Below are 60,948 nucleotides of genomic sequence, written 5' to 3'. Positions count from 1 at the left end.
GCAGAGCTAAGTATAGTTTCCAGGTCTCTGCAGTGTGTTGCGCTATCCATTAGGCAATGGTGCCACTGCTCTCTAGAAGGGTGTTTGCTTCCATAGGAGAGGAGGGAGCCCTGGATGGAACTGGGTGCTCTATCAAACACAATAAACTGCTCTTCCAATTCTTAGTTACCCTCCTCCCCTCTCCCCCCCCAAAAAAGACTCTAACAAACACTGGATTCTGTCAAGACTGGGCTGCCCATGCAGTTGCTTCCAGCTTGGCTGTTTCATCTCGGGAAGCCGGTGAGAGTGTGCAGGTCTCCTGCAGCGAGTGGGTTGAGACGATCCAGGAGGTTTTTTGTTTAATGAATTTTTAATACACTAAAATGTAGCGTTGTTTGCAGATTAGGCACCGAGCAAGCTCAGAGAGTCTTTTCGGGAATCAAAGGTTCCCGCTGCATGGGGCCGTCTGCCACGTGCTCACTGAGCTGCTGTCTGTCGCTATTTCTGCTTTTGTTTAGTTATCTCCAAATGCAAGCAAGCAGCTTTTTTCATGTGGGGAAGGATTGATTATTCGTTGCTATAATTGTTCAAATGTCTTCAGCTTCTCTGATGTGCCAGAAGCATTGCCTCTGATTTCAGCAGCTTTGCCAGAGGCCTTGGCTGTTGACATGTATGGGGATTCTAGGACTCCAGATCAAATGTGTGTCCCCCTGCCTGGGCCCTTACCCTCAATGGGAGGATGCACAAGAACACAACCCGTGCCCTGATACCTTCACCCTTGCTCCCAGAGCCCTTTAAGCACTCCTGATCTGCTCAGGGGCATGCCTGGCAGCGTCATTGGCACCCAGGTGGATGAGCAGTGTGGGAGTAGCGATCAGAGGGACAGAGGAGCCTCGGCAACCTTTCTGTGATGTTTCAGATGCTGGTCCGGGCAGGCAGCACGCCACCCAGCACATCAGGCCAGGTCAGCTGGTGGATGTTTCCAAGTCTCTCCATCCCGCTCAGAAAGAAATCCCCAACCACTGGCACCCTGTGCTGCATCCTGCTGGGTGTGGTGCTTGCTTTCAGGGGGAAGGGCAAACACGACACACCCCTAGAATACTGTGGTTCTTCTGCTCTGGAGAGGACAGACAGAGGAAGTGGCTCATTGCGTCCTGCATTGATTTGTGCTTCGTCTGGTTCAGTGCTCGCTGCTTTCGCACTCGATACATAGGCTTAAAAAATGAAACTCTGCAGCCCTTCATAAGCTGTCCTTGACGGCTGCTTGGGGGGTGAAAGAAAAACCCTTTTCCATTTGCTGCCTACTCTGCCCTTTGACACTGCTAATGGAGTTGGGAGCTTTAATTGATTCTCCTCATTGGGCCAGGCACGGACGTTCTCATCTGCACAAGCATGGATAGTGCCCTCAGATCTGCTCCCACCGCTTCCCAGGCATTATTATTCTTAGCTGCAGCTACCAATGTCAAGGCAGTCTGTGTGCCGCTGAGCTCTGCACAAAGCAGTTTAGCTAGAGAAGTGCTAGAAATGGCTGGAGCTGGGAAAATGGGGAATGCAGCAGTGGGAAGTGGCATGGCAAAGACTTGTCAAGGCTGCCTTGCCCCCAGTCATATCCTATGCTAAACCCAGACACTGCTCTGCGCTGAGGTCCTAGGTGGTCCCTTTCGCTTGAGCCCTACCCCCTGTGGCCAGTAGATCACACACACAGGTGTATGTACACCTGTGCATGCTCGCGGGCAATAGCTGTGTGTGTTTGTAAGCTGCGAAAGGCTTTAGTCTTTCCTGGACAAAGGGAGGGGCCTTTGCTACTCATTCCTTCCATTTTCTGTTTGTCAGAACTCTCCCCAGAATGAACCTGTAGTTCAACCAGCGTACGAAGCATGTGCCCCTCCAGCCAGGATTGCTTGCAACCACTTTGCTGTACCATTACAATGATCAACTAGTTAACAGACTGTTTCTTAATCATGATTTCCCTCACTATTAAAACAAGAATTAAAATAAATGTGGGGGTTACTTTAAAAATCCCTCTTTATGCAGCAAGGAAAGAGTCCTGCCTGCATGGTGATGCTTTTCTTTGGGCTTTGTTCAGGACAGCAAAGGCTAATTCGATTTGGTATTTCCAGAACACTGAGCTGTTGCGTTTTCTGTATTACTGTCTCCAGGATACATTTTCCTGCAAGATGATCATTTCACATCACTGTTGACTTGTTTTTGGTGATTATAGATAAAATATCTATGCTAGGCACAAGCTGTATAGATTTGATTGCATGCATCTCCCTTCCTCCTTTGTATAATACCTGTCAGTTTAGATTGTGAACTATTCGGGGCAGTGACTGTCTGCTTGTGCAGCTCCTAGCACGGTGGGGCTCTGCTCCTGAATATGGCTTCCGGGTGCTACTCCAGTATAAGTTGAGCCCAACATGCACAATGATATGAAAACATTGTGTTGTCTACAGAATAGCCGCCCTTAATGCTTATTTTTCACTTACTGCAATCTGGTGTTTAGTAAAGAAATGGCCCCTTGGTGTCTCTGCTGAGTGCTGACCTTGCTGGGTCTCTAATCTGTACACCCATCAAGGTAATACATATAAATATAGAAAATCACTGATTCTTCTCTTGGAGTGTAACCGATTTCAAAGGAAACAGCGCCAATAGCTGCTTCTCTCTTACAAGTGGAACCCACCAGGGCTTCGTGCCCCCTCTCCTCTCCAGTCTTTTCAGTGTTTTCAGGAGGGACATATTAAAATCTCAGCTCTTTTCCTTTGGCAAAACGCAGAGAATAGATTTATTTTTAACAGCAAAATTAAATAGAAAGAGAAGAGAAGCGTGAATTCTGCACTGATCAGTGTCCAATTCTCTAACAGCAAGGAATTAGCCTGCATGTCCTGTGGGAACCAATCTTTTCCCTCTCTGATTCCTGTGCTTGACTCTGTGATTTTTCACCACTTCCTAGGAAACTTTTGACGCCATTCCTGGAAGGATTTTCCCCTTGAGTTCGGCATCATCCCATCCAATCTGTAATCGACTGCCAGCATACCCACTGCATTCTCCTATCAAAGCCAAGCGTGCCCCAATGCTGCAAGCATCACAGCTGATCTTGCAGGGAACAATCAGGTGATAACGTGTTAATATAAGAACTTCAGGGTGGCATCCAATTCAGCAAAGCCGCATACCGTGTCTGCCTCATCAGTCACCTTTATGGCTCATCTACTGAACAGACTTGCTGCAGAGCAGTGATGGTCCTGGCATGTTTCAAAGTGCACACAAGTCCAGTCCCCAGGTGGGCAGAATGCACTAGTAGGACGGAGGTTACCCCAGTGTCTGCCCAACATGTAGGGTGACCAGACAGAGAATGTGAAAAATCAGGACTGGAGGGTGGGGGGTAATAGGAGCCTATATAAGAAAAAGACCCAAAAATCGGAACTGTCCCTATAAAATCGGGACATCTGGTCACCCTACCAACATGTGTAGTTCGCTCCTTGGCCAAACTACTTCAGCAATAATAAAAATGTTTTTTTTCTCTTCCCCTTTCCTGTAAGCCACACAGAGAAGCCCATTCCCTAGGCTCTCCTGATGGGCAAAACTTCCCCTCTCACTGACGGTTACAGCAGCATTTTAAAGACTTGAGCTCACAGCCGCTAAGTTACAATGTGACCAAAGCACTGCTAAGCCTTGGTCTTAACACATTTGTGCATTAACTGATGTGGGAACTTGCACAGCCAAGATTTATGTGTCACTGGAGGAGCTTTTAGTCACAGGAAACTGTCACAGTTAAGGTACTTTCAATATCATCTTCTGGGGTGTTATAATTATACCCCATTCAATTAGCCCTTGGAAAAAACCTTTTGTGTTGAGGGTTATTAACGAATGAATTAAAAGACAAGGATTCCATTTGACTTCACGACAATACAGGCATAATGTACAAAATATCCAAAAATTACAAGCTGACTAAATTTAGAGCTCTGCTAGGAGGTGAAATGAAAGGTAACATGAAAACTCTTTGAGCAGACGCGACACCCAGAACAAGAGGGGTATTATCCAAGAAATAAGATGGAAACATAATTAACCATCCAGCATTATGCTGAAAGATGTAAAATTTGAAATGGGAGACAAAATTAGGTGAAATTGTTCAGCCGGCTTCAGTTTATTTCTGCTTTATAAATCACTGCTACCTGTCAGGAATAATAGAGAGCCCTTCCGAGACTGGGAGTGCACCTCGCGAGGCTGCTGCCACTGCCCATTCAGAGCAGACATGGGGAGACTGGTGCAAAATTCACCCTTTCTCCCGGGGATGATCTTAAAGTTGTTGTTCAAAGCCCCCAAATTGCTTTGCACTTGCCCATAACATGAACTGTGCATCCGAGTGAGGGCAAGCTTTGGGAAAGCAGCAGATGGTGAACGCACAGGGGTGAATCAGGGCTGGGCTTAGGGTTCGCCTCGTTCAGTGGAGCCAAGATCATGTTACACGAACTGTTTCCTGTGAGCCTTCCACCATCTTGGCTCTGAGCTGGACCCAGAGACAAGGACCCCAAGCTGCAGGGGCAGAATCCGATCCAAGGATTGGACAGTGACCCCAGTGGAATTCACACTCTGTTCTGGGCCCCTCAAGAGACTGGCTCCCCTACTGCTGTGCTGTTGTTGTGCTCCTCCTCCCGCTCTCCTTTCCATCCCATGAGGCCTCTAGTGTCCTCCCGCTCCACCACCTTCCATTAAGCCCGTTTGGTGACCTCAGCTCTTGTGAGGGAGCCTCTGACTGGCTCTTCCTGGCACTGGGGGCCAGCCCTGGATGGGTCCGTGTCTTCCAGATGCTTTTTCTGGGCATTGCACAGGCTACATCCCCGGAGGCGCAGACAATACGCATAGCTGCTGGCATTTAAGCTTCCTGTTTAAGACACAGGAGCTAGGACTCCTGGGTTCTATTCGTAGCTCGTCATTGACTGAGAAAAGCTGCTCCTGCCCTCCCCCCATGCCTCCATTCCCCTCTCTGACATGGAGACAGTCCTGGCTCCCCAAGGACAGGGGTCAATTCATTAGTTTGTGCAGTGTGCTTTGAGATCCTTGGGTGGAAGGTGCCGGGGAAGGATGAATAACGAGATCTGTATCTTCAGCACCGAGCGAGGCGGATGAAAATAACGTACGTGGTTTTGTGCTGGACGCGATCCATTAGGCCCCCCACAATTGCTGGCCTTTTTTTGGCGTTTGGTCTCATGTTCAGTGAAGGGTTCCAGTGGACAGTGCTCGTTAGGTTGTCAGTCAACGAAATCCAAATGGGTTCAGATGATTGCAGCACCCTGTGAAATACCCATATTGAAAACAGGGCACTGGGAGTATGGCTACTGGGCTGTGTGTAAAACGCTCCAACGTGGGGACACTAAGTAACCTCGGCTGCTAGGGAACGCTGACAATAGTTTGTATTACATATTGCCTTCCCTCCCCACTCCTCCCTCCATCTCCCTCAGGTGCTCCAGCACTTCCTGCATCCCTCCTGACAGCCGGGAGGAGAACATAAATGCGAAGCTGTCCCTGGCCATGCGGATCAATACCTAGCTAAGTGGTGCGAGAGGGCTCAGCGACAGAAGATTACTGCTGGCCCAGTGCCTTCTGCTGTGTTGCGCAGGCACCTAGGGGTGGGCAAGGACTGTGCAGCAGGTGCTGGCTGGCAGATTCAATTAGCTCGTTATGTCTATAAAGGAAACAAAATCAAAGAGAAACTAGACCAGCTCTTTGTTAAACATAATGGTTCACAGGGCGAGCTGAGGCGAGTAACCGCAAATGTACACGGCGTAGTGCAAAGGAAATTGTATTCTTCTTCTTTCCATTACAGTAGCACCTAACAACGATCAGGGCCCCGTTGTGTTAGGCACTATCCGTACACTTTGCAAGAGACAGCTCCTGCCCTGAGGACCTGACAGTCTACGGGGATAGGACAGACAAAGGGTGAGGGGGCAGCAGAGAAGTCACTCATCAGGTCCATGGCAGAGGCAGGAATAGAAGCCAGGTCCCCCGAGGCCCAGCTCAGCTCCCTGCAGGGGACTGGAACCATTTTTATAGTGGGGGTGCTGATGATGGAAACCATGTATTTGGGTTGCTATTACTATTTCAAGCACCCCTCGTTCCAGCACCATTGGTTCCCTGTGATCATGCTGCCTCTCCTAGCTGGAATGCTATTTGCTCAAGGACAATTTTATTTTTCTGAAAAGAACAGGAGTACTTGTGGCAGCTTAGAGACTAACAAATTTATTAGAGTATAAGCTTTCGTGGGTTACAACCCACTCCTGTTCTTTTTGAGGATACAGACTAACACGGCTGCTACTCTGAAACCTTTATTTTTCTGGTTAGTTTTTCTTTGTCTGGAAACCTCCCCTTTTCCTCCTCCCCCCAGTCCCCAGAAAATAGAATCCATCACCCAGAAAGCCACTCTGTTGCCTTGCCAGTGGGCTGGAGAAAGGAAATGGTTCCGTTCATTATCACATTGAAGATTGCAGTGCCACAGAAAAACGGGCTGAGTCCCAGGGAAGTGGCAGCATCTCCACGTCTCTCCCTCCAGGAATAGAGGCAATTCGGGGCACGGTGCTCCGTCCAGGAAAGTGAAATCAAGTGTGACCATGTGCAACAAGCTGCAGGTGCTGAAAGAGGCTGCAGGACGCCTCCTGATAGTTGGGCTCTGTCTACACGACGGAGCTATTAGTGACACGGCTGTGCCACTACAGCCATGCCGCTAAAAGCCGCTCAGTGTAGCCGCTGTTAAACTTCCACCTCCAACGAGCGGCGTTCCCGTTGTCGGCAGGGGAGTGCTCCTGCTGACAATGTCCTGGTCACACCAGTGCTTGTCGTCGACAAAACTTTTGTCTTTCTGGGGGGAGGGAGAGGGGTGTTTAACACCTCTGAACAACAAAAGTTTTGTCTTTCACTTGCCAGTGTAGACAAAGCCTCAGGCCTGGAAGACACCAAATTAATGCTTCACCAGCAGGGTGCAAACATTAGTTAATGGAGCCTCCCATCATCCCTGAGACTTAGGTACTGGGGCATAGGCGCCATGCTGATGTGTGTGCTCAGAAAAGTATATGATTAGTTGTACTACAGAAGTGCGTAGAGGTCAGGGTGCCATTGTGCAAGGCGCTGTTCAAACATGAGCCTGCAGCTCTGGAAGGAAGAGTGCTCTGCTCTCAGGCAGAATGGAGCTGTCCAGCCCAAGGATAATGCTTATCTGGGCAGGGGACAGAGCTGCCTTGGGGGCCAGTCCAATACTGTGGAATAAATGCCCTCAGGCTCTAAGGCCCATCCATCCCCAACCTCCCCACCTTCTACCCCAAGTGCTGGATGTGCGCCTCTGATAGCAGCCCAGAGCACCATCGACATAAAACAGAGGCTTTTTAAAAATCCCAAACAAATACTAGGCAGCACACACAATTCTCCCCGTGGGGAGAGGATGAGAGAAAATGAACCACGTGTAATACACCAGTCATGTCACTTAGTGCTCGACCGGAAGGCACTACAATACTGCGGTGTGGAAGGCGAGAGATGGCTTTGCATGGAACAGAAGTTTGTATTAACCCCCGTTTCCAGATAGAGACGCTAAGGCCCAGGGAGGTGAGAACAGCAATTTCCAAACTGGGAAAAGTGGGGCACCGAAATCTGTGTTTAGGGATGGAAAGAAACTTGCCCTCTTTTTCCAGCGCTCACAACTCCCTCTGAAGCCAGTGGGGATTTCAACTGCCTTTGTGTCTGAGTAACCAGATTCTGTACTTCTGCCTCTGAAGGCAGTGGCAACTGAGGGTGCCCAGCATCTCAGAAAAATCAAGCCAGTTTTATTCGTGCCCAAAGGTGGGTTTGGCTGCCTAACCAGTTACCCAAGTTTTAGCCTAAATGATTTGCCCATCGTCCCACAATAGTAGAAGTGGAATAGAGCTCCAGCGCTGTAATTCACTAGACCACACATCACGCCCAGAGCTGGGAATGGAGCCCAGGAGCTCTCACTCCCAACTCCTGCTCCAAACCGCTACACCCCACCCCCTGCCCAGATCTGGAACAGACCCTAGGAATATCCTCTCCCTCCCCCCGCCCCCCAGGCCTCTGCTCTAAAACTCAAAACTCATTAATTTTCTAGAAGGAATAGGGAAACTATTACATTAGTCTGCTATGGTTCATACATAGAACATCAGCCTATTTGCTCAGGGGCTTATATTGTTTATTTAGGTTTTCTTTTATTTCTCCCCTACATCTGGATGTATTTTCTCCCTACACCCACAAACTAAAATTCACGTCATTTTTCAAAAGGACTCTGAATCCTGTCATAGCCTTATGCCGCTGGGGACTAATATTTCTCTGTCAGCACTGAGCTGGCTATACAAACAGAATTGGCTTTATCAGCAGCCAGTCCCTGAATGTCAGCGGCACAGAGCCTTCTCAAACTCACTCATTGCAAGAGGTCTCGGAGAGCTTCCACCTCCATCACTCCCCAAAGTCAAAGAAAAATGGAAATGCCTTTTCCGAGGGGCTGCATGCGTCCATCTCTTGAAAGACAGATCCCAATTCGGAGGTGAACAAGGGCTCAGTCTCTCTTGTCATGGGCACTTCAGGCCAAAAGGGCCCCGCAAGTTAGGGAGGGGAGAATATTAAGTGTTTGGAACTGTGGTTTGGAATAGCAGCCACCATATGGTCTGAACCTTGGGAGTCTCGTGGCAAAAATGGAATGAGAGCAGGGTTTTCCCACTGGACCAGAAACTGGAAGTGCTATTGTAACACACTGGTAAAGCACATGTTGCAGACTCAGATGATGGCAATTTCACAAAGGGTTAACAGCCTACTACTGCTGCCAGCTAATGGAGTTACATTGTTAGCTGAAGTAGTAGCACTCTGTGTTATAGCTTGGAAGCTCTCAAATTTAACTCCTCGTGGGGTGGGGAGTGTTAAACCATAAGTACACTGAAATCCAGTCATTATTTCAGGAACTAAAATATGCCTTTGTTTCAGCTTGGCTGTAAGGATTGGTGAAGATTTAGGGCCCGGAACCTTCTTTCTCATACCTGCTTTAGCCAGCTCGTCTCCACCAGCCTTTGTTCTATAAGGGGTGCATCCCATCTACTTGCCAATGAAACGGTTTATTTCTGGCCCCTGTCCGTAGCTCCAGCCACAGAGCCCTCATCTCCCGCCACTTCCCTTCTTCACTGGGCTGTTTGCAGTTTTGGATTCCAATGCATTGGATTCTCAACGGGAGAGAAGGGCCCTTTTCTGGGCTAATTTCAGTGACTAAACACAACCGGGGAAGGCAGCACACCATTAGTTATGTTCTGGGCAGGTTCTATTTACTGATTGGATCAAGGATTAAAAATAGATTTTCATTTTTATAAAGTGATTTCTAACCTTGTTTTCCTGCCCAGAAAGCCTGCTTTGGATGGAGCTAGGAACGATGCCATTGGCTTGTGCAATGCAACAAGAGAAACTACAATTTAATTTGTACATTTCCCAGCGTGTTGTTAATCTCCTGACTTATTGTGGGCATTTGATTTCTGCAGCTTTACTTTGTAATAAGGGGATTAGCCAGAGCCATAGGTCTCTTGTCCGACTCTCATCTGCGGGGGATTACACCTACATTTTGTGGTTAATTAATGGGTCAGAGAGGTAAAAATGAAAATCTGAGTAGCACTGTGCCCCACGTCTGGGCAAATACACGTCTTTGAAGTCCGGGAATACTTGCTCATATGCCTGGTCAGCGAAATGCCTGTCTGAGCCCTTTAGCCTTCAGTTGGCTCAGGGCCCTTTGAATCACCAGAGGTCAAAGGCACAGGGACCATATAAGTATGTCTACACAGTGACTGGGGCTCATGCTAGCCTTCTAAAAACAGCTGTATCAGCAGGGCTGGGAATTGTGACGGGGCTGGAGTTTTTGCTCTGAACTCTAGGGAGGGGGCTGAGTTACAGAGCCTGAGTTCCAGCCCGAGCCACAACTTCCCAGCGCTGCCTAGGCTGAGAGGTTCAGTCCAAAACCACCGTGTAGACATACCCAGCAAAGCCGTTGTATCGGCGAGAGGTAGCCGGGCCAAGAGGAGTGGGCTTTGGCTTGCAATCGCCTAAACTGAATTTGACTCCTGCTAGGATAGCCCGTCTCGATGTGCGGGCCCAAACTTGTTGAAAGATGCTCTTGAAAATGAAATTGGAGCAGAGCAGGACGGGTGTCAGCTCGAAGGCCTGTGGGCCAGGTTCTGACCATTTACACCGATGTACAGCCAGGGTCACTCTGCAGACTTCGGTGGCATGACTCTGGGAGTAACACTAGTGGGACTGAGCCCAGAATCTGGTTCTCTTTTGGGCAGCCCTGACACTGTGGCACAATTTGCTCAGGAGAACAGAGCATGCCCTGCAGTCAGCAAAAGCAGCTCCTAGTGAAGTCAGTGGGAATCATAGAATATCAGAGTTGGAAGGGACCTCAGGAGGTCATCTAGTCCAACCCCCTGCGCAAAGCAGGACCAATCCTCAGACAGATTTTTACCCCAATTCCCTAAATGGCCCCCTCAAGGATTGAGCTCACACTGCTGGGTTTAGCAGACCAATGCTCAAACCACTGAGCTATCCCTACCTCCCCCCCAATAGTGCCTGCTGATGCCAACATTGAATTTGGGCCTGTGTTCAGTGGCTCCCCATAGAGCAGCCAGTGCCAAATGATATCCAGAGCAGGGAGGGCACCCTCTGCTACGCCACTCCTCATGCGGAGGGGGTCTCTATTGTCAATATGGACCCTAAGCTTGACTCTGCTGCTCATCCAGTCTGGGCTCTGCTGTCGCTCTGGGTAGCTCTCCCAGCCCATAGAGAGGCTTGTGCTCTCAGGCAGAAAGTGATTTTTTCCCATGTAATCCAGGTCAATGACAAAACTCCTGTTTCTCCTTCATTTCCCTTCCTCTCAGCAGCACGCTGGGAAGGCCTGGCTGGCAGTTTTGCTAACGGGTGCCCTCCGGGCAGTAGCCACTCAGTCATAATATCTCTTTGCCTAGGTGATTTCTCTCTCATCATCTTCCCCCAGGGGATAAAGAATAGCTCTGTCTGCCCTCCGTTCTCTTGCCCATGTATTGCGGCTGCTCTAGTGCAGGGGTTGGAGTTTTGCAGGAGGGGCAGGGCAGGGGAGGGAGGAGAACTAGCTACCAGTCACTTAGCTTCTCTGTGCCCCTGCTCCCTGCCTGCACAATGGGGCTGCTAGTGCTGCCCTGCCTGCCAGGGGTACGTGAGGATGAATACATTAATGCTGAGGGGGGCCAGAGACGGACCCAAGGGAGCACAGCACCACTAGCCTTCGAAAGGGACTGAGCAGGAGACATTGCTTTCTATCACCATGGAGCCAGGGGGCAGGTTAAGCTCTACAAAAGCTTTATAAATAGCTGAAAGCTGTTTAAAAGGAGGCAGCAAACTTTGGCTCCCTAATTACAACCTGTCTGGCTACCGCTCAGTTTTCTCCAAGAAACCAAGATCTGCTATTGACCGTCTTCCCATAAATATTGTTTTCCTTCCGTGCGCCTCATTTCCTTCGTCTGTCTAGCCGTGGTAATAAAGGGGCTGGAGCTATCAGGCTCTGGGGGCACCTGAGCAGCAATACCCCGCATGCTAACGGAAGTGGCTGCATTGTTTAAGCCCTGAAGTGGGGGCTTGGCACAGGTGGGTGAGTGCAGGCTCCGTGTGGAGAGTGTGTTGGCAGATACAATCTTCTCCTGGAAAACCCCAGTACCAATGGCTAGACTTGGATTGTTCACATCAATATAATATTATTAGGTTTGCCCTGCATATGAATGAAGTCAGATATCTTTATAAATGCCTGCTAACTGGAAACACAGACAAATTAGCACATGCTCCATTGCCTTTCAATACCGTCCTGCCTTCCTGTCTCAGCGGCCGCACCTGGGGAAAAGCTCATCCTCTCTAAGGCAGGCTGAGGTTTTAACCCTTCTTTGGTGGGACTAGGTTCTTCCTCTTCCCCCCCACCTTCATGTGTGCCCAGTGGGGTTAGAAGTAGGGGTGCTGCTGCACCCCCAGGCTTGAAATAGTAATAACAGACCCCAAATATCTGGTTTCCATCATCAGCATCCCCACCTTAAAAATGGTTCCAGCATCCCGGAGTGTGCATGGCCTGGAAATGTTCCGATGCTTCACTCCACACAGTACCCCAGACCTTATCCCCTCAGTGCCACCATGTCACTGCGCTGCTCTGTCCCTTCCAGGCCTCCCCATGGCAGAGCTGGTATCCCTGGGCTCTGCTCCCCTGACCAGTTCTCACAGTTCTAGGGGTAACTGCCCCCTTCGTGGCCCCCTCCCAGGTATTCCCTTAGGTCTGAAGCCTCCAGACAGCTTGGTACTCGGTGGGACCCAGGTTCCTCACTCTTCAGAGCAAAGTATTTAGGGCTCCAGGGCTCCCCTGGCAATTCACTATGCTAATCCCAGCAGGTCTGACTTTAGTTCAGCACCTGCAGTTCTGCTTTCTCCCAGGGCCAATGACAGAGTTAACCAGTGACCAGCCAACTTCACAAAGCATGGGACGTTTATTGAGGACAAAGCCACTGCAGAGAAAACAACAAACAATCTGCACACGTGCTCAGCTTATCAGGGGTCACTCATCATCTGCACAAGGGCTCCTGGGAGCTTGAGACACAAGTTTATCAGTTCTCTGTTCCAGAATGAGTCTCTCCTATGTCAGATCAGGCTGGCTCTTTTTATACCCTGGGGGTTTTTGTCTTCCAGGTCTCCTGAACCAGTTCATCCTAACCAATGCCTCCAACACCTTTGTTTCCTAGGGGATACATTTCTGGTACTTGTAGGTTACTGCTATGGCAATTTTTCATAATGGAGATATCCCATCTCTTAGAACTGGAAGGGACCTTGAAAGGTCATTGAGTCCAGCCCCCTGCCTTCACTAGCAGGACCAAGTACTGATTTTGCCCCAGATCCCTAAGTGGCCCCCTCAAGGATTGAACTCACAACCCTGGGTTTAGCAGGCCAATGCTCAAACCACTGAGCTATCCCTCCCCCATGTATGGTGACCCCTATGTGTCAGTCCAGCTGGCCGCCTACTGCCAAGGAATAGGGAGGAAGCAGGGTGGGTATGTTTCGAAAGCCTTTTACCTCTAGCACATCAGTGCAAATCCAGCCCAGTGTGGTAGTGACTAAGGCCTGGTCTACACTAGGCGTTTATGTCGAAGTTAGCGCCGTTAAATCGAATTAACCCTGCACCCGTCCACACTGCGATGCTATTTAGTTCGACATAGAGGTCTCTTTAATTCGACTTCTGTACTCCTCCCCGACGAGGGGAGTAGCGCTAAATTCGACATGGCCATGTCGAATTAGGCTAGGTGTGGATGGAAATCGACGCTAATAGCTCCGGGAGCTATCCCACAGTGCACCACTCTGTTGACGCTCTGGACAGCAGTGCGAGCTCGGATGCTCTGACCAGCCACACAGGAAAAGCCCCGGGAAAATTTGAATTTGAATTCCTTTTCCTGTCTGGCCAGTTTGAATCTCATTTCCTGTCTGGACATCGTGGCGAGCACAGCAGCACTGGCAACGATGCAGAGCTCTCCAGCAGTGATGGCCGTGCAGTCTGGGAATAGAAAGAGAGCCCCAGCATGGACTGATCGTGAAGTCTTGGATCTCATCGCTGTGTGGGGCGATGAGTCCGTGCTTTCCGAGCTGCGATCCAAAAGAAGGAATGCAAAGATCTACGAGAAGATCTCTAAAGACATGGCAGAGAGAGGATACAGCCGGGATGCAACGCAGTGCCGCGTGAAAATCAAGGAGCTGAGACAAGGCTACCAGAAGACCAAAGAGGCAAACGGACGCTCCGGATCCCATCCCCAGACATCCCGTTTCTACGAGGCACTGCATTCCATCCTCGGTGCTGCCGCCACCACTACCCCACCAGTGACCGTGGACTCTGAGGATGGGATACTGTCCACGGCCGGTTCCTCAGACATGTTAGGGGACGGGGAAGATGAGGAAGGAGATGAGGAGGGCGAGGCAGTTGGCAGATCTCACAACGCTGATTTCCCCGACAGCCAGGATCTCTTCATCACCCTTACAGAGATCCCCTACGAAGCGTCCCCAGCCATTACCCCGGACACAGAATCTGGTGAAGGATCAGCCAGTAAGTGTTGTAAACATCTAAACATTTATTTTTAACAAAACAGGAATATTAACAATTAAAATAATGGGTTGTTCATGATTAGTGTGCCCTAGGCGCTTAACGGTTTAGTAAGGGGCAGTGCAAGTTTTGAAAAGAAATCTAGCAATGTCCGGTTTTCAGTGATTGTCCTGCACAAGCCGCTCTACTGTGTATTCCCTGCTACTGCAGCTACAGTAAAATGCGGTCTATATGTGCGGGGATAGAGCAGTAATCCTCCTGGGACATCTCGATGAAGCTCTCCTGGAGGTAACTTGAAAGCCGTTGCATGAGGTTCTTGGGGAGAGCGGCCTTATTGGGTCCTCCGAAGTACGACACGTTGCCGCGCCACGAGATTATCAGGTACTCGGGGATCATTGCTCTGCACAGCAGGGCGGCATACGGCCCTGGTCTTTGGAGGCTTTCCCGGAGCATTCTCTCTTTGTCGCTCTCGGAGATCCTCATCAGGGTGATGTCGGCCATGGTGACCTGCTTTTAATTAGGTAGGGGAATGTTAGTGTTGGGACTGCTTTCCCGTTCCTTTACAGAACTGTCACCGCTGGTTTGCAGCCACGCGGTGGAGGCGGGAGAGGGGCAGCCGAAAGGGATCATTCCCGGGGACAGCCGCGAGGGGGTGGGACAGGGGCAGAGTTCCCGCTTGCCGGATTGCTGGCAGCAGGGACTGACATTGATTTAAATGTGAAATGAGGCCAGTGGTAATATAAAAGTTTTAAACTGCCACAAGTGTACGGCTTACCATGTCTGCCTGCAACAGAAATTCCGTTGTGCTGCCTCGCTTCTCAAATGTGCTGTTCAAGACCCCAGGCACAGAATGCGAAGGCCGAGAATTCGACCTTGTGCTGAGTGCGCATGTGAAAGGTGCTGTGCATGGTCTTGTTCACAGAGAAAGACTATGTTCTTTGTTCACAACTACATTTATCTTTCAGAGGAATTCACTCCCTTTTTCCCATTTCCACAGCCCCGTCTGCGACTGTCTCACAACCTAGCCTGGAATCACACTCCCAGAGGCTAGCGCGGATTAGGCGTAGGAAGAAGAGGACACGGGAGGACATGTTCTCTGAGCTTATGGCCTCTTCCCAAGCCCAGGCAGCACAGCAGACCCAGTGGCGGGAGAACTTGACCCAAATGCACCAAGCCAACATGGATCGGGAGGAGAGGTGGCGGCAGGAAGACCAGCTGGCGACTCAAACGCTGCTTGGACTACTGAGGGAGCAAACGGACACGCTCCGGCGCCTTGTGGATGTTCTGCAGGAACGGAGGCAGGAGGACAGAGCCCCGCTGCAGTCCATCTCTAACCGCCCTCCCCCGCCACCAAGTCCCATACCCACCTCACCCAAAGTGCAAAGAAGGAGAGGCGGCAGAGTCCCTGCTAACTCTCACTCCACCCCTGCAGAGAGCTCTAGTAGCAGAAGGCTCTCATTTCCCAAAATTTGAAAAGTTCTTTCCTTCCCGCCTGACACAAGCCCACGTCCAAGTTTCACCTCCCAATGCCATGTGTAGTTGATAATAAAAAATTCGTTTCTGTTAACTACTGTTTCAATCATGTTCTTTTGGAGGAGGAGGGGAAAGGGGGTTGGAAATTGGACAGGACAGTCTCCTTTGGCAGGGTACATAGTCGGGGGCAGGCACAGCAGCAGGGCACATACACAGTGCAGTGATGCAGTGACTAGTTGCCCCGGTTAGTCTGGGAGGTTGTTTTGATGTAATGTTGGGGGGGGTGGGTTGCTCTGTGACTTTGTGGCGGGGGAGGGCAGTTACAGATCTTAAGCGCCGGTCCTTAGACAGGATCACAGAGCCACACAGCATGGGATCTGTAACCGTCCTCCCCCTGCCACAAAGTCAAATAGACCTCCCATACACACAGTCCCGATCAGGAGGGGTGACAGGCTCCGTTGAAACAAGCATCCCACCGCAGCGGAGCCTGTCAATCCTTGAGTTTAGAAGCTGCATTCGCATCACAACACTAGACCCGCCCCGCACCACAGTCTGCGTCCCAGTTTTAAAAAATTCCCGCGAAAACAGTATTAAAGAAAACGGTGTGCTTTAACAAAGTAGAACTATTTTTATTTCGACACGTGTGTTGGAGGGGGGGTGAAGGGGGTATGTAACTGGATAGGATAGTCAACATTACCTGGGTAAAGAAACGGGGGCAGGTTTAGCTTCTCAGTACACAAACTATAAAATCACAGGTTACCCTGCTCACTCAGGAACTTTGCTTTCAAAGCCTCCCGGATGCACAGCGCTTCCCGCTGGTCTCTTCTAATCGCCCGGCTGTCTGGCTGTGAGTAATCACCAGCCAGGCTATTTTCCTCAACCTCCCACCCCGCCATAAAGGTCTCCCCCTTGCTCTCACAGAGATTGTGGAGCACACAGCAAGCTGCTATAACAATGGGGATATTGGTTTCGCTGAGATCACAGCGAGTCAGTAAGCTTCTCCATCTCCCCTTGAGACGGCCAAAAGCACACTCCACCACCATTCTGCACTTGCTCAGCCGGTAGTTGAAGAGTTCTTTTTCAGTGTCCAGGGCGCCAGTATAGGGCTTCATGAGCCAGGGCATTAGCGGGTAGGCTGGGTCCCCGAGGATGACTATAGGCATCTCCACATCCCCAACAGTTATTTTGTGGTCCGGGAAGTAAATACCTTGTTGCAGCCGTCTAAACAGACCAGAGTTCCTGAAAACACGAGCGTCATGAACCTTGCCCGGCCATCCCACGTAGATGTTGGTAAAACGTCCCCTGTGGTCCACCAGTGCTTGCAGCACCATGGAAAAGTATCCCTTTCGGTTAATGTACTGGGTGGCCTGGTGGTCCGGTGCCAGGATAGGGATGTGAGTTCCATCTATGGCCCCACCGCAGTTTGGGAATCCCATCGCTGCGAAGCCATCTATGATCGCCTCCACGTTTCCCAGGGTCACTACCTTTGGCAGCAGTACATCAACGATTGCCTTCGCTACTTGCATCACAACAACCCCCACGGTAGATTTGCCCACCCCAAACTGGTTCGCGACTGACTGGTAGCTGTCTGGCGTTGCAAGCTTCCACAGGGCTATGGCCACTCGCTTCTGTACACTCAGTGCAGCTCGCAACCGGGTGTCACTGCGCTTCAGGGCAGGGGACAGCAACTCACAAAGTTCCAGGAAAGTTCCCTTCCGCATGCGAAAGTTTCGCAGCCACTGGGATTCATCCCAGACCTGCAGCACTATGCGGTCCCACCACTCAGTGCTTGTCTCCCGTGCCCAGAATCGCCGTTCCACGGCATCAACATGACCCATTGCCACTGTGATGTCCTCGGCGCTGGGTCGCCTGCTTTCTGACAGGTCTGTGCTACTCTCAGACTTCAGGACATCACCGCGGTGCCGTAGCCTCCTTGCCTGACTTTTCTGCATCTGCCTCAGGGAAACCTTTATGATAAGCTGCGAGACGTTGAGAGCGGCCACAACTGCAGCGATGGTCGCAGCGGGCTCCATGCTCGGAGTACAGTGGCGTCCGCGCTGTCAATGACTGGAAAAGCGCGCGAACTGTTTTCCCGCCGGCGCTTTCAGGGAGGGAGGGCGGGAGTGATGGACGGATGACGACAGTTTCCCAAAAGCACCCTCGACTCATTTTGTTACCCAGAAGGCATTGCCGGCTACACCCAGAATTCCAATGGGCAGAGGGGACTGCGGGAACTGTGGGATAGCTGACCACAGTGCACCGCTTCGAATGTCGACGCTATCACCGTTAGTGTGGACGCACAAAGTCGAATTACTGTCCTTAGTGTGGACACACACGTTCGACTTTGCAATATCGATTACAAAAATTCGATGCAAGTAAAATCGAACTACTCTCGTAGTGTAGACAAGGCCTTAGGGGTCACCCTTTGAGGGCTCTTTAGTAGCATAGGAGAAATGAGCCTAGCAGCTCGCCACTCGCATTCCCAGCGGACAGGTATCCACCCTGCAGCATCACCACGCCCAGCGCAGGTTTGTCTGTGCTGGCCTGTTTGCTGGGAGCACCAAGGAATGACCAGGCCAGGGACTGCACTCCTTGAGCCCTCACCATCTGTGGAGCAAGGGGGAAGCAGATGCAAGGCGGGAGGACGCTTGCATGGCTTCTTTCTGTGTGTGCATGGCGGATTTCAGTCCCCCATGCTGCCACCTTTGCTCTGCTAATACAGTGAGGAGGTTTGTTCCTTCGGCTTCACCGAACCCCCAAAGCCGGGATGTGTTCAACCTGCCTCCTTGTCATCGCTCCTCTTTGACAAAGTGGCAGGGCCCCACTCTGCAGCAGGAGAAAAGGACAATACATGTGGCTGTATTAGTCACTGGAGACGGGAGTCATTCTCATTTATAAATAATTGCACAATAATCCCACTACAAGCTCCAGATGAAACTGCTGACAACTTTGTCTCCATGCTGATGAGGGGAGACATAAATAATAGCTCAAATTAGGAACACAGCTGGTAGGCAGCAAGGCATGTAGCAGTGCCAAGTGCTACACACACGCTATTTGGTTTAAGGTTTTTTCTTAAATATTTATTCTCAATTTGAGCAAACAAAATATCAGACTTTTAGAATTGAGCCCATTTTCACCTGCTTTCTCCTCTGACGTCTCTGCCCACTTTGCTAGGATCATCGCAATGCTTAAATTTGGATCCAGTCCATCCCTATTCTGCAATACATTAAATACATATTTAAGTCCCCATTCTCCCTCCCTACAAGGTCTGTCCACTTGATTCAGCTAGGGATGGGGGTGCATCTCCGAGCTTCTAGACTGGAGAGATTAAAGGGGATCCCGCATGGTCCAATCAAAACCAGACTAGACACAATATGGGACACGTGTTCTGGAGCAGTGGCTCTCAAAGCCATGGCCTGCAGAGCAAAACAGTGTGAACCAAGCAGTAGGTGCTGGCGAGGTGGCTCCATGAGACAGCCTCTCCGGCTGGAAAGGCTGGAGAACACCTTGGCCTGGGGCATTCAGGTGGGTCCCCAGGACTCCAGTGGCTGAAATCACAGATGAGATTTGGCTCTGCAGGTGATGGGGAGGATAGCACTCTCCCGTTACAAGGGCCAGGGCCCAGCCAGCCTCTCTCTGCACACCTCTGTATCCTTCGTTAAGGCAAGGAGACCTTGAAGCACTATGGGGAGGTGGATGGTAAAGTTTAGAAATACTGGGGTCTGGTGGGAAGAGTCTTCATGACAACACGGCCCAGTGGTGAGGGCTCTGCGCTGGAACTTAGGAAACTGGGTTTATACTACCAGCTCTGCCACTGACCTGCTGGAGAACCTTGGGAAAATCCTTTCACCTGATGCCCTTTCCACCTGGGTCTGTTTAAATTGTAAACTCTGAGGAGCAGGGTTTGTCTTCACTGTGTGTTCAAAGCCCAGCACAATGGGGCCACCAGATGCTGCTGTAATATAAATAACCACTTTGATATTCGAAAACCAGGGCAAAGGGAGGCCGGGGCAAAAGGCGACTAGCAGAAATAGAGACCCACGAAAGCCAAAGCTTTGGGAAACCCACAGGAACAGCTGGCTGTAAAACAGAGCATAGGACTGTGCCAAGCCATCAGGGCAGCCCTTAAAGATCAAACCACTGCCACTCTCAGAACCGCCCTAAGGACACTGGGGCAATGGGGGGCAGAGCACAGCATTGAATTGGCCCCACTGTGGTCAAGCTGAGCACGTTAAATTAATTTTTTTTTTAAATTAATGGAGATATGCCATCTCCTAGAACTGGAAGGGACCTTGAAAGGTCATTGAGTCCAGCCCCCTGCCTTCACTAGCAGTACCAAGTACTGATTTTTCCCCAGATCCCTAAATGGCCCCCTCAAGGATTGAACTCACAACCCTGGGTTTAGCAGGCCAATGCTCAAACCACTGAGGTATCCCTGGGGTCTGAGATCAGAATGCTGCATTTCCCCAAGGACCACAGTGCAGCAGTTCCCAGCTCAGGCGTTAACGAGGACGTAGGTCACCGATTACAGGGGGAACACGGAATCCTCCACTCACGACTTGGCAGGTGAGTAGAGAGGAAATAATTGAAGTTTTCAGATTTACTTATTTGTTCAATAGCTTGTGCTGGGACCAATCCTCCATCTCCCCGAAGAATGGCAACACTTCCAGAGCCTTTAATAGGACTAAGATTTGAGTCTTAATCTGGGATTTTAAACAGGGGGAAAGTTTTAGCTCATTTGTTTGTTTAAATACTTTTCGGTCCACCTGCAAAGTAGCTCTAGCTTCCAGGGCACTGAGGCTGAAACCCAGCTTGGCTTGTGCTTCACGTAGAGCAGGGCTGATCTCGGGGGAAAGGGGAACATGATTTAGCAGTGAAAGAGCCAGTTTTGGTCATCTCTGTCTTCCTGCTGAGCCGCTAGGATAGATACTTCACTGCAAAGAGAGAGAAAGATGTAAACTTGATTTACAGGTAACATGAGACATTGCATGGTGCTGGGATCCAGTAGCAATCCAATTAAATTCTTGTTGATGCATTTGTATTAGTGTGTAAACTCTAAGCCAATCAATTATTTAAATGCACTGGGAATCATGTCCTCTCGTTATTAAAGGGGCTGAACTCATGTTGCATTAATAACAATAATAAATATTGTGGATGCTCAATTCTAAAAATGATTCCAGGAGTTCTGAAGTCTTAGCAGGAGTTGGGAGTCTGAGAAGTTGACGATGGCTCAGTAGGACTATTCCATCACAGTGGGACAAAATCCAAGTGTTTAAAAATCTCTGCAAAGACCGAAGGTAGAATATGGAGGTTTTGGCAATCCATTTATAATAATGAATCTCCATTATGGAGCTATGGCATATCTGGATCATGCATAAATAATTGCACAGATCTTCAGGGCCAAGTAACAAGCTGGAATAAGTGGGAGCAGTGGAATTGCATTGGCTAAATTCAGCAGGGACAAATGCAGGTGCATAAAAGCTGGTTGTGAAGTGGAAGGAAGCGGCAGAGCGGAGTGATCGCACCTGTTCTGGTATTCGGTGGGTGTGCAGAATGAATGTAACTGGCACAGTGAGGAGGCAGAAGGGGGAACGCTAGGAGGAGGGTCGGATGAAGCAGCCGGTCCTGATTTACCCTGTTCCTTTGCTATTCTCAGAACTGGGCCACCTGCATGGCTTCTGCTGAAGTCAATGGGTTAGGTTACCTAGGGATGTTTTTACACTACCTACCCCAAGACTGAACCACGGCTCACTGAACACATTGTTACACCTTCCCTGTCTGACACCATGAGTGGCACTTGTGGCTTCAAATAACAACTGGGTCAGGAAGCCCAACACAGCTGGGCCTACCAACCTGGCTGCCCTTGCCCCTGCTTTTCTGTCACCCAGTTGCCAGTCATGCTGCAGCGTAGTTTAAAAGCACTAAATGGCAGGGTTTCCTTGCAGCTGGCCTGTTTAGAGCAGATTCCCAACTGGAGAGTGACGAGCAGCAACTTCTGCCCATTCATCCATTTCTGTCGTCTGGTCTGAAGTTCCTAATGTGCTCCACGAGCCTTCTCTGTGTCCCCCATGCTCATTCGCTGCCCCCAGACTAGCCTCTACACGCCGGTCTGCCATTCGGCGTGTGATGGGGAATGTAAAGGGGGAGAATCTTTTCCATTGTCTTCCATGTCGCTATCAGACAGTGAGGGACACGGCCATGCCGCTCTCCTGTCCCGCTTCACTCTGCAAGGGGAGCAGCCAGCCTGCTGCTTAGGTCCTTCCACACTTCTCGTAGCGTCTGATTTCCCTTTGGGGACACACTGCTGCTTGTGACTTATTTTAAATCAGCATCCGGATGAGACCTTGCTGTGTTTGTGAGAGGCTTAGTTGTAAGCAGCTTGTAGGGCAAAGCTGTGATTATTTGAGGCCAGGGGCGGGGGAGAGAGAGAGAAGAGGAAGCTTCTCTTTTGTTTTATGTGCTGCTCCTCAAGACCTGGTGGAGGGTTTATTCCTGGGAATTTGAGAAATGTTGATACATCAGTGGTTTTAATGCCTGGGCCTTTTTTTTAGCGTGGAACCATTAAAGATGCCCTGCACTCAAATATACCCTCTACATGCTACTTTAATACAAATAGACAATAATAATAATAACAATAATGACTAATGCTCCGGTGGAAAACCAACTATCAAATCCTTGGAATGCTGTAGTGCTAACCATTATGAAGAGTACAAGTTTCCCCACCTGAAGTGGATCCTGGGCAGGAAAATTCTGATTCAAAATTTTAAACACACCGGTCATTTTACGAAACAAACGGATGTAAAATTCCCAGCCCAATCAATCTCTATCCCAATCTCAGAGTAAATCTGGTAACTGAAGTCCTCTGCTATCACTATTAGAAACTAGTTGCACGTATCAAAATATTCTGCGCTAGCCAGCAAATTACAAGTAAATGAAAAATATTTGCTCAAATACAGATTAAAAAGGTCACTGGCTGCCTTATGAGATGATTCCCTGATGCAAGCATAGGGAAAATCTGGGGTGAGCAGGGAATCCTGTTGGCTGGAAAGACACTGCATTAAAGCTCAGTGAGAGGAGATGCAGACGAAGGCCAATTTAAGGAGTAAAAAGGAAATGAAGTGCAACCAAGAGCATAAACCTGAACCGGGTTGTGTGAGGGTGAAGTAGTTAGCATTGCAGAGGTTAATGCAGCCTTAAACCTTTCCGTCTTTCCTTTGAAGCTGAAAGTCAAAGGAGTCATGTTTTGCTCTCCAGTGAGTATAAATATTGTTCTAAGGAGCTGCATGCCGGCAGTAACTCCTGAACCACAAAGCTGATTTATGTCTGAGAGCAGTGAGGGACTGAATCTCTCTCCTCAACCCCTCTTGCTCTGCCTCAGCATCTCTCTCCTCCAGAAGCTTCCAGAAAGTGGGACATTTTCCTTGCCTTTTCCTTTGTTTGTTTTTGGTTCATATGCAGCCAAAGGAGGAAGAATCTAAACCACAAGTTCCTGCCGTTCTTATTCGGAGTTATTATTCCTGTTGCGGTAGCATGGAGGGACCTCAGCTTGTCTCTGTACAGACAATCCCTGCCCCAGAGATTTTACAATCTAGGATTAAGGAGATACACAACAGGGAAATACACCACCATAGGAGTGCGGTGCACAAAGGGACTGTAAATCCTGGAATGTTTGCATGTTAGCACTCACAGGGGTCTCTGGCCACAGTGCCGCTTTAGATTTGGACACAGGTTCATTCTCCCTTCCAGGTTGACCTCGAAGGGCAGGAGAGATGCAGTCAGCTTTGGAGGTTCATTTTAGCCTCTCCTCATTCATGGCACAACACACACTTGTTACAAATAGTGTTTCCTATAAATCATAGACCCATAGACTTTAAGGTCAGAAGGGACCATTATGATTGTCTAGTCCGACCTCCTGCACAACGCAGGCCACAGAATCTCACCCACCCACTCCTGTATCAAACCCCTAACCTATGTCTGAGGTATTGAAGTCCTCAAATCGTGGTTTAAAGACTTCAAGGTGCAGAGAATCCTCCAGCAAGTGACCCATGCCCCACGCTGCAGAGGAAGGCCAAAAAACCCCAGGGCTTCTGCCAATCTGCCCTGGACGAAAATTCCTTCCTGACCCCAAATATGGTGATCAGCTAAACCCTGAGAATGTGGGCAAGACTCACCAGCCAGACACCCAGGAAAGAATTCTCTGTAGTAACTCAGATCCCATCCTATCTAGTGTCCCATCACAGGCCATTGGGCATATTTACCGCTAATAGTCAAAGATCAATTAATTGCCCAAATTAGGCTATCCCATCATACTATCCCCTCCATACATTTATCAAGCTCATTCTTGAAGCCAGATATGTTCTTTTGTCCCCACTGCTCCCCTTGGAAGGCTGTTCCAGAACTTTACTCCTCTGATGGTTAGAAACTTTTGTCTAATTTCAAGTCTAAACTTCCTGATGGTCAGTTTATATCCATTTGTTCTTGTGTCCACATTGGTACTGAGCTTAAATAATTCCTCTCCCTCCCTGGTATTTATCCCTCTGATATATTTATAGAGAGCAATCATATCTCCCCTCAGCCTTCTTTTGGTTAGGCTAAACAATCCAAGCTCTTTGAGCAGTGCCGGCACTTCCACTAGGCGACCCTAGGCGGTCGCCTAGGGCGGCAGGATTTGGGGGGCGGCATTTTGCCGTCCTCGGCGGAAATTCGGCGGCGGGGAGTCCTTCTGCTCTGGGTCTTCAGCGGGAATTCGGCGGCAGGTCCTTCACTCGCTCCGGGACCTGCCGCCAAAGTGCCCCGAAGACGCGGAGCAGAAGGACCCCCGCTACCGAATGCTCAGAGGAGGAGTGCTGCCGCCTAGGGCGGCAAAAACCCTGGCGCCGCTCCTGTCTTTGAGTCTCCTTTCATAAGACAGATTTTCCATTCCTCGGATCATCCTTGTAGCCCTTCTCTGTCCCTGTTCCAGTTTGAATTCATCCTTCTTAAACATGGGAGATCAGAACTGCACACAGTATTCCAGATGAGGTCTCACCAGTGCCTTGTATAACGGTACTAAAACCTCCTTATCTTTACTGGAAATACCTCGCCTGATGCATCCCAAGACCGCATTAGCTTTTTTCACGGCCATATCACATTGGCGGCTCATAGTCATCCTGTGATCAACCAATACTCGGAGGTCCTTCTCCTCCTCTGTTACTTCCAACTGATGCGTCCCCAGTTTATAACAAAAATTCTTGTTATTAATCCCAAATGCATGCGATTGCACTTTTCACTATTAAATTTCATCCTATTATTCCAGTTTACAGGTACTCCAGATCTTCCAGTAGGATATCCTGGTCCTTCTCTGTATTGGCAATACCTCCCAGCTTTGTGTCATCCGCAAACTTCATTAGCAAATTCACACTTTTTGTGCCAAGGTCAGTAATAAAAAGATTAAATAAGACTGGTCCCAAAACCGATCCCTGAGGAACTCCACTAGTAACCTCCCTCCAGCCTGACTGTTCACCTTTCAGTATGACCCGTTGTAGTCTGCCCTTTTACCAGTTCCTTATCCACCTTTCAATTTTCATATTGATCCCCATCTTTTCCAATTTAGCTAATAATTCCCCATGTGGAACCATATCAAATGCCTTACTGAAATTGAGGTAAATTAGATCCACTGCGTTTCCTTTGTCTAAAAAATCTGTTTCCTTCTCAAAGAAGGAGATCAGGTTGATTTGGCACGAGCTACCTTTTGTAAAACCATGTTGTATTTTGTCCCAATTACCATTGACCTCAATGTCCTTGACTACTTTTCCTTCACATTTTTTTCCAAGACCTTGTATACTACAGATGTCAAATTAACAGGCCTGTAGTTACCCGGATCACTTTTTTCCCCTTTCTTAAAAATAGGAACTATGTTAGCAATTCTCCAGTCATACGGTACAACCCCTGAGTTTACAGATTCATTAAAAATTCTTGCTAATGGGCTTGCAATTTCATATGTCAGTTCCTTTAATATTCTTGGATGGAGATTATCTGGGCCCCCCCCGATTTAGTCCCATTAAACTGTTCGAGTTTGGCTTCTGCCTCAGCTATGGTAATATCTACAGTCATATCCTCATTCCCATTTGTCATCCTACCATTATCCCTAAACTCCTCATTGAAGACTGAGGCAAAATATTTGTTTAGATATTGGGCCATGCCTAGATCATCCTTAACCTCCACTCCATCCTCAGTGTTTAGCAATCCCACTTCTTCTTTCTTTGTTTTCTTCTTATTTATATGGCTATAGAACCCTTTACTATTGGTTTTAATTCCCTTTGCAAGGTGCAACTCTACATGGCTTTTGGCCTTTCTCACTTTATCCCTACATGTTCTGACCTCAACAAGGTAGCTTTCCTTGCTGATCCCTCCCATCTTCCACTCCTTGTAGCCTTTCTGCTTTTTCTTAATCACCTCTCTGAGATGCTTGCTCATCCAGCTTGGTCTACAACACCCGCCTATGAATTTTTTCCCCTTTCTTGGGATGCAGGCTTCTGATAGTTTCTGCAACTTTGACTTGAAGTAATTCCAGGCCTCCTCTGCCTTTAGATTCATAAGTTCTTCAGTCCAATCCACTTCCCTAACTAATTTCCTTAATATTTTAAAGTTAACCCTTTTGAAATCAAAAACCCTAATCACAGATCTATTTTTGTTTATCTTTCCATTTAGTTTGAACTGAATTAGCTCATGATCGCTCGAACCAAGATTGTCCCTTACAACCATTTCTTCTGTGAGGTCCTCACTACTCACCAAAACCAAATCTAAAATGCCATCCCCTCTTGTTGGTTCAGCAACTACTTGGTGAAGGAATCCATCAGCTATCGCATACAGGAAAATCTGAGCCCTATTATTATTACTAGCACTTGTCCTCCAGTCTATATCTGGGATGTTAAAGTCCCCCATGATCACACAATTCCCATTAGTATTTAGCTCATTAAAAACATTAAAGAGGTCTCTATCCATATCCAAATCGGATCCCGGCGGTCTATAGCACACCCCAAGCACTATCCCAGGGGAGGCTCTAGTAGCTTCCTTCCCCGATGTGATTTTTGCCCAGCCAGACTCTGTCTTATCCATTCCATCCCTTCTTATTTCTTTACAGTCTACCTCATCATTGATATACAATGCTACTCCACCACCTTTGCCTTTATTTCTGTCTTTCCTAAACAACACATACACCTTCAAAACCTGTACTCCAGTCATGACTACTATTCCCCCATGTTTCTGTTATCCCTATAATATCTGGTTTCACTTCCTGCACCAGTAGCTCTAGTTCCTCCATTTTGTTACCTAGGCTCTTCACATTCCTTACCCGATTAGGCACAGACATTCTACTGCCAGTATCACCTATTAGACTGGGATCTATGCTACCCTTCCTCCTTATGTCCATTCTCCTACCCATGGCTGTATCCTTTCTTACTTCGTTTTCTTCCCTCTCAATGTTAAAATCCAGCGTGGAGATTTCCTGGACATCTCCCAACCATCTCCCCCAAATTCCTAGTTTAAAGCTCTCTTAATCAGTTGTGCCAGCCTCCATCCTAGAAGTCTATTTCCCTCCCTACTCAGATGAAGTCTATCCGAGAGAACAGTCCTCTGTCCACAAATGCCTCCCAGTGGCCATACATCCCAAAGCCCTCCTTATAGCACCACTGCCTGAGCCATCTATTGATCATCATAATCTTGTCACACCTTTGTCGCCCTTCTCTAGGAACAGGCAGAATCCCACTGAAGATCACCTGAGCCTCGATTTCCTTAAGCGTCTTCCCCAGCCTAGCCTAGTCTTCCTTGATACGTTCCAGCGAGAATCTAGCCGTATCATTTGTTCCCATATGAAGGACAATCAGTGGATTCTTTCCTGCTCCCATTAGGATCCTCTTCGGCCTCAGGTCCACATCCTGTATCTTAGCACCTGGCAGACAGCACAGCCTTCTGTTCTCTGGATCAGCTCTGGTTACAGGCCTGTCTATTCTCAGTAAGGAGTCCCCAATCACGTAGACCTGCCTTTTCCTGGTGATGGTGCAATTCTCCAGTCTATCCCCTGTTCCCTCTGGCTGCAAGTCCTCTCGATTCCTATTCTCCTTTGCAATCCTCTGTAACCCATCCCGTATCCTCCTGGGGCTCATATTTGGTGTTATCTCCATTGACTCTTCCCCTCTTCCTATAGGACTAGCTGCTCTTCTCTTCTTCCTTGCCCTCTCATCTTCAGAGACCATCTGCTGTGCCCCTTCTTCAGTTTCCAACTCCGCAAACCTGTTCCTGAGCTCTAAGAGAACGAGGCAGAGGAAAAGACGGGCTAGTGAAGGAGAAATAGTCACATGCGTCCACTGCCCACTTTCCTCACCCAGCAGTCTCCCCTCAGAGTTCTTTGGTCCTGCTTCCATCTGCAAGTCTGAGCTTTTCCCTTCAGCCTCCTCATGTCTTTGCTCCATCATCCGCTCAAACCCCCTTCTAAACTCAACCAGAGTTTCCACCTGCATCTCCAATCCTTGGATCGTTTCTTCCATCAGCTCTATCAGGGGGCACTTCATGCAGACGAAACTCTTTTCAGGTACCCCCTCCAGGATCATGTACATGCCGCAGCTTCCACATCCAGTCATCTTCATTGTGTCTTCCACTGCTTGGGTCACCACCACTGCTGCCTCTGTATCTGTCATAGCCTTCCCACGTAAATCCTGTTAGTCCGTGAAACACAAACCAAACCAAAACACCACCACCCACAGCAAAACAAGCCCCCAATGAGTACCAAAACACTGCCAGAACACCAGACACTCCCTTCACTAGCCTGTCTATTCCTCTGCCTTCCTCTTAGTCTTCCCTTGCAAACTCCCACTCAAACTCCCCTGTTTACAGCTCTGTTTGCTGGCTCCTGTGCAGCTGCAGCTTCTCCAGGATGGTCCAGGTCTGGGTTCTACTGAACGAACAAATCAATGGGGAGTTGGAGAGAAGCCTTCCCACGGGAGACCCATCACCTGCGCCTTGCAAATACCGCAGGGAACAATCCTCCATTCCCCCCGGGACGATAAATTTTGTGACCTCGCTGAGCTTTCCCACCTCTAACTTCCATGATCCCTGTGGCCACAAAGGTAATTTAACTTGCCCATGCCTCTTAGAGGGCAAGGTGCATCTCACCCTCACCTCCGGGGTGCTGAGCAGAGAATCTTAGGGACATAAAGTAGCAATTCAATGACTGTCGATGCCCAGTCAATATTGTCCAAGAACAGGTGCAGATCTTTACCTCCATCCACCGGCAAGCTGCAAATCCAGCCCCGAGGAAGAAAAGCAGTTACAGAGCCTCATGAACATCAGCCAACAAGAGCCTGGGCTTGCCTCTCCTAGATTTGTGTGCCGTTTACGTGGAAGAGAGTGGGGTGGACTGTTGCTGCTTTTCGCACCCAGTGTTCCTTCGGCTATTCCACTCACATGCCATGGGTCAGCCCTGCTTTCCCCACCCTGCCCCCTCTGCACTCTCATCCAGGACAGGCTAGTCAGACAAGACTGAAGGAGCCGAAACAGCAGCATCCGAGGGGCTTTGCATGAGGCATGAATCTTCATCGAACCAACCCAGAGTCATTACAGGGCTCAGCCTGGGAGGCTGCTCTGAGTGACTGAGGGCTGAACGCACAGATGAGCTCCTTGGGGGACAGTATCCTGACTAAGTGCTTCCCTACACCTGCCCAGATGGCTAGATGTTTTTGCATAGATCTGTAGTTTCTCCTTCATGAATCACTGGTGGAATTTGCTCTCTGACTTCTGTACATAGCTGAAAAATAACAGGCGCCTGACTAGTGTTTGCTTATTTACTCATTCGCTCAGTATAGCCAAGGTTCCACAGAAGGTGCAGAACCTGAGTTCAGGAGCAAACACACGATCACCATTTCTCTATGCTGGTACTGTGTTCTCCAGTACCTCCTACCAGCCAGTCTTTCTGAGTTTTGTTCAGAAAGGTTTTAATATTTTGGAAGTGGTCCTTGTACTACTCTGGTATCTGCAGTATCTCCTCCCCCCGCCACCACCCCCACCACCACCCCTCCAATTAATGTGTAAGACAATGAGAGACTGAACAGAATAGTAATTGGTGCAAACGAGAGACAAAAAATTGATAGTACCATTAGGGTGCATAAGAGATTGGAGGAGAGAGGAGAACTAGCTGGAACATTGTATTTTGCTTTGTATGGCCTAGGTTTGTCCTAGATGATCCCAGAATCATTAAAACGCTGTTAAAAAACAAACTGCTATAATATTTGTAACAAACATACGCTTAAGAGAAGAAGAGGAAGCATACGCAGAAATTGATTTATCCTAGATACCTCCAGGGCCCAATTACTCTAGTATCTGAGCAGTTTATTTATTCATATAACACTCCTGTGAGGTGGGGAAGTATCATTACCCCTGATTTTTTGATGGGGAAACTGAGGCACGGAGCAATTACGTGACTAGCGCCAGCTCACACAGAAAAACTCCAGCTCTCTGGAGTCCCTCTCCTGTCCTTCTCCACAAAACCATCTTCGCTCCCTCTTATAAACAAAGTAGGGAGAGATCCTGTTTTGCATGTTTTATGTTCATAGATAGTGGGGAAAACAGTGCACAAATTATTTAAGCGGGCAGAAGATAATTAACTCTAATCAATCTGGTTTCTGCCCAGATTATAGCTCTGGAACAGCATTAATCTTACTAATTACTTAATTTTACGAACACAGTTTTCAATGAGTTCAACAATGCATTCAATGAATCCAGCCCTGAGTAATAGATGTAGTGTGATTGATTTTGAGTTGAAACACCCTTCAGTACTGCAAATGTTACCATTTTATTAATCAAATTATCACTTTTAGGGCATTTGAGCTGAAACTGCTCAGTCTCAAAGGGAAATCATTTTATTACACTAGTGGGTTATGCAGAGATTGAATTACAGAGTGTGTGACTTAAGGGACATAAAAAAAATGAAGAATTTAGACTAAATTAACAGTCTCCCATATAAAGAGTTATTTAAGTTACTGGCTGAGCCTTTGTCTAGCTTGTTGGAGGCTCGGTTCTTCTGGAGAAGTCTGCCGTCATTTAGCCAGATACCTGCCGCAGAGGAGAACATGCAACCAACAATGTTTTCTGTCCCCACCATCCCATTGCAGGCATAGCTGTTTGGGTGCAATTCCTCTGACACTCCCATCATTTATTTTATGCCATCCGGCCTGAGCCAGACTTCTAACTACTCCCAGGTGGTGAAGATTTGTACTGGAGTAGCAGCTAATGGTCCCAGTGGAGATGTGGCACTCAGTTGTGCTAGAGGCTATACAAACGCACAGTGAGGGACAGAAACTGCAGAACTTACACCCTGAATAGGGAAGGGCTGGGAGGAGAAAAGAGACAGAGAGACTTGCCCAAGGCCTCTCAGGGGGTCAGGACTGAACCCATCGAGTTGCAGCCCAGTGCCTCTCTCGTGGTACTTTTGCCACTGGCCCTAGTCTGATTGTAGCCACCTGCATTTTGCCGAGTGTAAGTCAAGGAGCTGGGCGGAAAAACTTCTTGCCACTGATGAAAGTATCATATTCCTGCAGGTTTATGAGCGCATCAGAGACGTGTCAGGCCTCCACCCCGGGCACACTCACGCCCCACCATCCTGGCTCCAGAAATCTCAACTCTAGCAAGGTTAAAGACAGAAGACAGTTAATCGATGGGCTCATGCTCCCGTTTATGGGTACAGTTTAGCTTACCCTGTAAGGGTGAAACCCATCGCGTGAGGGTGTTAGTAGGCTAGCCCTCTGTACAGGGCTGAATGTCACCCTCGCGCTGACTAAAAGGAACCTGTTAAAAATGCCAGTGGGGTTGTAATTTGTGGATAGACCTGACTGACTAAAAATCAAAGGCTGCTTCCCCTTCATCAGTACCTGAAGACCAGGGTGAGGGACCCGTTGGAAATGTTCTAGACAGGCAGGAAAGAGACCCCTGAAAGCTTCAGCTGTGACTGAGGTGCATGAAGTCTGAATGGAGAAGAAATTGTTGATCATATGTTCCTCCCAACAGGAGAGTTCCAGGCCTGTGGGCAAACCAAGCTGTATAAATCCCGTCTGGAGGCATCAGCTGCCATCTCTGCAGACATCAAACATCTCATTCTGTTATTTTAAGGCGCCCCAGCGTGCGAGTTGCTGGAATCTGGGGAAATGAAAAGGTGAGAATGCATTATTGATTAATTACTTAGTCATCTCCAAATGGTTATTGAGCACAGCTGTGACTTTGACAAATTACTTCTCAATTTTTGTGACTGATATGCAATTTGAATAATGCCGTTTTACTATGCTCCTGTCAGAGTGTGACATGGAATATGATTCTAGTGTCTTGCATAAGACAGCGGTGTCATGTTTAGGTAATTGATGATATTTGCAAATGGTTAGCTAAAAAATAATTAAACACTGTGATATTTTCTTTGAAAGGAACATTGGATTAATTAGTTGAGCTGAAAGTGAAACATCAACTTTCTGTTATAGCCACATTTAACAAGAAAGTCTTAGGCCACTGCTCTGCAAAGACTAGTGATAGCCTGAACCTACTGACACCAATTTATCTCATGCTACACTCACAAACACCCACTGCCCTAGACCTACACAAACACACTTTTGCCTGGCTGCCTTCATTCACACACACTGCATCTCCAGGCAAACATGCACCCACCCACATGTGCATGCTCACACCCACGGTGAAACACACACATGGGGGGGCCACCCAGACCAGTTCGGGGCTCTGTCACCACTTGCCCTGTATCTGCGGGGTGCCTATGGCTGAGATCCCTGACAGCAGGGCCCCACCCACAAGCCTAAGGTCTCGCCCTGGCTGCCAGCAGCCTAGTTAATCCTGGCAGGGTGACACCAACAGCCCTTCCAGTCCCAAGGCTCCCCAAATCTAGGGTGACCATCTGTCCCATTTTTAAAGGGACAGTCCCGTTTTTGGGGACTTTTTCTTATATAGGTGCCTGTTACCCCTCACCCCCATCCCATTTTTTCACAGTTGCGTTCTGGTCACTCTACCCAAACCCATCCTCCCTGCGTTCTGAAGTACCAGACACTGGGACCATTCCCCTCTGGTTCCTCACCCTGAAAGACACAAAACCAGTCCCTCAGTTATCAGTTCACTCTGGCACCGGCACAGTCTGCACATCAGACACCAGCTGGGGATAAATATCAATGAACAGGTTATTTAATAGAAAACCAGGGATTCCAAGGTGGAATAGCCAGGGAAAGCAAACCTAGACACGGGGTGCACAGAAAATAAACACAAAGCCACAACCTCAGGTGCTACCCTTCCATATTAGATTAAAATTTCTAACACGAGTTACCTATTGCCTCTGAACAGTTTCCCAGCGTACTCCTTAGTTAATGGGGGGATCCAGCATTCTCCGACAGATTCCTGCCTAGAGGCTGTCTCTCAGTTTCTGGATGGATTTCATTTCACTTCCAACCCCTTCCATTTTAAAAGGGTTGACAGGTTTTTTCTTCAGACACTGTAGATCTTCAAAGTGGGAAATTCCCACTTGTCTCAATGGCTTTCCATTAACTTTAATGGTCCACCATTGTCTTTTCCTGGGTTGGACAATGGAGGGGTAAAAAGCAATAGAGGGTCCTGTGGCACCTTTAAGACTAACAGAAGTATTGGGAGCATAAGCTTTCGTGGGTAAGAACCTCACTTCTTCAGATGCAAGTAATGGAGGGGTACTTACACCTGGCTTGGGAGGTGCCCCTCCCTGCTTGATTGCTTCACCACCTGTTGGGAGGTGGTGTTAAAGTCATAGTACAGATTGTAAGCACAGTTTTCTATACACACAAATACACAGGTTTCAGAGTAGCCGCCGTGTTAGTCTGTATCTGCAAAAAGTTACAAATACACAGATACATAACCATAGTCTGAATACATATTGAATAATGACTATCGTGTTCAGAACGTTACAAGCTTTCATAGAAGACCTCACACGATACACTTCCGTAACACAATAATACAGTTTGCAATCAGTTCAACTGCTCATTTTGGGGGGGTTAAACCTTCTGTTCTCTCCTTGGGATGCCTGGACCTGATGTTATAACATGGAACTTGCTGAATTCCTTGGTGTGATCAGAAAGCAGGCATCAGCCTTTGAATTCTCTTGCGGATCAGGTAACGTTTAGGGTCAGCGAGTGTAGAGGCAGCTGCTGTGAGTGTCAGAAAGTCTGAGCTGGGAGAAGGAGGAGCTGAAATAGAAGTTGCAACCAAGAGCCCCAAGCCCTTTCATTAAATACTGTCTCACTCTGTAAATAAACATCTTTATTCCCAGCACCTCAAAAGATGAATAGCTGATCTCACACTCCTAGCAAACAGCATAGGGCAAAGTATGCTGAAGCCCATTACCTGCCACTTCTTGCAAAGGGGAGCTCAGGAAGTCTTTCACTTCTAATTGCATGGGATGCTGAAGGAGGTTGATTCCTGCCAGAACATCCCCGTGGTGTATGGTTCCCTTTAACATACAGGGCTGCTCTGAAAAGTGACCATGTGTGTGAGTCAGCCCCACAGAGCCAACCTAGCTACAGGAGAGGGAGGTGGACTCTCCTCTTCCTGCTTTTTAACTCTGGAAGCAAATGTAGGCTGAAGACTCGACTCAGACGCTCGAAGTATTCTGGCTCATCCTTGTGCATGACAGGCTGTGTCTGTACCAGAGAGCACTCCAGGAGGTGATTTGAAGGCGGATGGTCACATGGCTGCCTCTTTAAACTATTCTAGAGAGGAAGTAGGTCATAAGCCTTAAAAATGCTTGAGCATGTTTTAAATAGACCTTGGCAACTCTCCTGCCCAGTGGTCTCTTTGGCAGAGGAGTCTTGGGAGAGTTTCCTCTGACAGATTTCAACTGTCTAATGTCCCAGCACTAAATATTTAGGAAAATGAAACAGGAAAAAATATCTCCCAGCCAGAAATAACTTTGCTTGTTCTTAAAAATAACTGAATCCCATGCTAGCCTGATGTGATGCAAGTTTTGCCTTAGCCCTTGCTTTGGCTCTCTTCGATTTGTCATCCCAGGCCTGATTCCACTGGCTGGTTCACTAATCAAACTAACGAGTTTCCATTGGGGAGGAATGTGAGATGCCACGGTAATAAGAGTGGATAATCATTGTGTTGTGTGTTAAGGCATCATCTTGATGGGGAGACTCATCTGTTGTTCTTATTAAGGCAGGGGAGAGCATGTATTTTAATGCTTTGATTATTTTAATTTCCTGTTTACCCAGCTCTAACATAACAGCAAACAGGGCTGGTGGTGACTCCAGCCTGCTGGATCTCTGCAGTGCAGAATGCCACCTCTCCAAGCGGAAGGGACTTGGGGTCTGATTTCCATTTTTTATTTCAGTGGGAGTCAGGTTCCTAAATACTTTTGAGGATTTGGTTCTCCATCCCTCCATCTCAGATTCCTAAGGCTGAACCACCTGCCGGAGAAGTTATCAGGGGCTGCAAAGGGATCGCAGAATCCTAAACTCAGCTCTTGAGAAGTAAGTAAAGGGGAAGACAAGTGATGCTAACAATATTGGGTAGCTCATCATGCACTGACTTACTCCTACAGAGTGTGTGAGCACTTGACTTCAAATTATACTGTTACCTGTTCTGCTACTTGCTACTTCGGGTGAGAGAGAAAAACACCTACAGCCTCAGTTAAATTGTCCTGACTAGCTAGCTCTGTATCAGTAAGTCTAATTATTATTTTTAACCCGTCAGCTCACACTTACCATTCAGTATGGTGCCTTTCATACTCAGACTGGGCTGACAAGCGACGTGCATCTGAGGTGCTGCTTTAGGACATATGAAACATGGTTCTGTGTGTGAGTGGGTGTGTGTGTGAGAGAGAGAGATTCCTGAGGCCAACTCTCCCTAGCTCTTTGAGGGCTTCCTTTTCCTCAGGACAGTTTCATCAGAAAGGAATCAAATGAGGGGGCTGGGAGGGAAGCTAAGTGATTTAAAGTGCCAGACTTGTCAGGGCTCCAGATGAAATAAATACGAAGAAGAGTGAAAACTGCAGTCTGTTCTGCAAAGATAGGCTCAAACTGCAGTGTCATTATATCACTGAGTGCAGGGTAGGGAAATTAGATTGGGCTGCAGCCAGAATGGATAAAACAGGCGCTCCCCTCTATTAGGATGTTCAGGGTGTACAAACATTATATTTACTTCAGTGTTTAATCTGGCTGTTATTCACTCTTCAGGGTTTAAATTCAGGACCTTTCCATCAATTTAACCACTTGGGCTATAATAACAAAGGCTGAAAAAAACCTGAGTTTGCATAGGATCATTACCATTAGAGATGGGAAGAGCCCATAGGGCTCATGCCTTGGTCTGTGGGGTGCTGGGTGCCCTTATGTCCCATTGATTTGCAGCAGTGGGTTGACATTCCATTAGTTATCAAACTAGTGTCCAGTTTTGAGCCCCCCCACTACAGAAAGAATGTGGACAAATTGGAGAGAGTCCAGCAGAGGGCAATGAAAATGATTAGGGAGCTGGGGCACATGACTTATGAGGAGAGGCTGAGGGAACTCGAGTTATTTAGTCTTCAGAAGAGAACAGTGAAGGGGGATTTGAAAGCAGTCTTCAACTACCTGAAGGGGCGTTCCAAAGAGGATGGCTGTTCTCAGTGGTGGCAGATGACAGTACAAGGAGCAATGGTCTCAAGTTGCAGTGGGGGAGGTTTAGGTTGGATATTAGGAAACACTATTTCACTAGGAGGGTGGTGAAGCACTGGAATGGGTTCCCTAGGGAGGTGGTGGAATCTCCATCCTTAGAGGTTTTTAAGGCCCGGCTTGACAAAGCCCTGGCTGGGATGATTTAGTTGGTGTTGGTCCTGCTTTGAGAAGGGGGTTGGACTAGATGACCTCCTGAGGTCCCTTCCAACCCTGATATGCTATGATTCTCTGATCCTGCATCCATCGATGCCAAATGCAAACCTGCACCTGCTCTTTGAACCTGCGGTGAATCTTCTGGGTGAAATCGTGAACCCACTGAAATCAATGGGAGCTTTGCCATTGAGTTCAGTGCAGCCAGGATCTCACCCCCTGGGCCTGTGGCCCTCTCTGGAGCAGTACTCTGAATCTCTGCACGTTGAGGCTTCATGCACCATGCATCTGCGGTGAAGTCTTGTTCTTCAGCTCACCCTTCCCTGCCACTTGGCACTAGACCCAGGAACCAAACTGCAGTTTCAAAAAGGAAATGCTCTTACCATCCTTTGCAGGACACCGAAAGATGAACCAGCTGTAGTTGCTGTATTTGCTAGTCCTTCACCCTCAGTACTGGCCAGTTAATCTTTCCATCCATAACTGTTAGCAATCTGAGCGCAGGACAACTGCCCCCCAGCTGGACTGACGGAGTCTAACAAATAACCTCTGGGATAACAGAGAACATTAGACACTGCAAAAGGCCATTACTGGAGACCAGAAGGTGAGTGGCCTCATAAAGAACAATTTCACACTATTTAAACAAGTCCCTGCTGGCTGACCTGCATGACTCCTTGTTCTGGTAATAGCTACAGGGACACTGTTGCTTTTCTACCTCTATGAAAAAAAAACCTTTGCCATGAAAAGTGATTGAAAATGAGGAATGTCTGAGATGCCCTGTCTCAGTCCATGCTTAGAGTAAAGGGAAGAGCCATGTGAAGTAGCAATTAGCCTTGTTCACCAGTGTCACCACATGTATTCAGTGCCTCCGTACTTCAATGTATGTTAGAACCCAGTTGGACCGAGGATGCAGACCACAGTAACAAAACGCCTTTTTGCATGTGTCCTCTAGCCTGCTATCAATGCCTGGAGTCACCCATTCTCAGCACCTTTTTCAGTGAGCCATCTGACGGCCCGGCATAATGCAGAGCATTGGTAGCAGCGGAGCAGTGCTGAGATGGGAGAGCCGGCCCGGCTGGCATGTCAGGGACATGTTTGTTGGGTAGCTGGGAAGTGTGAGTCAGGGGCTGGAGGTGCAAAGGAAGAAGAGGGGCTGTGTTGAGGGAGGTGGTCTGTAATACAGAGTAAAATGATGGATGGAGCCATCCCAGGCCACACTCCTACTCTCCACTGGGAAATCCAGACCTGCTCTCTAGGTGCCACATCTTTTCTTCCTGCCTCCAAATATCTCCTCCTGAGTCACCTCTCGTTCCCGCGTGTCACATGGGTACTCAAGGCCTGATTTGGATCTCGCTTACATTCGTTTCACATGTGTGACGCTCCACTAACATCCACACTGATTCACACAGGCATAAGGTAAAACAAGAATCAAGCCTCTATGCTGTGCCTTGCCAAGGACAGCTGGATATCCCCTGGCCTGACATTCACTCTGGTTCTGTGCTCTGGGTCTCCAGCAGTGAGCCTGAAGTGTTCATTTCTTCCCAAAGTCCTCAGGTGACCTGCACGCCAAGAGAGGAAAGAGCCTGGTAGTTATGGCACAGGACTGGGACTCATGAGAGCTAAATTCAAGTCCTGTCCCTGCCACCGACTCTGGGTGACCTTGGGCTGATCACTTAATCTCTCTGTGCCTCAGTTCCCCAACTGGGGCTAATAATCCTGCCTTTCTCCCACCCTTTTCTGTCTCATCTCCTTAGACCATTAGCTCTTCGGGTCAGGACCTGTTTATGTACAGCGTGCAGCACAATGGGGCTTGACTGTGCTCAGGGACTGCGTGTGCTACTGTGGATATTCCTAATCATAATTTCAGCCTTTAGAACTCGGCCTCTAGGAGCTCCATTGGGACCCAATAGCTTAGTGCAAAATAGAGGAGAAACACAAGAAAATGTTTATGAGCCCGTTTTAGTTACTCTGCCAAAGTTTAAACAACCACACCCTCTTCCTGGGCCTATAGCCAGTCGTCCCCTCTCACTGCCTTCACTCACCTTATTTACTATTAATTTGCTACTCTGCTACTTTGCATCTTATTACTTTGTCAAAAGTTAGGCTGGCCTGCAATTAATTCCCTTGGTCTTCAGTGTTATCAGGTGGTTGGATCAGACGGATAAGGACACCTGGTAGATGGATACATATTTTTCAGGACAGATCTGATGGTAAATGCCATATTTATAATTTTTCCAGTTTTGTCAACTAGATTGCCAATAGTGTCAACTATACAAATCACATTCACTGGTTTTGAGGGTTTTTCTTCCCACTCCTCCGTTGGCTTAATAATTTATTTTTAAAACAATTTGGCTCTACATTCTAATTGGAAACATGTCTCTCCCGCTGCTCAGTGTTGCATTTACAATTTCATGTGTTTAGCAAACTACATATTTTTAATTTTCACATTTGTTCTGTGTGTGGAGTTCTATTTAATGCTCTTGCTCCAACTGCAGGCGTTAATAATTTGACTGCTAAAAATGCAGTTGAGTGGAAATTCATTCCAATGCGAGCTATTTCTGCAAGTTTGATTGACTTTTGTTAGCACCTTTTTCACTTGAGACGTTGACTGGAGTATTGACATTCTGAAGTTCTCTGCCTGGAGTGAACAATTATTGACAGTACACAGGGAAAGGGGAATTTTAAAGGTGACAAGACTAGTAATGAATATTTTAACTGCTTTGCTGGAATAAATTCAGCTTTAATGAAACAAACCGAAAACAATGGCCTTGTGCCAAATGAAAACAAGTGACAGAGCCCGGCATGAGATAATCGATGTGGGGAACGCGAAGTTCCGACAGCGAATATTTAAAGAACCAACACACTTCAGATAGCAATAAGTTATGGCCTTCAGGTTGTCTCACCCTAACAGTTACCACATGTAAAGCTGACACCATTTGTTGCTTTATTTGCTCTGCAAATATTAATTTTTGAGGGGAAAAACATCCTTTGCAGAATCGGCTTTTCTGTACACATTGGTCAAAGCTTTAAAATGGAAAAGGGGTGTGGCTGTATGTGTGTGTATGCGTTTGTGACCCAGCCATTGAGATCGGCTGAGGTGCATTTCCCAGCTGTCCCAAGACCTAGGGTGACCAGATGTCCCAATTTTATAGGGACAGTCCCGATTTTTGGGTCTTTTTTCTTATATAGGCTCCTATTACCCCCACCCCCTGTCCCGATTTTTCACACTTGCTGTCTGGTCACCCTACCGAGACCTGACTATCTGAGAGCAGGGAAGAGGACATTTTCAGTGGCGGTCTTGGACTCTTCTACTCACTCTGCTCATTATTCTGCTGGAGCGTGAGTCTGACATCAGAGCATGGTGAAAAGTTCCTTGGTTCGCTCGGTGATGGCCTGGCTTTCAGAAGGGCTGAAGACTAGCAGTTCCCAGTGAAATCAGTGAGGTGTGAATGCTCAGCTCCTCTGGCCATCCAGCAAGAACTAGGTGCAGGGCGGGTAAAGGAGGCTGTGGCAATGACGTCTTATCATTAACAGGCAGGCCCGGCTTCTGCGTTTGCTCACACGGAATAGTCCTTTACTGGAGCGGGATGTGAAAGGGGATCCAGGAAGGAGGGTTAAGGATAGTAAGAAGGAACGTATGTGAGTGTGGCGTAGCTGAAGTGTATGCAAGCACAGACCACAGGACAGAGGATTTAAACACAACTGCTTCTGCATCGCCATAACCAAGGAAGGAAGCCTCATTGCTCAGAGGCTGCCCCTTGCTGGGAAATTTTGTGTCCTGGGAAATATATCGTCTATTCATGGCAGTAACGAGTTCAGCCCGTATAACTGGAAATCCTCATGTGTTTGTGGGAGTGGGTGGTGTTGTGACCTGTTTGCAGGGTAGGGGTCTTCGTGGATCTTGTAGGCAGAGCTGGGGTTCTCCGCCTCTGGGAAATCTTTTGAAAATATCACTATTGGGTACAGTCTGCTCCACTCTAAAGCCAAAATCCCTTCTCTTCCTAGAGTGAGAAATTCTTTGACTGCTGTGATTTAGCAGCCTCCAGACAGGGGGCATCTCTCCGGGAGATGGAGGAATCACAGCAAGCTTCATTTCACTGGGGCTAGAATTTTAACACTAGGTTTCCAAGGGCCCTGTCCAGAATCTCACACATGCTGGCATGTTCCAAAGTGCTGAGGAAGACCAGGCCCCAATCTCCAAGGGGAAGGTGCCTTTGAAAGTGTGCTCATGACAGTCAGGAGAACGTTGTTGCGGGGCTAAGCAGAATGGAGGCAGGTTCCCTTTCGCATGGATAGGCCACCTAGCATGACCGCTCCTACCACTGGTGCCTCTTCAGTATTGGGGATACAAGCAACATACCTCAATGTCAAGAATTGGAGGGGAAGAAGAAATCAGCCCCTCTAAAAAAAGAGCCATTGTTATTTAGGGAGGGACCAGGGGACTGGAAATCAGGTTTCCTCCTCTATTAGTCAGTATTTGTGCTGGTTTTAATTAGTTTTGATTGCAGTTTACAAATGTAAATGCATCTCCCTTGACATCCTCCTCACATCCTGGAAATCTGAAATGAGTGTTTAGAGCAACAGCATCCGTGAATCATGCAGAGTAAGAAAAACAAACAGAGAGGATCCCAGTGCATGCAAACCACCATCACAACTGCCAGCACTCACCTCCCTGTTGGTAGACACAGCAGAGAGGCTAAAGACTGAGTGGGTCATGCAGACTAAGCTACCCTGGACCACCGGTTCCTAGAAGGCACATTCGTGGATGGGGCAGTGCATGCAGTAGTTTGCATACCTGTTCTATGATTCACTATTGCTGCAGAAGATGGAGATGAACAAGATTGATGAGGTTATCCAGCTGTGTCCCTGCAAATGCAGGATTGTCCATAGAAAGGGCCTCAGGGCCAGCATCTTTTGCCTGGACTGTATTTACCATCAAACAAGTAAAGGAAATAGAGTTTGCTAAACGTGTGAAATTGTTTTCAATTTCCCCTTCACCTCCCTGCTCCAGGGTGGCTCATCATTAAATGCGAGGAAAGTGGTTTTTGAGGACGGTGAAATTAATGAGGCTTCACTTAAAAATAAAATAGCAAAGGGCAGATATGCAAAAGCTGCAATTTTTGCTGCACATCGGAATTCTTTAATGTAGCTGCACGTTCAATTTCCTCCCCTCGTAGTGTCTCAGACTATCCAGCGCAAAGTCCCCCCAGCGTAAGTCCATAAGAAGTGAGGAGTTTACACCAGAGGTGAATCTGGCAAAACAGTCTTAGTTAAAATACAAAAGGAAACACAAATATGAAACATGGCTGCCTTTATCTGAAAGAGTCTCTGATGAACTCCAAAGAAATTAAAAGGGGAGGAGAGCCTTGAGAAGAGAAATCAATCTCTGTGTTCCTTCAAGTGTCTGATACTCTGGGAACCGGTCCAAGGATCAACTCTTCAGCCGCGGTGAGATGCGCAGGAGTATTGGCTGAGGAGTATTGGCTGCCCCATCGTGCAGGACCTTATGCCTGGCAGGAGGAATCATTTCATGCTGAATATTCTGTCTCTTGATGATGCTGAAGTCCTGCCCCGACACATCTCCAAAAAGAAATGTCTCAATAAAAGAAGATTTGCTGCCATCAGTTCCTCCGTTCATGCCTTGGAGCACTTGGGATACCTTGGTCAAACTGTGAACATGATTAATCTCGCTGAGAGCTTCCCAGAGCTACTGATTCCTTTGCTGCAAGAACGGCATTTGTGCCACAGCAGAAAATGTAGCGTTTCTCCATTATTGTTATTATTACAGGAGTGCCTAGAGACCCTGACTGAGGGAAGGGGCCCATTGTGCCAGGCATTACTCACACAGTCTCTATCCCAAGAGCTTACAATCTAAACCAGGGGTCTCAAACTCAAATGATGATGAGGGCCACATGAGAACTAGTACATTGGCCGTAGGGCCGCATTACTGACACCTCCCCCCGTGCCGCCCTCTGCCCCGCACCCACTCTACCCCTTCCATGAGGCCCCGGCCCATTCCCTGCCCCCATTCCAACCCCTTCCCCAAAATCCCCACCCCAACTCCGCCCCCTCCCTGCCCCCAGGGGATACAAGAGAGGTGTGGCAGGGGCTCAGGGCAGGGAGTTGGGGTCTGGGATGCAGGAGGGGTGAGGGGTGCGGCAGGGGGCTCAGGGCAGTGGGGGGAGCTGTGCTGGGTGGAGCAGGGGATTCAGGGCAGGGGGTCAGAGTGCAAGGTGCGGCATGGGGCTCAGGGCAGGCAGGCAGGGAGCCTGCCCTGCCCCCGCTGCGCGTCAGGCCCGAGCTGCTCTAGGTAAATGCGGGGGGAGGAGGAGCTCGCAGGCCACAGAAAATAACCCCGCGGGCCGCATGCGGCCCCCGGGCTGTGTGTTTGAGACCCCTGATCTAAACAGACAAGACAGATGAACAGTGGGAGGGGAAACCACTCACCCAAAGTCACGCAGCAGGGCAATGTGAAAGCCAGGTCTCCCAGAGCAGAGCCTAGCACCACAGCATACTGCCTCAATAGAACTCACACATTTGCACGGGAGCGAAAGCCAGCCATTCACCCAGACCAGTGGGGTACAGGAGTCTGGTAGAGGGCAAATATACTGGTTACTGGATGAGTAGTTTTCTGTTCCCTTAGTGACCAGAGCAGGGGCTGCACTAGAGGAATCAGGAACCTGCTAGAACCAGTTAAGGCAGGCAGGCTAATTAAGACACCTGGAGCCAATTAAGAAGAAGCTGCTAGAATCAATTAAGGCAGGCTAATCAGGGCACCTGGGTTTTAAAAGGAGCTCAGTTCAGTTTGTGGTGTGAGTGTGAGGAGCTGGGAGCAAGAGGTGCAAGGAGCTGAGAGGGTGTGCTGCTGGAGGACTGAGGGACACAAGCGTTATCAGACACCAGGAGGAAGGTCCTGTGGTGAGAATAAGGAAGGTGTTTGGAGGAGGCCATGGGGAAGTAGCGCAGGGAGTTGTAGCTGTCATGCAGCTGTTACAGGAGGCACTATAGACAGCTGCAGTCCACAGGGCCTTGGGCTGGAACCCGGAGTAGAGGGCGGGCCCGGGTTCCCCCCAAACCTCCCAATTGACCTGGACTGTGGGTTCTTCCAGAGGGGAAGGTCTCTGGGCTGTTCCCCATCCCACATGGTGAATCTCTGAGGCAAGAAAACCCGCCAATAAGTGCAGGACCCACCAAGATAGAGGAGGAACTTTGTCACAATAAGCAGTTTGCAAAGATGGGCCCCACCCATGATACACATTCCCCTGGCATCCAATGATCTGATTGCACTCGGGTCTAGCAGGCTTCTTACAGCCCTGGCAAGTGACAGCAAGGGCCGTGGCAATGCAAATAGCCCCTTTCCTGCCACTTACCATTGTTTCTTTCCCCCCTGCCCACAGGATGCAGCCCCTGGTGCGGGGGTGGAGAGGATAGCCACTTAATGCCCATTGTGAGAGAGACACCTGTCCATCAGGAACTGAACCAAGACCACAGATCTTCTCCTTTCTAAAGAGCTGCCAGCTAGTAAAATTGGCCACTCCCATGTGGGGACCAGATTTGGAGCCAGCGGCTTGACAGTGAACGGTTCCATATTCCATTCCTAATCTCCCAAATTGTAGCTGGCCCTAGGCTGGCTAGCCTCCTTTTCTGGATGTGACTGAGCCTTGCTCTGGGCAGCGTGGACTAGGGAAGTGTCCTACCAGGTCTTGGTCATCTTGCATTTGTTTTCTTGAATTCTGTGGGCAGTGGCTGGCAATTTGGCGAGACAATCATTTGGCTTCCAGAGTTTGGCACGTTTACAAGCTGGCCTATATATCAGTTAGCGGTAACTCTGAGCAAGTCTCTCTCGATGCACAGTTAGGGCACCAAGCAACCTTAACTCTGCCCTGTAGTAACAAAATGAGGGGAGGAAAATGGAAAAAAAATAGTTTAATCTCATCTGGGATCATAAATACTGAAATTCCTTAATCCTGCTCACATGGTATCACACGCATGGTTTCACTGCAGGGCAGAGTTAAGGTGGCCTCTGGGCCCTAACTGTGCATTTCCAGCCCTCAGCATATTTGGATTTCTTCTAAGTATAACCTTAGATCTGAATTTCCTGGGTTGATAATGTTTTGTTTAGGGATAATTACAAACATCCCTGTAATGTATTTTGCACTCAATTACTGATATGTACTCTCAAGCTTAACCACATCTTAACGTCGCTTTTGTCTGGGAACACGAACACACACACCTAGGACCACGGACATGTCGCTGTTCCAGAAGAAAGCCATTTGTTCCCTTCCTCGTGAGGAGGGGATTCCTTGGTGGTTGGGACCTTTGCTTTGCTTTGGGAGTTGCTCAGATCCTCCATCAAACTAAGGAAAGGTTCCTTTCCGCGAGGTTAATACATTTGATTCACCACCTACAGGGATATCATCTTTCTTATTAGTGTTTGCCATCATACCATTTAATTAAGGTCACCCAGGGGGCCTGTAAATGACATCTTAATTAATAGCCTAAGATCTCTGCCTCTGCCAGCCAGTCCTGCTACAGAGGCAATGCCCAAAGAGGAGGGAGAGAGAGAATAGAGAGGATATACACACCTGCAGTTATTAGTCAGCGGAGGAAAGACTACATGTGCATGTTCTAAACAAACATGTATATAGCTACTCCTAGAAGCGTCGTGATCAGACAAGTATCTATACATACAGCCACTCAGGAGAGACCTTATACAAGCATGCTCATTCCCACAGGTGTAATGAGCGCCACAGATCTTAGGACCAGACTTTCTCCAGGCACCATGGAGAAAATCAGCAAATGAGAAGAGTGTGGAAATATCAATGTGAAAGGATTAGCACATGGAATGTACTAGCAGGAGCTGTGCACTGTCCTTCTGTTTTCTTCCTGATACCGTAACCAGGTGGCAGTGAGATACAGTATGTATTGGAACCAGGTGTGGGGGAACTGAATGAGTCAGTAACGAGAGACCTGACAGCCTTCCCCCAAAAGTCATCCCCAACCCTTTGAGGTTCAAAAAATGAGTGGATAATGCTTGCTTAAAATTAAGGTCACAGTCACATAATTTGCAGCCCTATGCCATATAAATGAAAAGAGCTTGAAATCAGCTATAAATCATACCAGGCCCCAGAGGCTGAATGACAATGGCAGGTTAAGCCACCAGGTAGACGTGGGGATGTCCGCCTCCACTACACAACCTCGAGCGTGAGTTGCGTCACTAAGGCTTCTGCGTTATTCCCACATGTGCCCTGTCAGCTGTTAGAAGAGGTGGCACTGAAGTGCACAGGGGTCTGGTAGCCGGGAGTGCTGCTAGCCAAGCATTTAAAGGCAGGGAGAGTCCAGACTTACATACTCCATCATAGTATTTACAAAGCATGGGATAATACAGATGCCGTCTCACTGGCTCATCAGTGTTGTCCTGCCAGGGCCTGCCAAAGGGCCTGGAGAAGAACAAACCCACCATTACGTGGCCAGTCTCAGTGCGGGGCTCGGCGCACAGCTGGGACCTTTGTATTTATTGTTAGTGCAGATTTGATAAATGCAGATTTTCACTCAGTATGGCTTGCAAAGCAGAGCCATGAGTTGTGTGTCACAGCTAAATCCATCCACCATTTCCCAAACAAATGCAGGAAATGGATGTTCTAGCACCTGACCAATCCGTTCAATGTATGAGATACAGTTACATGACTTGCAATTCAGTGGTGTAGCCAAATGCATCTCTCTCCTGATTTATTACTCAGCTTCGTGACGTATAGTTCTGAGACAACCTATAACTCAGTCCCATCACTTATTCATCAGTGACACGGAACTTGGATAACTCAGGAATAACTTCAGAATTAATTGTGTTACTTATAAAGTTACTGACATGACTTATAAATTGCCATATGGTCAATAAATCAGAGAGACACCTGAGAAATCCATCAGATTTTTTTTTTTTTAGTCAGAAACTTGATGGTCCTTATAAATCAAGCATTTGAACATGACATTATTTGTACGTCTAACCTGCACTTTGAAAACAACTGTAGTGGGGGGAATGTATATTCGCCATATATCCACCCCAAAATGTTCAGCAGGGTTAAATAAAACAAGAGCAGAGGGAGAGAAACCTGCTGAGGAAAACAGATACAATTCCAGATAAGATCTTAGAGCAATGGATACGGTGGCTGGGTAACATATGGCTGGGTAAGGTGCTTATGTGGTCTGAGTTTTATTCTCAGCCTAAATACTGACCCCACTAGGCCTTGGACAAATCAGTCACTGAACTTTTCTGCCTCCGTTACAATGGGTTGGATCCTGTGCTGCTGTACAAGACACGTATCTGTTGTCTTCGACGGAACATTGGGCCCGTTGTAAAGTAAGGCTAAGAGTATTATTCACTTAGCTCCCATGAGGATTAATTCGTTAGCTAGTGTTCTCTGCAGAAGGCTTTCCAGACAAAGTGCTGTAGTATATACAGAAAGGACTAGCTCCTCAGCTAATTGACGTACCTGTATGGACTTCCATGGAGAGACACTGATTTACTCCGGCTGATGACCACCCATTAAGCTTACATATACCAACTATATGCTGGTACTATCCATGCTATAAACTGCAATGCCATTTATGATGCACCTTTTGACTACTGTGCCTGTACTCTGCCCTGCAAATTAATCTCCACTAAACCTGTTCTGCTTGAAACAGCTGTTGGCTGTTTATTTTAAAACACCCTGTCAGAGAAATGTTCCCTTCTTTCCCCCAAAATGTGAATTTTCCCTGAAACTGGACCAGTAACAGCTTAATGTCTGAATATCTCATGATCCATCAGGGCTAGAAATGTACCGCTAGGAAGGGGCTATTTCTATCTTTTCAGTTGTACTCATAGCAGTTTCTTCTAGTTCTGGAATGTCCTGACAAGAGCTGGCTGAATTCTGAGGAAGGAACAAATTATTCAGTGAACTGTGTTCTCTTTTTCTGTTTCCCAAATAGTTTAAGATTTGGTCATTAAAAATATGTTAATTACTCCTAAACATTCAATGATGCACTTGATGGAAATAAATTTCAATCTGTGGGTGCAAACTGGCTATTCATGATACTTTATTCAGTAATCGGTCAGTCAAATTATGTGATATTGTTTCTGTTCCCTGATTGGGGGAAAGTGTTGCCAGTTTGACTACTATACTGGCATGCAAGAACTCACGTTGGCACAGAGATAATTCCAATATTCAAGCAAACAAAAGCCTATTGGCACAGACGCTTTTGTGTAAAAATGAGCCAAAAGGGACGAGAACACGATGGAATTGAAAAGTGAGTCAAAATTTGCAACAATTGTAATGAATAGTTTTCCTCACAATTTGCCAGTTCTAGTCCCAGGGGATTTAATTTCCCAATCATAATGCTATTGTGTATTAATAATTTATCTTAAATCACATTTAGAGGTTTCTGCAACACTATGGTTACAATTTGTTCTCCCCTCATGAGTGCCGTGTGACTCATGCTACAAATGCCAACCACGCTTTAAAAAACAGCTCTCTAACCTGCTATGTCTGGTCAATAAGTGGCAGGTCTAGAACACGAGAGAGGGATGTCAGGTGTAAAGATTACAGTGGCACTTGTTCGGAAGGATCTGAATAACTCATTGGTGCCTTTGCCACCCTGTGAGTTGTATGGCCAGTGCAAACTCACGAGGACAATACTTTTGTATTCCTCACTGCATTATCAGATATTCCTGCTTTCTCTCTCATGTGCGCGCTCTCTCTCTTTCTCTTGTATGTGTACATATAACATGGGCATTTGCATTAATTGTGCATGCAAGATTATCCATAATGCAGTGTTCCAATTTATGGAGCTTAAACTCTCCCTGCAATGCTTGTGCATTGACTTTATGAATGGGCGTGTGAGCACCAAGAACACATGCTCCCATTCACCAGTATTATATAGGAGCATGCCATCTGTTCATGCTATAACGTCAGTAACACTGAAGTGTCTGCGGCATCCTAACGCGATAGGAGATTGGTATGTATCATTTTGCTAGACTGAAGCAGCATTATATTCCAATTAGAGGCAGTGTATGACACACAAGATTAAACTTCCTCAACCTGCACTATACCGTTCCATGTTGCTGAGAGCTAAGTGCTTTCCCCAGCAAAGAAGTTGATTAAGGAACATTTAACAAGATCCACCCTGGAAACACAAGTGAAGTCTTCAAGCTGTTGAACTTTTATAATAGTTATCGCAGGGCAGCCAATGCGCTATCATTCACATCATGAACATTTGGAGCAATTCTAATAAGTGCAGGATCAGAGATTATGTTCAGGTGAGAGGCACAGAGGACTCTGGTTCAATCAGCCTTTTTATTTGCTGGAGCAGCATTTTCTTAGATCTCAGTAAAGTATCTGGATCTGCAACCGTTTTTCTATTTCCTTTTCTGCCAGACAAGCACCAGCATGTGGATTTACTGACTGCCTATAGCCAGCAATAAACAAACTTCAAAAAGCTCAGAGTTCCACTTTGGGGCAGATAGTAAGTACCCAAGAATTTGAATGTTAAAATTTCTCTGATCAGGCTTTGGGGTTTTGTGAATGTTTTCCTGCATTTTTGCTTCTGTTCCCAGACGAACGTTCCCTGAGTCAGCACAAGTCCTGCCCTCAAAAGTGCAAATGCAGACGGCAGAATGAAAAAGGCACAACATTTTAGAATCTCAAAGCCGTTTTGATTTGACGTTGGTTCTAGGACCCAGCAAAGAATTAAAAGGGGAGAGACGCTTCAGGGCTTGTGCACCCTTCCCTCCCATTTCCATCTACACCCTGCCCCAGAGAATTCTCCTTAGTCGTTGTTTTAGGTTTCTCCAGTCTCTCCTGACGAAGCTCCCATTCTGTCATGATGGCTCGAATGGTGAGGAAGCCTCCTCTTTTGTGACCAATACCCCCGTGCTCTTTGCATAGACGTCAGCAAATAATAAACGGTGATGTGCACTGACCACTCCCTCTGCCCCATCTCTCCAAGCAAAGTGGTAAAGGTTCCCAGCAAATGTGTTCCCTGAAGGCCTGCGTTTTCTCTTCTCTCCACCTGTTTTATTCCCTTAAATACATCCTTTCAATCTCTGCCCCCTTGTACCTTGCTAACTGCTCACTAGCTTTGCTAGCTGTCAAGTCACCTCTTTGTCTGTCGGTCTCCCTCCATAGCCCCAATGCACATAATGGGGTCTGATTCCCCTCTCGCTAGCCCGGATGTAAATCAGAAGTAGCTCCTCTGAAGCCAGTGGGTTTACACTGGTGAAAGTCATGGCTATGGTCTCGCAGTATCAGCAGTGGGCTGTTCTCTCTCACTGGGGTAAAAGGCAGCTGGCTTCCTTCTCCTGGTTTCTTTTCCCATTTTTGTCATTCTCTCATCTAAATCGAATAATGTTTTGGCTTCTGTTTCCATAAGGCCCATTCTCGAGCCCAACCACTTTACTGCTGTCAGCTCATCTGTCTGCATCTTCCAATTCTGCTGCTTTCTTTTCCCTGTCACATCTCATCTGCCTTCTAAGTTGTCTTCACTGCCTCCTCACCCATCCACCTGCCTAACTTCTCAAAATCTCATCAGTGCTTTCTCACGTCATCGGTGTTTTTGGGGCCTGATCCGAAACCCACTGGATTCAGTGGGAGTGTTTCTAGTCACTTCGGTGAACTTTGGATCAGATCCTTGGTTCGTCATCCTTCTCCAGAACAGGCTAGAGGCATGTATATATCAGTGGCAGTTTTATAACATGTCAGTATTATACACGAACCATAGCCTGATGAGATTTGATGATGACTGGAGGGCTGTGTATCAGTGAGGAGAGTTGTGCATGGTACGCAGACCTGAACGCAAATGCAATGACAGAGGAGCCCTCATCCCAGCTATATCCTGAATTTCCAAAACATAAATACACCTCTACCCCGATATAACGCTGTCCTCGGGAGCCAAAAAATCTTACTGCGTTATAGGTGAAACTGCGTTATATTGAACTTGATTTGATCCGCCGGAGTGCGCAGCCCTGCCCCCCCGGAGCACTGCTTTACCGCGTTACATCCGAATTCATGTTACATCGGGGTAGAGGTTTATGACGGTTGATTGTTCTAAAGGCCAGACCAAACTTGGGCAGTTAAAAATGCAGCAGCTGAGCTCCATTACTGGCAGAAGCAGGGTAACCTGAGCCGACGTTTTATCTCCACCCCTGTAACTGGTTCTGCTCCCGTGTCTCAGTTCCACACGCCGCACCCTGATGCCAGGGCCAGTTCCACAACCCATGTGTCACTTGATTCAGAAGATCTCGCACTCATCTACATGTATAGTTGTTAGAGCGTATAATTAATAATTATTGCTGTGAGGCCGACACCTTCACAGCATTCGGCTGGTACTGCTGCCCACCATGCTGACCAAAACTGTCTCATCGTTTCCTGATGATCTGTATCCACCTGTTGTCTCTTACGATCTAAGTATAAGACAGGGAAGGGAATCATCTTTCTGTTCTGTGTCTGTACAGTGCCCCACACAACGAGGCCCTGATCCCTGACTGGGGCACCTAGGTATTACAACAGTGCTGATAAAGAATAAACAATATTAATAATAATTATTATTAATAATAAAAAATTAATGGCAAGGGCCTGGTTCTGGGGCAAAATAATCCTCGAGCTAAGACAGAACGCAGTGCAGTTTGCCCTCATTTTCCGTTTGATACCGCTTTCCTATAGCTGGGGCAGGATTGTTTCATGTGCAGGCCTGACACGGGAGAGTGGGGGAGCTGTGTGGATTCATAGCATTCTCCCTCCTGGGCAGAGACATCAGATGCTCGGGGTTTTATAACATCAAACAAGAAACAGCAGGGTTGGAGCTCTGACAACATTATCCTAACACAGCTCTCTGCACTGCACAAACTGTTCCCTTGGAGGGAAAGGGGAGTGGGGAAATAAAACCCTTTCATACTTCAAGAGGAAAAAATAGAATAAACAAAGCTACTGATGCTTTATCTACTCTATTTCCACCAAACATGGCAGGCTGCGTTCCAGAAATAAGCTTCTGCCTGGGCAGAGAGTGCCCTGTTCAAGACAACTGCTCTTCTTCCTGCGTGGCAGCAGCATTGCTGGGACGAAAAGAGGGAAATGCTACTTCCGTGTGTTGAAAGAGGGCCCGTTACAGTGGCATACTGGGGAAAAGGAGAGATGCTTGTCAGTTAGTGGGCAGAACCGAACTAGCAGGAGACGCAGTTCCATCCCCTTTGGAACGGAAAATCTGTAGACTGAGGGTTATACATTGCAGGATCAGGGCCTCAATGATATCCACAAGGGAAAACACCTGAGCTGACTTAAACGGGGGCTTGACCCAGGCAGATGGACTCCGCCTATGGAGCTCTTTGCAGATTCAGAGCCTCCCAATGCCATATGTAGCCATCCAAGCCCTGCTATAAAAGTGTAACGAATATGCACTTAATGAGGATAATCAATAAATTCAATGATCAATTGGATTTTATTTAATGTGCAATTCAGTTACAGCCTGATGCATCTATTTGGATTTATTAAAGCAATTCTTGCACATTGATTCCATACTGATTGATTCCTTGAAATACACTGTAGTAAGGTTTTATAATCACATGCAAGATATCCATCTTTTATATGCTGTATTTAAACCACTACAAGTACAGTGTATTCTTATCAATAGGGTTTCATTTAGCATACTGAATCACCCTGTTTTCATTCTATATGGAATGAACAGAAGAGTATATTTAGGACACATTTTAGAAGTGTTTGCCATGGTTTTTATGAATCTGAGGCTAGTTTACCATAAATTACACATGGAAATGTAAAAACTAATCAAGTAGGAACACAAGCAAAGCCATATGTGCAGGAGCGGAAAGTGGAAATAAACAAATTAAATGAATACATTGGAGATTATTTGAATACATTAAGCCGATTTTTGAAGTGCTTCCCTAGGAAACATTGGCTGCACAAAGCGGTGTCACTAATAGAATGGGAATCCTTGCCAGTAAATATTTACATTGATAGCATTAGATGGAAAAACATAACTCAAGGCAAAACATCTTAGATTTCTCGGCAGTCTCATCTCCGAGATTCTCTTTCTTATAGACTCATAGACTCTAAGGTCAGAAGGGACCATTATGATCATCTAGTCTGACCTCCCGCATGATGCGGGCCACAAAAGCTGACCCACCCACTCCTGGAAGAATTCTCTCCCTTGACTCAGCTGTTGAAGTCCCCAAATCATGATTTAAAGACTTCAAATCGCTGAGAATCCTCCAGCAAGCGACCCCTGTCCCATGCTGCGGAGAAAGGTGAAAAACCTCCAGGGCCTCTGCCAATCTACCCTGGAGGAAAATTCCTTCCCGACCCCAAATATGGCGATCAGCTGAACCCCGAGCATGCGGGCAAGATTCTCTAGCCAGACCCTCTGGAAAAAGTTCTCTGTAGTAACTTTTAATATCCCATCATTGACCATTGTTACTAATTACCAGCGATGGCACGTTATTGACCTATTGACTAAAATAATTTTATCCCATCAAACCATTCTTCTCGCACTGCTCTTCCCGGTGGGAGAAAGATCGCAGCGATAACACGCTACCTAACACAGAGAAATTTTGCCTGAAAGGAGAGCTCTGGCTTCAACTTTGCTGAGAACTCCTGTGATTTTACATCAGCGTTTCATATTGTTGTGAGACATTGGCAGTGCTCATTTTGGCTCTGGTCCAAAATCTTTCTGTCAGCTTCAATGGGCTTTGGATTTGGGGCTGAGTTACAGGACCCATCCTTGTGAACTGATAATCTGCTATAGATCTGTGATGACCTTTGCATTCTCTTCATAGGCAGCAGGGGAGAAGCTAAGGTGACATGTCTTAAAAAAACACATCAGGCTGAATTCTCAGTTATATGGGGCCCTGATCACCGCTCTTCATTTATACTCAATGGCATACATCACTTAAGTGGCGTAACTTATTGGAAATGCAAATCAGGCCTATATTATTATTACAGTTCTCTCAATTGGTATCTGCTCCTCCTCCTATTGAAGTCAATGGCAACATTCCCAATTGCTTCCTTCAGATCAAGTCTGAGCTCCTAAGCCGTGCTCTGTGGTGGGTGTCCCATTGATATGGACTGAAAGGCCTATTAAGGTGCATCAGATGTAATATTATAAAATATTTGGCCCAATCCTATTCCTAACCCACACAAGAATGATGCCTTAACAGTTATGGATGAGTTTTCAAAGTCACTGGATCACACAATGTATGTGTGGGTGGGTTATACATATTCTGATTCTTTGATTCATAGATTGTGTTCCTGAAAGGGAAGAGAACTCCACACTAACATCACGTGCAGCCAGCAATGCACAGAACACCATTTCTGGGTGGTAAATGAACAACCCAAATGTCCTGTTAGGAAGCATGACACAGCCGCTGTCTGAGGGCAATGGAAACCAGAACACCTGCGTTTTATTTGATGCTCTAGCCTGTTGTGTGACATAACAGTCATTTCGGCCATAAATTCTCAAGCGTGTCCAATAATGTTGGGTGCTCACGTTGTTACTAATGACCCTGAGAAACCTTTGGCCTGGTTTGTGCTGAGCACTCACAACTTCAGCCGGCGTCAGAGGGATCATGGGAGTGCTCAGCATAAGGCCCTAATTTTCAAAAGGGGGCGCCTCCATTTTTGGTGCCCACTTTGAGACACTTTAAAGGAACCTAGTTTTCTGAAAAGGCAGAGTACCCAACCTCTGAAAACGAGGCTTCTTTTTAAGGTGTCTAATGCCTAGCACTCAAAAATGGAGGCACCCAAAATTAGAGGTCACTTGAGAATGTGGGTCTTAACCTCTCTCTGCCTCCATGTTCTTCTGTGCAATGGGCATAATAATCCCAATCTGCCGCACAAGGATGTTGCAAGGGTTAAGTATCAGCATTCTCTTTGAAGTGCTTGGATGAAAGACATTGTCACACGACAAAGTCTTCTAGTATTGGCATCAAAATGCACATCCTCAGAATGCAGTTGGGCAGTGATATGTTTGCTGGCTAAGGTAAATTATTAAATAATCTGTCTTCTGCTAAAGAAACACTCTTTCAACTAGAACTTTGTTTACATGTCTCTTGACTGACTGCACTGTCAGTAAACTGTTGCCTTTCCCCATTGTGTTCACTCAACCACAAAGAACTTTTCTCTCAGCATCGCTGGAAAATATTACATTATCACAGCCAGAGGAGTAGATTACTCAGTACGTGTGTCTGTAGTTCACCTCAGCATGAGTGGTCCCAATCAACTGAGGAGACATGCAATGGGGTAGGTCACCGTTGTTATTCAACTGTGTGAGAGCGTGCAGCTAAAATTAGATAATAATTGCTCCATAAAGCATGTTTCCCTGCCTTTCTCCTCTGGCATCTCTGAATTTCCATCTGTCTAGGTACAACCATGGCCGTATCTGAGCATCTCCCAATCCTCTGGTGAGGTAGGGAAATATCACAATTTTTACAGATGTGGAACTGAAACTTAGTGTAGATTAAATGATTTACCCAAGGCCACCTAGAGCATCTGTGGCAGAGCCAGGAATTGAACCCAAGTTGCTTAAGTTGTTGTGACGAGAGCCTCCATCCTAGCCAGTCACCTTCATCAGCTCAGACATGCCACACCTAGCACAAGGGACTTCAGGGCACTTTGAGAAGGCTTAGCAATGGGGAATTCCATTACAAGGTCTGCAGTTGCCATAAAGACTGGGGCTCTGACTACACTGAGAAGATGGCAATTGTCAAAGTTAGACTCAGGACTCATAGTTTGTCAGACCACTCTGTTTTATTAGCACAGCGCTCTGCTAATACATTCAGATAATGTGAGCCCTCATGCAAGAGTCAAACAGTCTTATTTATACAGCTAAAAGGGTGCGAACTAAACAAAGGGACAGAGAGAGCAAAATTGTAAAATTTGCATAGGGCACAATATGCATATCCTGCTTCCTTATTAACTCTTATCGATCTAAGGCTAATGCTTCACCAATTGCCCTTAAGAGGGGCAATTCATTAAGCAGTTAATGTCTGCTTTCCTGCCCCCTGGCTTGCAGCATTTCTACTTAAAGGTACATACAGCATTTTTTAATTCATTCTATTTCTTTAACATAATTCATTTCACTTTCACACCTGTCACTGACAATGGCTGGTGAGTTGGTGAGGTGAGAGGCCCATGGCAACTGGCTCCCTCATGCATAGTGCCTGGCATTCACTAGAAGAGCCTAGAATGCCCTAGAATGGCACATAGGGCAGACAGACCCTATACACTCCCTAAATGCTGGCGCACTGGGAGGGGACTTAGGGACTCATCTCTGGTCTCTCCACATGCCAGACAGGTCTGAGATGACCATGCGGGGGAGGCAGAAGGGGGCTCACCTACCTCACATGGTCACATTAAACCCAGACACAATCTGGCCCTGAATTGTGCGTGTGTACTGTAAAAAGTGAAGGCTGCATTAGAGTTGAGGCTTTAGAGATATGATGCATCCATTCCTTATCAGTCATCACGAGAGGGTGGGATGATTCAGGGGAGCCTGGCGGGAATTTCTGTACTCTGTAAGTGTAGCCAGAGTCACAGTGCTGCCGGTCACTGGGGAATTGATACCTGGGCAGATGATAATGGATAGTGTATTTTGGTGAATGTCACCCCTTTCCAGGCTGGTGGCATGTCTGCAAAGACTTTCAATGGTTAGTCAAAATTAATCTTTTTTTTTTTTTCCAAATTAAAAAAATAATTATGGTTTGAGTTGTGCTGCTTGTTGTGAATGTTGGTTCATTGGGCAAGTCACTTGATATTGTTTCTGCTCCCTGACTGGATGAGTGTAACTCTTGGAATTAGTTTTAGGATGCAAATAACATTTGTTTTGTACAAGCAAGTCGGAGCTGGTAACGGATGTTTGTGGGGACGAGACGCAAGGAGAGCACAAATGCAAACCTTTTGCGCAATTCACCTAGCTCCACGAGCACGAGGCATGTTACAGTAAAAGGCCCATGCCTGACTCTGGTTTTCTGGTAGTGGATGGGACAGCATGACCATTCATGCCAGCATCAGGCAGCTGTCAGCTTGGCTTTCCAAGGGCTCTAGACTAAAGATCTGATCATAATCTTTAATCAAATGGAAGCCATGACACTACAGTGATATGCAATTGGTTTCTATGGGAACAGGTTGAGCTGGTTGATTAGAAACTAAGTGGAGGCGAGGGAGGGAAAGAACTGAATGGTGCTGCTGAAGTAGAGATTAATTGGTATGAATCAGGCGAGGTTTCTATATAATTTGCAGCCATCCCTAATGCTGTCTGTATGCCTGAAATGGGGTGTAATGGGCAAGAGATGCTCACAGGAGAATAATCCAATCATTTGTTGCAACGATTGTGGCTTCTTCTTGGGTGTGTGTGTGTGTGGGGGGGGGGGAGTCTGAATAGATTCGCCTTGTCAGCTGTTTTTTCAAATCACCTATAACTTCACTCTCTCTTCGATCACAAACTGGCCAGACAGACTCTCTGGGAGCAGCCACAAACTCGTGTGAGCATTGGGAAGCTCTTTTCTTTGTTCCAGATTGCATGGGTGGGCCCTCACTTCAGACAATCTCCAGTCATGTGAAGACCACATGCTGTGTCCTAGAATGACAATGTTCCATTGTACACTGCATGCACAAAACTCCTTGTCCTGGACAAAGAGGGGAATGTAATCAGGAACTCATAGTAGTATTATCATGGCTGGAAGCCATGGGAAATAAGAGATCCAATGGCCTTTCATGGCTTCTTGCAATTGGCATGAAATGATCATGGATTGCCACATGATATTTATGCTAGAGCTCTTATATAGGAGCTAAGAAATATTAGCAATATTACTATTAATAAATATGCTTCTCTGAAGATAACTCAGGCATTTCCTGAGTCTGTAACAGACTCAGAACCTTGCAGGAGCTGATTAGCACTTCCTGGCTCTGGCTAGGACAAAGAAGTTGCAAAAGCAGCCTTTGCTTGGGGGTTTCCAGTTCCAAAGACAGGAATGACAATGAAAAATAGGAACTAAAATCAAAGTATCCAATTTCTTGGACCAACCCCTGGTTTCTGTTGCAGTTCAGGGCTGTCCCCACTTTGTCCACCCTTAGCAGATGATGATAAGAAACGGCAAACATACACTGCATTGAGCCCGTTTTCTGTATAGACGTTATTCAAGGAGCCAGGCTGAATCCTGGTAGCCCATTTCAATGGTAATGTTCTTGGAGGGTTTGTTTCTCCATTACAACTCTTCTGCAATTTAAAACAAAGCATCAAAACTTGACCCCTGAGAATGCTCCCAATAGTATTTATTGGGTGGCTTTATTTTTGTAATGGTGATAGAAGAGGCCGAGTCTTTGCCTTCCTGTGCTAAGTTGGTGGAGTGAGTGTGGAGAATTCTGATTTGGAAGCATTCTGCCCATAAACTTTGCACAGGCATAAATGAGTTCGCATTGTGCAGGCAGGGAAGGGTCAGGCCCCAAATATTTTAAATATTAGGATAAAAAGTGAAATTCTACCCATTAGACAGCAGGGTGATGGATTTGGGGTTTGTTGTTTGGCTGGGTTACAAAGTGTAGGTCTAATGATTGGTGTGGACACCTGGGTCTGTCTAAACCTATCACTTCATTTATAGGCAGAGCTGTTGTCATGCTCTAGAAATGCTCATTTCTCTAACCTTTGCATTGAAATATGATGCAATTAAAAGATCTTTATTTAGTTAAATGTCATTTTCTGGTAGGTAGGCAACGGATTTGAGAGCCATCTGTTGGGCTGAGGAATATAAAAGCAATGGAGATTATATAACTTACCTATTTAAAATAGCCATTGAAATTCCAGCCATGTTCCCTGTTGTAAAGGTCAGAATCTGCCCCTGTTGGATATCAAAGTTTGGCCTTATTCCATAGTTCACCAGTCATTGCACAGGACAGTTTCATTTTTCTCTCTTTCTAGTCTCTCTGGCATTTTCTTTCTCTGTGGACTGAGGTAAGGGACACCTCTCCAGCACAGGTGCATAAGGTCATGGAAATGCCTCCCATTTCCATGGGCAGGGATCAGCAAGGATACTGGGGAGACATGCAGAATGTGTGCCCTACCCATGCGTCACCATGCAGGCAATGGACTTGAAGCACTAAGATTGGTCCCTTGCTCCCTGGGCTCAGGGCCGGCTCTGGCTTTTTTGCTGCCCCAGGCAAAAAAGCCTCCGGCCGCCCCCCCCCACCCCAGCGCGGCAGGGGAGGGCGGCCGGAGCCCCGGGGGGAGGGCAGCGAGCCCCGGCCGGGGCTCCGCTGTCCCCGGCGGCGAGTCCCGGTCGGGGCTCCGCTCTCCCCGGTGGCCAGAGCGCCGGGGGGAGGGCGGCGAGCCCGCCCAGGGCTCCGCTGTCCCCGGCGGCCAGAGCGCCGGGGGGAGGGCGGCGAGCCCGCCGCGGCTCTGCTGTCCCCGGCGGCGAGCCTGCCCGGGGCTCCGCTCTCCCCGGCGGCGAGCCCTGGCCGTGGCCCCGCTCTCCTCGGCGGCCGGAGCCGGAGCACCGCGCCGCCACCCTCCAGGTGCCACCCCAAGCACAAGGTTGGTGGGCTGGTGCCTGGAGCCGGCCCTGCCTGGGCTCAAAGCTCAGCCGTGTGGACCTGATCCAACTCCAGTGGCCATTGGGCTGGACCCTCTTGTGTAGCATGACCCCCCCAGCTGGTGCTTGGAATGGTCTGACAAACCAACCACTGGGCAACCCCCTGAAAACAGGAGCACCCTTTTAGCTAGCCTCTGAAATAACACCTGCAAATTCTGCAGGCATTGTTGTGTGAGCACATGCATCCCCTGGGTGCATTCCAGCCCCAGAGGCTTGTAGTACAGGTGTAAAGCACTTTGTGATGTTTAGAATGACAGAGATTATTATAGATTCAAAGATCAGAAGGGACCACTGTGGTCACCTCCTCTGACCTCCTGTGTCACCCAGGCCATAGAATTTAACCCATTGATACTTGCAGCAGAGGAAATTGTACTTCTCTATTACATACGGGAACCCTATGAACAGCTGAAACTGGCTGAGTATTTGATCAATAATTTAGTCAACAAACTTCATAACTGTTTCAAATAAACAAAACGTTTCCACTCATTCCTCCAGCCCTAATAACAACAAGGAGGCACTGGATCTCTGTTGCTGTTCCTCTTGGCTCCAAGAAATGGCACTCTTTCATTTTCTGAAACAATATCAAATTCAACAGATCCATTGAGTTGTTAGGAGAGGGGGCGGGATGCAGCTTTTCTCTCCTGTGAAAATTGTCAGGCTTTTGAAAAATTTTCCTGTCATGATTTGGGACAAAAAGTTGAAATCTTGAAAATTTTTGGTTTGGATCTATCAAAATGTTTTATTTCAATTGAACCCATTACTTATTTTATTTTATTTTACTCTAATTAGCTTTAAGTTTCCAAATGAAAAGCAGTCTTGAACTGGAAAACTGCAATTTTTGGTTATCACCAGAAGTGATATTCACCCTAAGTGACCTTTGGCTGTGAAAAGTTTCAGTTTGACCAACGGGCACTTTTCACACTTCCTGACTAGTTCTCGTTGTTAGGGGACGGGGGTACCTGCGATGGACTCCTTGCCCATGGGCCTTTCTCATTCTTGTTAGAAAACACCATGCAGTGCTGTGAATTTACATGGTGCTTTACAACGAGTCAGGCACATTTCCTGCCCCGGACAGGGTACACGCTCACTAATGGGGCACATGCCCAGGACACATACTGAAGGGGAATGAATTTAAGCACATTCTTAAGGTTAGGCCGGTGCTTGAGTGCTTTGTTGAATCGGGCTCTCAGTCTGATCGATCTGTCTATCCACCCCCCCGTTGCCACAGTGTCTGAGCTGCTGTCATGTAGCCGTGTATTTCATTCCCCTTTGACTCTATTCTATGGGGGTTTTTTTGTTTTCTCTTTAGTATGTATTTCTGTGAGATTGTCACATTGAATCCCGATCCCCCAGCTGCGGTTTCTTGGGATGTTGATGGCTCCTGTGCCCATCCTGAAGGCTTAATCCTGTCTTGCTCTGCACGTCAGCAGCACTGAGCCCACACTACTCTTCTTATTTGTGTGCATTGAGCAGCTGTCAGGACCATCTTTCTGCTTTGCTGTTTCATGTTCCTCGTTCAGGATCTATAGCTCAAGGTTGCACAATTTACTGGCCACAAACTTTCTCTTTCCCCCCTTTTCTCCTATGTTCTCATTAGCCACTACTTCACGTCTTAAACTCCTGGGATTATCAGATCAGGGAGCAAGTCCTTGTTATCATCCCAGGGCTTTCACAGAGAGGTCTGCTCTCTCGACTGTGAAATCACTGAATCAAGTCATTCCTCAGCCTTTCCCTTGGATAGAGTGTGAGATCATAAACTTGCTGGTGTAATAAGGATTGTTTTGCAGTTCAGGGAAGGCTGTGCATAGTTGGCTCTGCTCCTTAACAGGACAGCTTTCATGTGGTGACATTTACAGGACACGGTGCTTCAGTCAGTGTGCAGTTAGCCGTTGCCGGCTTACAGCCTCCGTCTGAAAAGGGGTGAC

At 47.4% G+C, this 60,948-nt stretch overlaps 1 protein-coding gene across 1 annotated transcript; it reads left to right on the top strand.

Annotated features, from left to right (window-relative positions):
• Positions 1-13,114: 13,114 nt before the first annotated feature.
• LOC135982895 (uncharacterized) lies at positions 13,115-15,659 on the top strand. The gene is made up of 2 exons (XM_065591438.1): positions 13,115-14,095; positions 15,090-15,659. Exons 1-2 carry the CDS (start codon positions 13,519-13,521, stop codon positions 15,563-15,565), a joined length of 1,053 nt encoding a protein of 350 aa, XP_065447510.1. The 5' UTR covers positions 13,115-13,518; the 3' UTR covers positions 15,566-15,659.
• Positions 15,660-60,948: the final 45,289 nt, after the last annotated feature.

Source organism: Chrysemys picta, chromosome 4 (assembly GCF_011386835.1).
Source record: "Chrysemys picta bellii isolate R12L10 chromosome 4, ASM1138683v2, whole genome shotgun sequence".
Taxonomy (NCBI): Eukaryota; Metazoa; Chordata; order Testudines; family Emydidae; genus Chrysemys; species Chrysemys picta.
The sequence above is the reverse complement of the archived record's forward strand: the minus strand, read 5'-3'. Positions and strand labels throughout refer to the sequence as shown.

What these genes read in the sequence shown, in the direction of transcription:
- LOC135982895 (XM_065591438.1), top strand. Translation starts at nt 13,519, where the DNA reads ATGCAGAGCTCTCCAGCAGTGATGGCCGTGCAGTCTGGGAATAGAAAG. An exon ending in ATCTGGTGAAGGATCAGCCA is followed by an intron (nt 14,096 to 15,089) that starts GTAAGTGTTGTA and finishes CCATTTCCACAG; the next exon opens with CCCCGTCTGCGACTGTCTCA.